At 44.5% G+C, this 71,617-nt stretch overlaps 1 protein-coding gene and 2 long non-coding RNA genes across 9 annotated transcripts; 1 reads left to right on the top strand and 2 right to left on the bottom strand.

Annotated features, from left to right (window-relative positions):
- The first annotated feature begins 2,607 nt into the window (after positions 1 to 2,607).
- Positions 2,608 to 21,833, top strand: LOC123361835. 2 transcript variants are annotated; one of them, XR_006576244.1, is made up of 3 exons: positions 2,608 to 2,785; positions 20,628 to 20,745; positions 21,654 to 21,790. It is a non-coding gene; the product is annotated as an uncharacterized LOC123361835 (long non-coding RNA). The 2 variants fall into 2 exon arrangements; XR_006576243.1 differs by lacking the exon at positions 2,608 to 2,785 and adding an exon at positions 18,074 to 18,520 and having other exon boundaries at positions 21,654 to 21,833.
- LOC123361832 (zinc finger protein 239-like) lies at positions 12,343 to 18,216 on the bottom strand. Of its 5 annotated transcripts, XM_045002006.1 has the most exons (4): positions 18,058 to 18,138; positions 15,184 to 15,306; positions 14,534 to 14,647; positions 12,343 to 14,127 (listed from the first exon to the last, which is right to left on the bottom strand). In XM_045002006.1, exons 3-4 carry the CDS (start codon positions 14,622 to 14,624, stop codon positions 13,196 to 13,198), a joined length of 1,023 nt encoding a protein of 340 aa, XP_044857941.1. In that variant the 5' UTR covers positions 14,625 to 14,647; positions 15,184 to 15,306; positions 18,058 to 18,138; the 3' UTR covers positions 12,343 to 13,195. The 5 variants fall into 5 exon arrangements, with proteins under 5 accessions (XP_044857941.1, XP_044857936.1, XP_044857938.1 ...); XM_045002001.1 differs by lacking the exon at positions 15,184 to 15,306 and having other exon boundaries at positions 12,358 to 14,127; positions 18,058 to 18,216; XM_045002005.1 differs by lacking the exon at positions 14,534 to 14,647 and having other exon boundaries at positions 12,361 to 14,127; positions 18,058 to 18,213.
- LOC123361836 lies at positions 21,818 to 37,510 on the bottom strand. Of its 2 annotated transcripts, none has more exons than XR_006576245.1 (4): positions 37,381 to 37,510; positions 32,225 to 32,314; positions 28,261 to 28,374; positions 21,818 to 24,064 (listed from the first exon to the last, which is right to left on the bottom strand). It is a non-coding gene; the product is annotated as an uncharacterized LOC123361836 (long non-coding RNA). The 2 variants fall into 2 exon arrangements; XR_006576246.1 differs by lacking the exon at positions 37,381 to 37,510 and adding an exon at positions 32,433 to 32,582.
- Positions 37,511 to 71,617: the final 34,107 nt, after the last annotated feature.

Here is a 71,617-nt window from a genome sequence, read left to right on the forward strand (position 1 = left end):
TAGATATGTGGGCAGAGTTGGCATCGAGGTTTGTTGCATGGATTGGTTCCTGAGCTAGAGTTACTATGGTGCGGTGTGCAGTTGCTGGTGAGAATATGCTTCAGGTTGGCAGGTTGTCTGTGGGCGAGGACTGGCCTGCCACCCAAGGCCTGTGAAAGTGTGGGATCATTGTCCAGGATGGGTTGTAGATCCTTGATGATGCGTTGGAGGGGTTTTAGCTGGGGACTGTATGTGATGGCCAGTGGAGTCCTGTTGGTTTCTTTCTTGGGTTTGTCTTGCAGTAGGAGGCTTCTGGGTACACGTCTGGCTCTGCTGATCTGTTTCCTTATTTCCTCGTGTGGGTACTGTAGTCTTGAGAATGCTTGGTGGAGATTTTCTAGGTGTTGGTCTCTGTCTGCGAGGTTAGAGCAGATACGGTTGTACCTCAGTGCTTGGCTGTAGACAGTGGATCTTGTGGTGTGTCCGGGATGGAAGCTGGAGGCATGAAGGTAGGCATAGCGGTTGGTAGGTTTTCGGTATAGGGTGGTCTTCAGAGTCCAGTTTTATAGGAATTTATTCCTATGTCAGTCCATGAGAGTTGCTTCATTCTGCTGTTGCTAAATCAATCAGCAGGTGGCTGGCTCCATGTTGTCAGATGTTTGTTTTTCCTTCCTTTGAGGTGGTGGGGTGGATTCCAGTTTGCCCTCCGGGGGTCATCTGGTTGATCCCACTTGACACCTTCTTTGGCCAACATTGAATTCTTCAGGCTGGTAACTCCCTAACCATTCATTCATTATTTAAACTAGGCATTCATTCACATACATTCTCTATCTTAATCACATCTATTTCACTGTCTCTTTACCTTTTGGGATGTTACCAATTTATGTGAGACTCCTTGTCTTTTAACAATCAAAAATAAAGTGAGATGAAAACTTACAGAGGGTGGGGGTCTCTATCTATATACTATAACAACTACTGTTTTGGCTTACTTAGAGTTAATTAATGTTTAACAAGTTTTATATAAAGTATTTCTTTGAGCAGGCTTCACACAGACACAGCTGGTGGCTTGCAGGTTAGAGGCTAAATCTTGGGATCACATTTACTTCTAATATAAACCTTCAGTTATAAAGTATCAATTAACAATAAATCATTTCTAACAATAAATTATTTTTCATATAAACCATGTCTAATATAGACCTTTAATATCCCTACACCCCAACTCATGCTAGGACAGGCCCTTAGTGGAGAGGCAGCGCAATGAGGAATGGGGGTTTTCTCTCTTCCGCGTGCTGCATCCCAACATAGCAGGAGCTGGGATACTTACAGCCTTGCAACGTACACCTGTCTCAGTCCCCTGACATCAGAGAGATTCTTTGGACCAGATCCTAGTCCCTGCTGTGGCAGTTTTGGATTAACTGGCTACATGAGTATTCTCCCAGAGGGAGGGAATCCCAAGGTGAGATAGGACCTGCATAGTGGCTTGTATGTCACTGCCTCCCAAGGCCCCACATTGGGAGTAGGGAGTGTAGCTATGTCCAGCTAGTGCAACTGAGGCTTGGTCTACACTAGAAACTTATGCTGGTATAACTATGTTGCTTAGGGGTGTCGAAAATCTGCACTCCTGAGCAGAGGCACTGACGTTCTGTGTTCCCGGGGGTTCTTGACACCCCCCCCCTTCCTGCCCTCGCTCCTCTTCCTGCATGCCGCTGAACAGCTGATGGTGGTGGGCAAGAGGCGCTGGGATAGAGAGGGAGAAGCTGATTGGCAGGGCCTTCGACGGGCGGGAGGGCTGGGGGGGAGGGGAAGACCTGATCTGTGGGGCTGCCAGTGGGTGCTGAGCACCCTTTTTTTTTTTTTTTTTTTTGAGCACGTAAGGAGTTGGCGCCTATGCTCCTGAGTGATGCAGTAATACTGACCTAACTGCTGGCAAAGACAATGCTGTGTTGACAAGAGGGTGTCCCCTATTGACATCGTGTCTCAGGGAAGCTCTCCCTGTGGCGTAGGCAGCATCTTCACTAAGTGCTGCAGCACCGGTGCAGCTGTGCCACTACAGCACTGTGAGTGTAGACAAGCCCTCGGAGTAACTTGGAGGATGCTATAAGCTACACTTCAGGACTAGAGCAGCACCCAACAGGCTGAGGCTCAAGGAGGTGTAAAGGCAGCTTACACTGCTGCTCCAGGGGCACTGGGCTTCAAAGAGCCAGTCCTGGGGATCTGGCCCCTTGTCTGCATTCAAGAAACAGCAGAGTCATCTACACCCGAGCTCACCAGGAAGGCAGGCGTAAGGAGCAAGGCCACCATCTGCTGCTCTATGCCACTCCCCGCCAGCCATCCTGGGTGCAGGCTGACCTCCGGGAGAGGCTGGCTTCACTGGAGGAGGAGAGGAGGGAAAAGGTGGCAGCACGGGGAGTCTAAAAGCTGGGCCAGGAGCGTGGCTCATGGTGTCAGGTAGGACAACAAACTGAGGAACAAGATGGGAGGTTAGTGAGGGGGCGGAGGTGAAAGAAGCAGTTATCTTGTTCAAGGAGTCAGAGCTGCGAGGAGAAGCCATGCAGCAGGGCCCAGGGCTATAGTTACTATGGCAACATAAGCAGAGATATTCAGCAGTTGTCAGTGAGTGGGCCTGAGCCTGCAGAAGCCCAGATGCTCCTGAACAGCCCTGATCCCCTCTGCTGGTGTCTGCCTGGGCAGGGAAGGTGGTGTAGGGCTGGCTGACTTCAGGGAGTCATGGTATAGGATAATCAGCGGGATCAATTGTCTCTTGAAGTGCCACTCCTTTAATCTAATCCAATGCTCTAACCCAGAGGTAGGCAACCTATGGCACATGTGCCAAAGGCGGCACACGAGCTGATTTTCAGTGGCACTCACACTGCCCGGGTTCTGGCTATCGGTCTGGGGGGCTCTGCATTTTAATTTAATTTTAAATGAAGCTTCTTAAACATTTTAAAAAACCTTATTTACTTTACATACAACAATAGTTTAGTTATATATTATAGACTTATAGAAAGAGACCTTCTAAAAACGTTAAAATGTATTACTGGCACGCGAAACCTTAAATTAGAGTGAATAAATGAAGACTCAGCACATCACTTCTGAAAGGTTGCTGACTCCTGCTCTAACCCTTAGGGTACATTCCCTTCTCCAGGATGACACAAATCTTGCTGTGGAAACTACACTCCGGTCTTGCAAGTGGGGAAAGGAGCATTTTCTGTATCCCCTTTTCACATCCCCATAACCACTCTCCAATCTGCTGTTCAGAGCATTCCTGTGCTCTGAATCCTGTGCAGCATGCCCTGCACTACTGTTTGCCAGCAGAGACCTCACTGCATGGTCAGCCCCCTACTCTGCATTCTGCTTGCTCCCAGATGTTAGTGGATCATTGAAGGTAGAGATGGAATGGAAGAGATTGATCAAGACTACAGCCAGCCCCTCTGCCAGAGCCGGGTGTAGTGTCTGATAGAGAACAGAGCCTATGCTGCACTGAGCCTTGCTAGACCCAGCGGCAGCTCCAGGCACCAGCGCTCCAAGCGCGTGCCTGGGTTGGCAAGCCACGGGGGGTGCCCTGCCAGTCCCTGTGAGGGCAGCAGTCAGGCAGCCTTTGGCAGCTTGCCTGCGGGAGGTCCGCCGATCCCATGGATTCGGCGGCAATTTGGCATTGGGTATGCTGAAGCTGCGGGACTGGGGACCTCCTGCAGGCAAGCCGCCGAAGGCTGCCTGACTGCCGTGCTTGGGGTGGCAAAAAAGCTAGAGCCGCCCCTGGCTAGACCCACTTTCATCTGTTGTAGCATTTTCTAAATCCCGCAAGAGCTGGCCTTAGATGTGTTCCCCGTTCACGTCAAATGCCCCATGGGGAGTGTTAGTAAAGTCCTTTTGTCTTACCTGCAGGGAAACATAGACTGGGATCATAGCCTGAACTAGGAGCTGCCTCCTTTCTCTCCTCCTTTATATTCCCACTTTACTAGAGCTCATGGGCTGCAGCTTCTGGCAAGAAAGAGCACAGCACACTTCCTGGAAGGAGCAGGGGACTGGCCCAGCTTACCTCAAAGTGCAGCTCCAGTGAAAACTTCCTGTCAGAGCAGTACTGCTCAGGTGCACTGAATCCAATGGGAACTTTCCCCAGCTTCTGGATTGGGGATTTTTGAGCTACACTTTGATCAGTGACAGCTTGAGGCATGCAGAAATCCTCCAAAAAGGGCCATATTTCTGTAGTTTAATGTACTCATCCTGCACACACCCACATTGCATATCATTTCAAAGCTTATTTTATGTATGTTTAGATGGAGTATGATGTGGAGCTGCCAAGTGGCTCTGTAAGCCTGCAGGCAAGGTGTAACAATGGCATCCAAAATGAGAAAGTGTCATGTTTTGACACTTCAGAAAAACTGCAACATGATAACACCTCACTGTGATGATTATTGGTCATAGCTACCAAATGACAATGTATTGAACTATTTTGATTGGTTTTGCATGAGCAAGTTTGTTTTTTTCCAGAAAAGTTTAACCTGTTTATCATATGGCAAAAATGGCAAATAGCAACATTTTGCAATGTACTAACATGAAATGTCCTCACATCGCATATGCTTAATTGTCAAAGTATCTCACAAGTGATTAGAATAGTTTTTTATATTTTCAGTTGAAATTTGCTGACCAGATCAGTCTCACCCTGAAGATTGTGCACCAGTAGCAGTAGTGAGCTCATAGTTTGTACCAGATAGTGGGTAGACAGAAATGTACATGAATTCCTACTGTTAATACTTACCCATTTTTAAGCTTTTGTTGTGCAGTGTACCACAGAGTCTGACCAGTGGAAGGTTTAAGTTTGTAATTGCTATGCATGCAGTAATAGCCATGGAAATATTCTAGAAAGTATCTTTTTAATTCAGTGACATTTATGCAGAGGTCAGTATTAGTGTTAGAGATGACAATACACAGCTTCATATTGGGCTTCAGTCAAAGTGCTCACTAAACAAAAATGGCAATTTTGATACTAACATACAGATTTCATTTATATCTAGTCTAGAACAAGTCTGTATATTTGTACAAAATGAAAAGTGGTAGTAGTGGTTGTGGTAAAGCTAACAATATGTGTTGGGAATTTTACTTCTAGAGGGGTATTACAGTATATGAAGACATGGAGGATACAAGCCCCTTATAGCTTACATCAAAGAGAAAAAGACTCTCCACAAACTTATTTGTCAAGAAAATCAAAAGAATGCAAAACTGTCCAAAGCCACCAGTGCTAGACAGAATTGGTCCTGTTGCATTGTTTGCTTGAGAAAAACACACAACAAGAAACTTCATAAAATAAAAATATTTGAGAGAGCAACCAATCTAAGGGAGGCATCACTTCAAAGAGGAGATGATGACATGTGGTGCAGAATATCTTTGGAAGACTAGCTTGCTAAGGATGCAGTTTATCACTCAGCACTGCCTTTCTTCCTACTTGAATACAACGTCTCTTTAAAGCAAAACCATCTAGTTACAGTGCAACAATACAGTCTCCTTGTGGCATTGCATTTATCAGATGAGAGCTAGACAGTGATCTTATGTACAAGAAAGTTCTTCTGTCCAACCTGCTACAAAGATGTAAAGCCCTACTTCTGTCAGATGTAGAAACTGCAACCTCTTCCAGTAGCAAATTACAGGCAAGATTAGAAAAACAGTGTGATTCTGCAATTTTATTCCATGCACAGCATGGACAGGGCAAGTCTACCATTGTCTATGCAGAGTAACATTAGCTAATGCTATCCAAGTTGATAATAATCTGTAGCAGGCACTTAAGTCATCCAAATATTTTATGGATATTCTTCTGGTGAGTGAGCCTGTTGAGCAGCTTTCAAATTAACAAGTGTTTTGTATAATACCCCTTCAATCCTTTGGTCTGAAATAGCCAAAATAAAAGCCTGAGAATATTATCTAAAGCCAGGTGATTGTAGTTTACAGAGGTCAGGTACTTCTGTGCCCCAACTGGTGCAGAAGTTTGTTCTTTGGTTGATAGATAAAGGGGCATATGATTCAGCCAGCAATGAGTATCATCCTTCAGAAGACATTCAAAGAAGATGCCTCTCAGCTGCGGAGTGCGTAGTATCTAACCATTCTGAAATTATCACACCACTGTATAGAAGCCTTACTGCACAGCTACACCATGAGTTTAGGTCTTGCAGTTTAATTGCCATACTACAACTTCATGGATTCTGCATTAATTATGATTAAGGATCCGTGTTTGTCACAGAGGTCGCAGAAATCACGGATTCTGTGACTTCCTGCGACCTCCGTGACTTCTGCAGCAGCTGGTGTGGCTGACCACAGGGCTGCTTGAGCAACTGGCTCTGGGGCCAGCTGCTCAGGTGGTCTTGGAGGCAGCCACACTGGCTGCTGTTGGAGTAGCTCTGCAGCCAGCTGGTGGGACAGCCCCGCAGCCAGCTGCACCAGCCGCTGCTCCGGTGGCCCCAGGCAGCGGCCGATGCGGCTGGCCCCAGGTACTGCCTGAGCAGCAGTCCCGGGGGCAGCAGAAGCAGCCACAGCTCAGGGGCTTCCGGCAACAATCCCGGGGTATCTGGAGCAGTGGCTGGTCCCGGGGCTTCCCTCGCCCCCTCCCGGGCAGCCAGAACAGCTGCTGGCCACCCGGGGCTTCCCTTCCCTCCCAGTGGTGGCTGGATCAGCAGCAGGGCCCCAGGGCTTCCCCTCTGCAGCGGCCGCAGAGGCAGGGGCCCCCTCAGCGGGAGCAGCAGCAGGCTCCCCAGGGCTTCCCCACCCACACATCTGGAGTGGCAGCAGGCCTCCCAGGGCTACCCCCCACAGCTGGTGCCACAGGCTTCCTCCCCCCCAGCCTCGCCCCTCACAGCACCCCACCTCCCCAAGATTCAGTCAGGGGTATTTATGGTATAAGTCATGGACAGGTCACAGGGCCATCATTTTTTGTTTTTTGCCCATGACTTTAACTAAAAATACCAGTGATTAAATCTTAGCCATAGTTATGATGAGCTGGGGTAGTTCATCACTAATGCTGCAAAAACTGAAGTAGAAAGACTCCAGGGAAATGTGTTCATTCCAAATGGTGCAGGAACAATTTGTATAGTGGGGGTGCTGAAAGCCATTGAACCAAACAAACCTTGTATATATGATGGAAACCACTTCAAGCCTGGGGTGGGGGGTGCAGCAACACCCTCAGCACTCTTGGTTCCAGCACCTATGCGCTGGAGGATATCTCATCCACGAAGGAGACGAAACTATAGACATGAACACAGAGACCGCTGATGGAAAGAATACCTTCCATTCAGTGGCTGAAGTGGTATTTCAAGAACAGTCTTCAGATAGTTCAGCATCACAAGAAATACCATTGAAACGTGGTACTCTCCCCAGTCAGAGTCTCTTATGCAGGGTGCAGCATCTGACAAACCTAGAATACATCCAGAATCAACTTGCAATGCACAATACTCAAGAGGAAGCAGACACAAGGATGCTTCTGCATGGTGTATGTGCCAGTTTTGAGTCTTTTTCTGTCAAGGAATCATAGTAATTAGGCCACCTGATACAGATGTTTTGGTCCTTGCTGCTCACTATTTACCGAAAACGGAACTGTGATGAGGAGGCGTGGCCTCCCTCAGAGATTGACAAGGAGGGACTACAACCTGTCCCTTGGGTTGCAGAGCCTGGAAGGCCATGCCCGCCTCACCAGAAGCTGAGGAGGAGGACAGGAAGTGGAAGTTTAAAAGGTGGGACCTGCAGCTCAGTTGGGCTGGAGCAGCTGAGGGAGACAGACACATCCCGGCTTGCTGCTGGAGCCCAAGGAGGACCCTGGCTGTACCGAGGACTTGCCAGAGCTGCTGATCAACTGAGATGCCGAGGAGCTGCTGGAGCTGTCTCTGGCCACCTACTGCGGGGCGATGGAGGACACTGGAGATATTCATCAAGGGGAAAGTAGGAAGTAGCCCAGGGGTACTAGACAACAGTCTGGTTGGGGGGTTGGCATGATACTAGGTCAGTGTATTGCAGGCGAATCCCCACTGACCCAGTGGTGGACCACTCTGCCACTGCTAGGGCCCTGAGCTGGGCACAATAGGGTAGGCCTGGCTCCCTCTACCCACTGCCATCCCAACCCTAGGGTGGCAGCCTCCCCAATCTAGGACATGATGCCTGTGTTTGTCAGCAGTCTGCCAAAGCCAGGATTGCCGACTGTTTGTTGTTGCTCTGTCCTGACTGCAGGCCAGAGCCTTCTGTTTGCCGCTTCGCCTTGCCTAAGGGCCTGGCCTTATAGACTTCGCTACTCTGCCTTGACTGCAGGCCAGAGCCCCTTAATGGGTGGTGCTCTGCCCTGCCTGAGGACCTGGGCACCTAGATTTGTTGCTGCTTGGCCCAGCTTAGGTGGCCCTTAGCTTTAAAGACAGCTAATTCCCCTCTGAGTGAGCTCCGCAACAAGGGCGTGACTACAAGAAGGCATGGTGTCCCTCAGAGATTGACAGAGAGGACGGCCATGCACACTTACAGGAACACACAGATAACACATGGATTGAAGCAGGCACCATTACCAGCACAGCTGACAAGCTTCATACCTGCGCATGCAATTTGTGAGACACTCACTCCTGACTTCTGCAAGATACTTCCTGCTGTACACGCATTAACAGAATGTGACACTGTGTCATCCTTATTTGGTATGGGAGGGGGGAGAGGAGGATGTGTTTAATGTTGTTAAAACAAAGGGAGCTTACTGCTTCAGAGATCTTGCCAAATTGGGAGAGAGTGATGGACAAGGCACAATTTCTGCAGCAAGGAAGTTGGTAGCAGTGCTTTATGACCAAAGCAAGAAAGAAAAGGAGACCCACAGAGGCTTGAATTTCTTGAGCTTCAATCTGTCTGTCAAAAAAGACAAGTCAGTGGCTAAACTCCTACCATGTGAGGACATTTTTGAAGTGCATGCCTAAAGAGCATCTTGGCAAACAAAGATTTGGATGTCTTTGGCACATAGGTAAACCAGATATTGGATCTCTATTGCAACATGGATGGAAAAATGTGGATGACAAACTACTTCCTGTATTTGTCAAGGGCCCAATGACATCTGAGCTTCTATAAGACCTTATTTGTGCCTGTACGTGTACCTATAGAGGTTACTGGACAATCAACTGTGTCTGTAGTCAGAACAATCTTTGCTGCACAGAATTGTGTACATGCCAAGGCAATGAAGACTGTGGTAACCCAGGCACTCTTGACAGAGATCATAATGAAGAACAAGATGATAATTATGTTGACTAGAAATGTCACAAGTGCTATTACATTTCAATGATACCTGTACACATTCATTAATTAGCTTTTGGGTTACCTTTAGATTGTTGTTGTGATGCTTTGAGTTCTCAAAGAAATCCAATTTTATGTCTTGAAGTAATACATAGTCATTAAACTAGCAGAATCGAATGCAAATATTTCAAAGTAATCATTTTATCGCATTGATGGTGTCATTGTTTATTCCTATTTCTATGGTAATGGCACAACTTGATAGCTCCACATCATACATCATATTAAAGTAGACATAATAAGCTTTCAAATGATGTATGATGTGTGTGTATAGAGAAGTTACGTTGAGTTGACCTAATCAGTGGTGTCCGCTGCTAATCTACTTCTGCTCACTGAACAACTAGTTGGTGGCTCATTAAGAGGGGGGACTTGATCTACGGGTTGTGGAGATTCTGCATTATGGCGTGTGTTAGACAGGAGGGTCAGACTAGAAGGTCTAACGAAGGCAGTGTTTCATAACCAGTGGTCATGAAAGGCAATCGGGGAAGGGTAGAGGCTGTTGCAAGGTGTTGAAAATTTTATTGCAGTCTAAAGGAAAGAATCTTGCTCTCCCACTTGCTGCAGACCCTTCCCCTTGAAGGTCCAGTATTCTCTGTCAACCTTCCAACACCCCTTTTTTTCTTTACTCTTAATCTAGAGAAAATGTAAGGGGATTGTGAAAATGTTTGACTTCAAATTTGCAAACTCTAATTTTTGAATTACGTAGCACTGATTTAGGGTATTTCCAGGGATTCTTGGAATTTTTAATATTTCTTCAGAACAGAAGCTTTTATTTAAAAAAAAAAAGTCAAGAAAAATGTAGCTTCTAGTCTTTCTGGTCTGGGAAGGAAAACCTTCCCCAAACTGTAGACAGACTGAAACTATCTCTGAGGGGCCTGATCCAGCAAGATTCAGTGAGTACCTTCAGTGACAGATCCTAGTAGAAGCGTAGCACAATACCAAAGATATCAATGGTATGTTCATACTGAAACACACCACCACCACTAGCTAATGTCACCACTAGCTGTTTCACTGTGGAACACTTAGTCGTAGCATTTGGCTAATATGCTTTATCCCGCTAATTGTTACATTCAGTTGGATCATTCCCTATACATAAATATAACAAATTCCTGTCCTCAGCCACATTCACTGCTTCTCCATTCATTTCAGGCTCCATTTCCACTCTCCTAAGCCATCCATCACACTTATTTTTAAGTTTTTCTTTCTGTGGAAAGGAAAAATCTGTCAAAACCACTTATTTTATATCAGGAACAAAAAGAATCCTAACAAGAGTATTGGTCCCTTACTATATGTAAATGGTAGAATTATCAGTAATAATAAAGAAAAGGCAGAAGTGTTCTGTATTTGGGAAAAAAGCACTGCAGTTATATGTAACACTCTTTCCATTCCACTAGTATCTCAGAGTATGTTAAACAGCAGCTACTAAAGTTAGACATTTTAAAATCAGCAGGTCTGGCTAACTTGCATCCAAGAGTTTTAAAAGAGCTGGCTGAGTAGCTCACTGGACCGCTAATGCAGATTTTCAGTAAGTCTTGAAACACTGAGGAAATCCTAGAAAACTGAAGGAAAGCTAATGTTGTGCCAATATAAAAAAAAAGGTAAATCGGAAAACGAGGAAATTATAGGTCTGTCAATCTTCAGCCACTTTCTTTTGCTGCTATTAGGGAACACTAAAAGACTTTTGGGATACAGTTTGTATGAAAGACAATGCTGACATTTTCAGAAGTGACTAGTGATTTTGGGTACCCAAGTCGACACCTTAATGGGACTACTTTCAGGGACAAGGCTGAATGCACCTATGGCAGACATTCAAATGGGAGAGGAGAGATTCTCATCCAGCTACCTGGTGGAAGCAAAGAATGACTGCAGTTTGGGATCAGTACATTTGTGACATTAGAATGAGAACACAGCATCAGTTCTGGAGAGGTACAGGATGCCACAATATCGTGGAGAATACTAACAATGGGTCCAAGACTGGTGTAAGTCTCACTAATGTAAGGATATAGGATAGTTGGTCAATGTTCACCAGTACAAATGACAAACTCAATTTTTTGTTACATTTCAAGGGAACTCATTCTTAAACAGGCAAAAGAATCCACAGAAACAAGAACAAATATTTTAAATGGATGCTCTCCTAGGCCTGGCAGCACTAGGGTGTTACTGCCTCTGGCTAAGCAGTCCACAGCTTCAGTAACATCGTGTGCATTTCATGGCTTGCACTTTTTCCTCAGGATCACCATTCTTATGGCACCTCTTGCTTTTTGCCCTTGCCAGCCTCCTATCATGGGGTGTTGGTTGCTGTCTTAAAAGCCCATCATTATCACTATCCCTACATTCCGATTTTGTTTGCATGTGTGTTTACAACACACCATATTTGATCACTTTCATTCTAGACTAAATCGTGGAATAATTTCTTCCCCATTTGGCTTTGAGGATGGAACAGGCATCTCAAAAGGTATTTTGTTTACCACAGAGTTTTTCTGAGCTAGAGGTATTAACACCTTCCATAGTATTGCCAATTTCACCCCTACTCAGTACCACCAAGCTTTCGTCTGAACCAGCATCCCTTTTAGAGGAGGATATATTCATTGTAGTTTTCCCTCTCGCAAAGAATTCTTTAGGAAAACATGCTCGGTCAGTTCTTTCCCCATTCTGACAATTCTGCCTCCCCGCATCTTCCTATGCAGAAAGGAACATGTACTTCCTTCATGTTGTGACTTTATAACTAAAAATCACAGCAAGTTACTACTCTTAGGCTATGTCTACACGACAGACCTTACAGCGGCACAGCTGTACTGCTGCACCTGCACAGCTGTAAGGTCTCCTGTGTAACTGCTCTATGCCAACAGGAGAGAGCGCTCCCCATCGGCATAATTAAACAACCCCCAACGAGCAGTGGTAGCTATGTTGGCAGGAGAGCATCTCCCACTGACATAGTACTGTCCACATAGCTTCTGTTGGTGTAACTTATGTTGCTCAGGAGTGTGTATTTTTTTTTTCACACCCATGACCGCAAAATTTTTATTGACAAAAGTGCTAGTGTAGACAGAGCCTTAGAAATATACATCACAATCTCCTCACCATAACAACTGACAATTCCAGATTCATGGGGGTTTAAGTTAAAAGAAGATTTATTCAAGGGGGAAAAAACAGAATTATGAAATTAAAATTCATATTCAAATTTAAGAACACATTTAGTTTAAAATTAAAGTTAGACAAACAACTTAATTTTTTTTCAATGCATGTCATCCTCCTCCAGTTCACCAATTGTCAATTAGCAGATCACAGTTAAAACAAATTCATCCTACATACTGATTACACCTTTATAATTTTCATAAAGTGCCACCCACAAGGGCACTTGAGCAAGCATCTTTCTGAGAGAAATGTCTATTAGGATGTTAATTGACTTGCTTTCATGGACTAAGTTGTCAAACAGCAGCATATTTGTCACAGACACATTAATTTCACTACCATTTATTCAGCAAATACAGTTCCAAGGATATGGTCCAAGTACTATCACAATGTGGGGTTGGGGGAGTGGGGTTAAATAAATATAATTGATGGGAACTAATATCTATAAAAAAGTACCAGAAAGTGGGAATCAGGAGCTTAGGTTCTGAAGGGAGCCACAAGGCCAGGGTGAAGTCTGCCAGGATGCCAAAGCCTGATCAATGTATTGAGAAAGTGTTATGATTTGATCCACGTTTTACCCTTATCACTACTAAAAATAAAAGGCCATGATTCCCCTGAATACTTAACTCTTCCCAGTTTCCTCCTATTGTGGTGCTTCATACCCATTCCCAAACAATGGCTCGAACCCATCATCACACTAAGGACGTGCTCCCTCCCCCACATCACACCGCAATGCTCAGCTAGCTTTCTCCCTACAGGAGGGCCGTATTCCCCCTCTTCCCAGGAATGGTGGTCCCTACTGCGCGTGGTGTTTCTGGTGCCGCACAAGCTGCGGCTGGAAGCGGAAGCACTTCCCACACTGAGCACAGTGGTAGGGATTCTCTCCCGTGTGGATCCTCTGGTGTTTGATCAGATTGGAGTTCCCACTGAAGCACTTCCCACACTCAGTGCATTTGTAGGGTTTCTCCCCGGTGTGGGTCCTGCTGTGGTTGATCAGATCAGAGCTCTGGCCAAAGCTCTTCCCACACTCCATGCATGTGTAGGGCTTGACGCCGTTGTGGATCCTCTGGTGCTGGATGAGGTGTGAGCGCTGGCTAAAATTTTTGCCACACTCGGGACATTTGTACGGCTTCTCTCCTGTGTGCATTCTCTGGTGTTTTATACATGTGGAGCTATCACTGAAGATCTTCCCACACTCAGTGCATACGTAGGGTTTGTGTCCTGTGTGGATCCTCTGGTGTTTAATAAGGTTGGAGCTCTGGCTGAAGCTCTTCCCACACTCATGACATGTGTAGGGCTTCTGGCCTGTGTGGATTCTCCGGTGCTGAATAAGGTGCGAGCTCTGGCTGAAGCCTTTCCCGCACTCTGTGCATTTGAAGGGTCTCTCCCCCGTGTGCATTCTCTGATGCTGGATCAGGTGTATGCTTCGACTGAAGCCCTTCCCGCATTCAGAACATATGGTTGGTCTCTCTGATCGGGGTGTTCGTCGGGGGATGATGTCCTCTCGTTGCTCCTGAAGGTCTTGTTCACCGTGAGTGGATTCAGTTGGTTTCCTCTCTGAAGGGTCCTCGCGTTGTGGCATTGCTGAGTTGTGCTGACTCACATGGGCTTTTCCCAGGTCAGGACCCTGGCATATGTCTCCTCCAGATCTCACTGAAAACACCCGCTGCAGTTCCATGCTTGCAGAATCTTCCTGCTGAGGCATCTCCTCCTCTCCACTGTGATCTCCTGGCAAAGATAAGATTATTCCAGACATGGTTATTCCCTGTGCTTGGGAGAAAGGAAGCCTTGGAAAGAGGACTTGCAAAGGACTCGTGACTACTGCTGAAGATCAGAAGTCAGGTCTTTCCCAAATAAGAGTGGAGGGGATGAGTTCAGCTTCCACAACTCTTCTTAACACTCAGAGTACAGGTGAGGGTAGACAATACTAGCAGTAGTGAGTCAGGAAGGGCAGAAAGCCATCCTTGATATTTGCCCTGGAGATAGTTTTCTTACACTGTAACCAGTTCTCCTAATTACAAAACGGAACAAGATGACATGAGGCAGAACCATGAGCTCACAGTAGCTATTGGAATTCCAACTTCTTTTACTTCACTCATTGAGTGTTTCCCAGTTGGTTCAGCTTATTCCTCACCTGTGTGGGTGTATTTCAAGAGCTCGGTTTCCTTGAAAGCCTGGTGACCTGGGTCAGATAGTTCTTTGCCCTTTTCCATTTGGGAGGCCATGTCATATTTAGGAATTGGAAAACCTGCTCATGAGAAAGAAAACATCATGGCTTGTTAAATATTCAACCAATGCTTGTCACAAAAGATGTTTTTAAGCCCAGCTGCTCTAATGGGGAGGGGAGGGAGCAGAGCAGTAGTCTGGAAGGGATGAGTCACCTGAATGGTTGGGAAAGTGTTCCAGGATACCCTTTGGGAAATAACAGTTCTGATGGTAGATATGTTTTATCCGTATAAGAGATTCAAGGATCCCTCTTAATGGGAGATTGATATTATATACAAAGCCAGCAAGAGACCCCTGATTCCCTTTTTAAGTTGGTGCCAGTCCCAGGTAGAGGAGTGTTGCAAACCCAGGAATTTCCAGCAACGTTTGTATGCTCAGGTGTTAGAGACAAGGACAGGAGTGGGCTGTCAATGGCACTTCTGAAAATCCTTCTAAATGGGAGGTGAGAGTCGCACCTAGGTTCTGAGGATTAAAGAGTTTGATCCCCCCAGGAAAGAACCTTGTGATGAAGCAAATGAAGTCACTTCAGAGATGCTCATAAAAAAGGTGACTCCTTACTAGTGAGATGAGATTCTGGTAGTTCTCCTGCATGACATCCCTGTTGAGTTCCATCAGCCCTTTGCCATAAAGCCCTGCTAGGTCTTTGGACAGCACAACCACACCATAAAATGCCAATGGTACCTAAAACAAGCATTCTCCATTCAGTATTTGCTGCTCCAAGGACAATCCCACTGCTAAGTAGCAAGGGGTAGTGAGAGGTGCAGGAGGGGCACAGGAACTGGGAGCTGCTGCAGAGAAGAACAGATGAGACACAATGACAAGAAAAAGGGAAGGGGGGAAACCTCAAAAGTCACAAAGAGAGAAAGGAGACTGGGGAAGGAAGAAAACCAAAGGGAGGAGTGGGCAGTCCTAGGGCTCACCACGACCATAATGTATTATAACTAAAACTTACTCTGTCTACAGCAGTATTTTTAAAAAAGCATTAGAGTATCTTCTAGGAGATACAGCTCCACTACTGGCTGGATCCAAAGGCTGTAACTGCTGGGACTGCTAAAAAAATTATTAGGGATGGGCAAACACCCCAACATTCAGGCAATACTTGTATTCAGAGGCCGTATTATTGGATATTAACAAGTATATAAGCTTACAATGGAAATACCATGAGTGAAAATATAAGCAGTCAGGCAGCAGCAGAGAGGAGGGGCTGCCCATCCTACTCAACCTTCAACTGTGCTACAGCAGCAGAGAGATCCACAGTAAGCTAACTGGCCAACCTGGAGCAGGCAAAGCGACTGAAGTGTCACTCTCTTCAGGAGAGGCAAAGATAGTGAATCCTATGGCTCCCCTGCTCCCCCATTTCTTTAGTACTCTTGTGTGCCACTGGCAAAGCCTATTCATGGGTGTTTTCGTTCTGTCCTGAGCCAGGAGACCAAGGAGAGAGTAAGAGTCTGTAAACTTTCCCCCACTCTCATAGCTGGAGTTTTAATAAATGTTTATCATTTTGCTTTTAATTCCACCCAGCTACATGTATTTTTTATGGCTGTCAAGATATTTTTGGTTTATACGGATTACTCTACTGCGGAGTTCCATGTTTTCAGCAAGCCATTTTTTATCCCTTAGGACCCTGGAATCTGCAGGAGAATGGACTGCGTAATACTTCCATTCTCCACACTGTGAACCCTGGGGACTACAGGGTAGAGCTTAGATTTTGAGGAAGCAATCCAATTATAGTGTGTATATTTTACCCAACACTGAATAATGCTCACTTTCTGCTCTGACTGGAAAGAGATTTTTGCCATAGGGAAAAGTATATCCTTCAATAGCACAAGTCTGCCTGGCAAGTATTACTCTTGTATTTGGGAGACAAGGTGAGCAAGGTAGTATCTTTTATTGAACCACCTTCTGTTGGTGAGTGAGACAAGCTTACTCAGAGCTGGCCTCAGGAGCAGCAGGTCTCTACTCTGCGCCATCCCTTTTCATTCTATCCTCCATTACTGGTTAGTAGGGAATTCAGTCTCATTTACACAGCAAGCTGATATCTCTAGATCCTCTAGTCCAGGGGTAGGCAACCTATGGCACACGTGCCAAAGGCGGCACATGAGCTGATTTTCAGTGGCACTCACACTGCCCGGGTCCTGGCCACCGGTCCGGGGAGCTCTGCATTTTAATTTAATATGAAACTTCTTAAACATTTTAAAAACCTTATTTACTTTACATACAACAATAGTTTAGTTATATATTATAGACTTATAGAAAGAGACCTTCTAAAAAGGTTAAAATGTATTACTGGCATGCGAAACCTTAAATTAGAGTGAATAAATGAAGACTCGACACACCACTTCTGAAAGGTTGCCGACCCCTGCTCTAGTCCCATGCTGCTTGCGGAACGAACTCCCACGGTTTTGTAAGGATGGGAGGCTATAATCCAGCAAGGGGGTGAAGCAGGGGGTATGAGGCATTCCAGAATTGCAATTCCCCCCCATCAGCTGAGTGGGGACAGTGGAACATACAAGCAGCAGCTTGCTATGTCAGGTGGAGTGCTAGAGGATGCTAGGGTGAGATGCTGAAGGAATGGGGTGGAAGTGGCCTGCTGGAAAATGCTAGGGGGGTAGGATGCAAGAATAAGAGAACTGTGAGGATGCTAGACCATGCTGCTCGACCAGAAAAGGGTTCAGTAATGGGGGGAGCAATCCTGCTGTATTGTGGCAGGAGGGTGGTGCCTGAATTAGGGAGCTGCTGGGGTGTGTATGGTGGTGGTGGGGGGGGGCAGAAAGGGGAGGGCTGCCTGCTGGAGTGCTAGTGAAATAAAAAACATGGAGCAGGGGTTCAAACGGAAATCTGCAAAGGGACAGGAGGACAGATGGTTCCTGGGGAAGGGGGCCAAGCCGTGTAAAGGTGGTGGCTGCAGGAGGGAGGGGGGACAGGAAAGGCTAATGGAAAACATCAAAAGGGGTGCAAGAATTGAGGGTCACACTTCTAGTCTGTGCCTCAGGAAAGGGGCACAGAAACAGAGTGGCATCCCTGGGAGCACCGTGGAGGAAGGGTAATAAACAGAAAGGCGCAGGGGTTGAAAGGGAAAAGGGAGTCTGCTCTCTAAGGAAAAAATTGTGCAGGGGGTGGGGGAAAGAGAGAAAGGTCCTTCGTTTTTTCAGCTGGGTGCTGGATGAATTCCCACTCTGGAATGGGCACAGGGGCCAGTTTGCAGCTGCCTGTGCCACTCTCACAAGTCCCATCCTGAAAACACAATGTGTTTGCTAGAAGTCACCTGGCTTCGAAGCTCAGCGTGATTTTTTCTGGGGCGGGTCTGCCCTGGTTTTTGAATGCTGGCCGTGCAGGCTGCCTCACTCTCATGAGAGCCAGCCTCGGGAGCAAATGCCCGCACGCCTCCCCCCTGCGCGCCTCCCGCTCCGCCCCGGGCGCGCTTCCACCTACCTGCGAGAAAGCGCCGCCAGGGATTGCAGCCGCCAGTCCCGGGCTCTCCTCTGGGGGAGAGGATGCGCTTCAGCCTCGCAGCTCTCCCTCACACCGCGGATCGCAGCTTCCTGCTCGGGGACCGGGAGGGCAAAGGACGCTTCCTGGGAGGAGCCAGGAGAAAGCCTGCGGGGTAGCATAATACCTCCGCGCCGCTAAGGGAGGGGATCTCGCCACGGATCCTGCCCCGCTAGGCAAGGAGCGGAGACGGCCAGGTGTCAGAGCTGCTGGAGACAGACGCATCACACCATGGCAGCCACTGCCCCATGCATGTTCCGGGAAGTAGTGGGAGCCAGCCACAGGAGCCATCTTAGCAAGGGGGTGGGCACCCCCAGGAGCATGACTGAATTTACAGCCTGTACCCAGCGTGGAAACATGATGTTGGTGGAAACCGTTCCTGGCAAGGTTGCCAGCTCTCTGTCTGGTATGCTACTTAAAGCCCCAGCTCCTGGAGTCAAATGATTGCAAATCTCAGTTTATTTGTATTTTAAGATTAAAACGTTTCTAGCCCTCACAATTGTGGAAGAGAGCTTGACTGTATAACCTGAATGCGTCATAAAGGCTCAAAAATCCCAAGGGAAACAACCCCCAAACTTGTATTTTTTTAAAACGGTGCTTTGTAAGGCAATTTTCTGATTTTTAAACATTTTGGGTCTAGACTAAGCTCTTTGGGACAGAGGCTTTTTGTTCTGTCTCACAAATACTGCAGCCAGTCAGCCACACCCATTTCTGCAATCAGCTCTTGATGTTTTACAGAATGGTAGTGGGAGGCTAGGTGTTGATAGTCACCTCACAGGATAGCAAGCAGCTGCATTGCCCTCCGTATGCAATAGGGCTTTGTATGTATGCAGTATCAGAGGGGTAGCCGTGTTAGTCTGTATCCACAAAAACAATGAGTCCGGTGGCACTGTAAAGACTAACAGATTTATTTGGGCATAAGCTTTTGTAGGTAAAAACACCCACTTCTTCAGATGCGTATGTATGCAGTGTTGTTGCTATGTCAGTCCCAGGGTATTACAGAGACAAGGTGGGTGAGGTAATATCTTTTATTGGACCAGCTTCTGCTGCTGACAGAGACAAGCTTTCAAGCTTACGCAGAGCTCTTCTTCAGCTCTGGGAAATGTATGTGTAAGCTCAAAAGCTTGTCCCAGTCCAATATGTTAGCTCACCCACCTGGTCTCCCCAGTACAACTTTGTCACAAAGTCCAGCAATCGGTCTCCCCCTCTTTCTCTCATTTAAGCCCCTTTCCTTTCTGTGCACTTCTCCCCGACACCCACCCCCCAGGGAGGTAGGATGGGACTTTGATCACTTTTGGGCCTAGGCATTTTTAGTATTTAAGGAATAGGTTGTGTGAAAGGCATATTTGAGAGAAAGCAGCATGTCTAGAAGATTGGAACAGGGGATTGGGAATCTGGAGATAAACAGCCTTATGCTCATTTACACTTGCTTTACGGTCCCTTTAAATTGTCCAAAATTATTATTTGAAGGAAAAACATCGCAGAAGATAATATGCCTGTAGTGCCTTTAGCTGAGCTCCCCTAGAGCTTTAAAAACTTTAATCCTCACAACATCCCTCTGAGGTAGAGGTGTTATCCCCATTTTACAGATGGGGAAACAGAGGTACAAAGAGGTTACATGATGACTAGTCAGAGATTACACAAAACAAGTTAATAGGAGAGCCCAGAATAGAATTTAGTACTCTTGACTTCCAGTCCAGTAATATAGGTTGCTCAGATGCTTTGCAGCAATAGAAGTGACACTCATGCAGTCAAATGATAAATTTGGTACAAAATTTGAGACTGAAATCAGTGTATAAGGGCTGGTCTACAGTGGGAAATTGACTGGAATAGTTATTGCAGTCGCCTGTGAATACTCTTCTGGAATAAAAATCACTTTGTTCCAGAATAATTACTCTGCTGTGGAAATGCACTAGTTATTGTACAATAAAATTGACTTTTATTCTGGAATATAGCACGGTGGATTGATTTAAAACAAGGCAATTTAAATCACCAATTTTACTCATTATTTAAATCAGCAAGCAGGAAACCTTGATTTAAATGATCAATTTTAATCTTGGTTTGCATTTGTACCTTAGTTATTTTCCTAAATAAAAGCTGATTCTCATTGGTTGTTAACCATTAAAACATGTTGATTTGCAACTCTATATAGTCTTTACATTAAATTTGGAGGTATGTTTTGCTAGCCAGGAGGATACACTATATATAGGTCCATACACATTTATTAAGCAATTATAGAGCTTAATATGGGTATTCACATTCTTCATTTTCTAACATAAATGTAAAAATTGTGAATGATGGATTTTGTATTTACTGGATATTACTAATTTTTACTTGTGAATTCTGTCAAGCTGTGTTTGGATGGAAATAGGAATTCAATTAAAATGTGCAGAAAAAATTAAATGAAGTATATCTACAGTTAATGAATTGAAGTGATTGTATCTGGTCACCTTATCTTTCAAGATTTTAGAACTAGTAGATCTCACCTTCTCACACCTCATTTTTATTCACAGACTGAAAGGGGAAAACAAGCTTTCCAGTTTTTTCAACTCCTAAGAAACCAACTGAACCAGTTGAATAAACTGAAATAAAGAAACTATTCTCTGCAGAAGAGACTACTGCTGTCAAAAGGTAGTGTAGCACTTCAATAAATTCTGGTTCCAGATGCTTAGCCAGTTTGATTGTCTTTAAAACTTCGGTAGCAAACATGTAGTGCTTAATTTTTTCATTTAAGTGATATTAATAATTACAGTAAAACTCAGCCTTAACATAGGTTGTCAATGTCAAATTTAATTTTAAATAGGTTCATTTTTTAAATAAAATCTTTGATTGTTTTTTAAAATCCATTTTTATACACCTTGTAATAGAATGTCCATAGGGAGAACTATTCTGGAATGTCTATTCCAGTCAATTTCCACATGTAGACAAGCTCTAAGTGAGAAAAAGTTGCTGGGCATGGTACATGATAATTGTATGACATATGAGGGAAAACACCTGTTGTGAAGGTGACTACCTGAATTTTCTTTGTTTTGTATAAAAGTACATAAAGGGAAGATGCTTTCTGTAGATTGAATGTGGAATGGCTAATTTAATTTCCTGGGCTTGGGATGCTGCTAGAACAGGGAGGAGAGTGGGTTTGACTTTTGGCGGGTGGAGGTTGAGTGAAAGCTACTGGGAGGAGAAAGTCTGGAGCCATACTACTTCTTTCCCGTTAGCAGAGCAGGGGTGGGGTCGTGGGGGAAGGCGTTGAGTGGGAGCAGGGCCTGGGTGGGAAGCACCCCCAGCAGATTAGAAATTTGGCGCCTATGCTAGGATTTAGCTGATAGAGGGGAAAAAAAACTTCAGATGAAGTAACTTTTCTAGGAGGTGGGTTAAAGAGATTGAATCGCATAAAATGTATGTGTTATGTTCATGAATTAAATCTAGGTTCTACTGCCTCTGTTTCCTTCAATAAATACTCCCTTTACCTCCATCAGTTCTTAGAGGGATGGCCTTTCTGGACTGCTACTAGCAGAATTAATCTCTATTTCTCTTCACAGATGTCTCAATAGCATATCCTTTCCTGTTGCTCCCAGATGTCATACACTGAGCTCTGGTGAGTACTGATGCTATTTATAATGTTTAAAGGCAAACCACATAGGAAACATGGAAAACCATGTTATTGTAAACTAAGAAGATACTAATCACAACAAGTAGTTACACAGAAAGAAAAATGTTTAATAAACATCCATTGCTTGAGATTATGGTCTTTCTTCCTTACTATCTGAGCAGCTTGTTCAGCTTGTGAAAAAGGAACCACAGGTGCCGGCTATCTTTACTCAGGTTTTAGCTCTTCCGACCCTCTCCCTTTCCTTGCTCTGAGAAAATGAATAAAAGGTTGGCTACAACCATTTTAGCAATCCTGATATTATTAATTTAAAATACCTCAGCCTTTCAGCACACACAGCTTTACCTCAAAGTCACTTGGTTGCAGCATGTGCTTGGGAATTTGTAGCCTAAACCTTTGCTGCCCTCCTGCCAGGAAATTTGTTTTTATTTTCACATTTTCCCACGCATAGGTTATGATCTGTCCCAAGGTTTGAGACCAGTCTCCGTTATTTTGGATTTGGAGGAAGCCTATCTGCAAGCCAGATGCCAACACATCTTTCCTCATGGACCACACACCCTCCCCCAGACAAAAAATGTATTTAAGAAAAAAGTCGGAATATGTTCAATATTCTGAGACCTGTGCCTTACCCCTTAGAGTATGTTTGGATGGTTTACTCCAAATTAAAATTGCCTGACCTGAAACCAAAGTAGTTTCATTGTTAGTACAGGATCACTACAAAGAACTCCAAAAAAAATGTCTAGGCACTGTAAGGTTTCATAACCCCAGAGGTTCTCACCATTGGTCTTCCTACTGAATGAAGCAGAACTGGGTGGGGAGGGGAGTGTTCATTGTTTAAGGATAAAATTTGTCCCACTCACAGTGTGTTTGTACGTCCTGTCCCTTATGTGGGTTCTCAGGTGTTTGGTGAGTGCTGAGCTGAACCTGAAGCTTTCCCCACACGCTTCACAGCTGTAGGGCCTCTCTCCGCTATGGATTCTCTGGTGCTGCATGAACATTGATCTGCTGATGAACCTCTTCCCACAATCAGCACGCGTGAAGAGCAACTCCCTGGTATGGGTTCTGTGGTGGTTAGTGAGGTATGAGCTTGCTGCAAACCCTTTCCCACTCTCTTCATGTTTATAGGGACTACCTCCCATGTGGATTCTCTGATGTTTAGTGATGTCCGAACTCCACTGGCAGTGTTTCCCACACCCATAGGGCCACTCCCTGCTGTGGATTCTCTGGTGCTCCATGGGGAAGGAGGCATTTCTCAAGCTTCTCCCACCCTGGGTGCGTTTGCACAGCCTGTCCCCTGTGTGAGTTCTCTGGTGTTTGGTGAGTGTGAAACTGAACCTGAATCTCTTCCCACACTCTTTGCAGCTATAGAGCCACTCCCCAGTGTGAGTTCTCCGGTGCTACATGAACGTGGAACTCTCTACAAACCTTTTCCCACGCTCAGTGCATGGGAAGGGTCTCTCCCCCGTGTGGATCCTCTGATGTACAACAATATGTGACCTCTGACTGAAGCTCTTCTTGCAAAGCCTGCAGGTGTAGGGTCTCTCTCCCGTGTGCATTCTCAGATGCCAAGTAAGGGCTGAGCTCCCACGGAAGCCCTTCCTACACTCAGCACATAGGAAGGGTCTTTCCCCCGTGTGGGTCCTCTGATGTTTGAAGAGAGTGGAGCTGTGATTGAAGCTCTTCTCGCATACCCTGCATGTGAAGGGTCTCTCCCCAGTGTGGATTCTCTGATGGTTAGTAAGGTACGAACTCTCCGTGAACCCTTTCCCGCACTCTTCACATGTATAGGGTTTTTCTCCTGTGTGGATTCTCTGGTGTTTAGTGACATGCGAGTTCCGCTGGAAGCGTTTCCCGCACTCTCCGCACTTTTAGGGCCACTCCCCACTGTGCGTACTCTGGTGCTCGACGAGGGCGGAGCTCTTCCCACACTCAATGCATTTGCATGGCCTGTCCCCTGTATGGGTTCTCAAGTGTTTGCTGAGCGCTGATCTGAAGCTGAAGCTTTCCCCGCACACTTTGCAGCTGTAGGGCTGCTCCCTGGTGTGGGTTCTCTGGTGCCGGCTGCAAGTTGATCTGTCGGTGAACCCTTTTCCACATTCAGCGCATTGGAAGGGTCTCTCCCCGTGTGGATGCTCTTATGTGCAGCAAGGTATGAGCTCCGACTGAAGCTCTTCCCATACTCAGTGCAGGTGGTCAGCCTGTCTTCTCCACAGATGTGCTTACCATCAGAGGTGTCTCTCTCCTCAGGGCTATGGGAAATATTCCCTTTGGATCTGCTGCCTGATAATGTTCTAGGCTGCTCCATTTCTTCATCAGGATCTTCCTGCAGAATCTCATAGTTTCCTGCAATAAAAGGAGAATCCAGAGATGATAAAATCCCCATGTTTGAGAGAAAGGGAACATTGGAAAGGGGGAACTGCAAACTGATTTCTTCACAAATCCAGAGAACTGTGAATACATTAAAGATATCCAGAGATGAATACCCTGGCCCTCAGAAGGGACCAGATAAGCTTCCATATCCCTGTGACAAAATATATGTCCCTGTCCCTGAGGGAATCAGGAAGAGAGATTAAGCCCCTTTACTGGGCAGAAAGGAGGTTACCTGATGAATTGGAATTCATTTAGCTGCTGAGAGGAGGAACCGACAGCTGTGTCTGAGTGAGGAAAGCCAGTGAGACAGAAGCAGAGCCTTCTGGGGGGAGAAGGGGTCCTAAGAAGGAAGACGAGCAGATTTGTAGTTTTCCCCCATACCCCAAGCTAGTCTGGAGAAGAATAGTGACTGATGAATAAATCACATGCCCTGAACTGAGGTCTAGGCCACTGACAGAGACTGCAATCCCAGTGAGACTGTTCCTGGTTTTGATTGTTTCCGGACATCTGGACTACACAAAAGAAGTTGCCTTGCATTATTTTTGTGTCATTTGAGCTCCCCAGCACTATCATCCCAAGGCTGAGACCAGAATATTTTTCTCCCTTTTTGGGGAAAGACTTGGAATGGCAGTTATTCCCATTAACCACCCCCCCCCATCTGAATAAACACACAAGTAAAAGATTTTTTGCTAAAAATCATTTAGAATCAGAGGAAAGCCATGACTGATAACTCCTGAGTACCATGCAGTATTGAATGGCAGCTGGACAGGAGATATGTGCTCCCTTTCATATGCACTCCCATATACAGTCCCTGCACTGTATATTATTAGCAGGGGTGGCAGGGCTCTCTCCTCTTGACTCACCTTAGTAGTAGTTATTAGAACTCTTCACACAACTGCTGAAATTCTACTGAATCACTGTAGCAGGTAAACTCATTGACTCTGCCTAGGTTATCACTGTGTACGGTAGATTGGAATAGTTCTGTAGAGAAAGGGAACTAGAAAAGACATGGTCCTGGATGGAAACCCTAATGACCGTGGAGCTCAGCAATGAAGTTTAGGCTGAGACTTGTCATAGATTTGAGTTAGGTGACAAAGCCCAGTCCCAGGTTGGGAGCGGAATCTGGAAATTGTTGTAAGTACGGCCATACTGGGTCAGACAAATGGTCCATCTAGCCCAGTATCCTGTCTTCTGACAGTGGCCAATGCCAGGTGCTTCAGAAGGAATGAAGAACAGGGTAATTATCACAGGATCCATCCCCTGTCATCCAGTCCTAGCATCTGTCAGTCAGAGGCTTAGGGACACTCAGAGCATGGAGTTGCATCACTGACCATCTTGGCTAGTAGCCATTGGTGAACTTATCCTCCATGCCAGGGGCAGCATGCTGTGTTAAGGATAGCGTATGATGCCTGCTTATTGACAGATACATTCTATGCATGATACTGCTATGGGAGCCTGTTTGTAAATTAGTTTCTCTCAAAATGGGCAATTCATAATCCATCCATCCTTCAGTGACATGACGTCCCTTTTCTAATACAGCGAATGTCTAAGAAAACCATCACCTTGTTTTCTGGATCCAAGGTACCACTCCTTATCCCCTTCCTTCCCCGAGTGCAAAAAATCCCCCCAAAATTCCACGGACAGGTGACTACACGTGCACCACACTGCAGCAACGTGGGACAGGTCTGAATGTTAAGTGCTCTCTGTCTTCATCTGCTTAAAAAAAAAAAAATCAGCACCTTTCTTCCATTCCATTCCTGCCACACACAAATGAGTGGTGTCCTGTTACTGCCTGATTCCCCACTACTTGTTCTCTGTGCCTATGTGAATCCACAATTCACAGTCTGCAAAGCATGAATTTGGGAGTGGTGACTGCCAGAAGCAATTTGTAATGGAATCAGTTTTCAGTGCTATTAGGGAGTGATGGTAATCTCTACAGAGAAAGCAGAAACTGGGTTTCCGTCATTAGCTCGATTTTGGCATGCAGGCCAAGAATTCACAAAAAAGTCAAATTGGCCTCAAAATTAGGAGGTTTGATCAGCGATTGAGGTAGAAGTTTTCTACCAAGTTTGAAGCAAACTGGACAAGTGGCTCCTGAACTTTGGATCCAGTCATTGGGGCTGGAGAGAGTGAAATGGGCACCCACCAGTAGGTGGGAGACACTGGGTCCAGGCCCCCTGCTCCAGTCACTTTAATTATTTATCCACAGTGGAACAGCTTCCACAGGAGAGACAGAGAGAGCAGAATATCCCATAGCCAAGTGGTTAGAGCACTCTCCTGAGGTAGGAGACTCCTGTTCAAATTTTCTCCCCCCAGCCTGCCTGAAGGGGGAGAACTAAACCTAGGTCTCCCACATCCCCGGTGAGTGCTCTAATCACTGACCTAAAAGTTGTAAGGTGGGCACCACCAATGCCTCCTCCTCTGGCCATTTTGTGTAGAGCAAGGCAGGAGCCTAATGCATTCCCTCAAGAAGTAGCTTAGGCGCCTAAGTGACGTGATTCTAGGTGCTGGTTCCTGTTCGTGGATCACTAAGTACATATAGGTGCCTCCCTGCTCCCTGGACTTAGGTGTCTCAGAGAAGGGTGCTGCTTAGTACACACCCTTCTGGTCAGCATTTCTCTTTGGCTAGATTAGGTGAGTCCACACCTAGCTTGCTAGATTTTGTGAATCACATTCTTAGGTGCCTAGCTCTCCTCATTCATTGTACAGGGAACCAAGGTGCCTAATTCAGGCTCTGTATTTTTTTTCTAGGCACTTAAAAATTAGGTGCTGTGACACTCAGCATTACAACACCTAAGTCCATTAGTGGATCCCACCCTGAGTCTCCTATGCTGTTTCCTTAAAGAAAATCTTCAAAGTTCAACCCAGTCATTAGCGTGGTTTGCAAATAGAAGAAGAATCTCTCTCCAAAGGCTTGCAGGGTGGACAGATGAAACTTTTGAGACCTGTGGATGGGTGGGACAGGGAATGGATTAGGTTTGTGGTGAAGGAGGCCTAGCTATTAGGCCTTCCTGTGAGAAGGTTGTAGGGCATCTGGCAAGGTTTAAGGTTCTGGGTGCAGGATGGGGGACAGTGGATTAAGAAGCCTGGCCAATAAAGGGATTTTTGGGGTTCTGGAAATGGGTAGGAGAGGGATCGGAATGGATCAGGGTTGTAGTGGAGGAGGTCTACATATCACTCAGGCCTTTTCAAGAGAGGGTTGTAGGAGCTAGAATTAGGTTCTAGGGCTGAAGGGGATAAATAGGATAAATCAGATTGTGCCAGAGTGCAATGGAGATCAGGAGACAAGGGAAAGCAGAGGAAACAAGAAAGAGGAAGAATGATGGAGACAGCCAAACAAAGCATGACTCCTAAGGTGCACTGCAGGAAGGGGCAAGAATGCTCCCTCGTTCACCTCCAAACCCAGTTTACACCTATCTGTGGTTCGTGTTTGAGAAATGTAACTTAAGTCTGTGGTTCTTTGGGAGGAGAGAAGAGGAGTGAGGGGGAAGAGACAAGAGACAGAGGGACCCTGAGAAGGAGTAAGCAGCCAAGGGGGAAGAGATAATGGGATATGGAGAGAGCATAAAGAGAATCTGAAATGGATTGTTCTGTCAACAATGTTTATTTTTGCAGGCTAATCAACTCTGTGATTAGTAGTTAAAATATTGGATAAATATTCAGGGACTCAGCACAAAGATATAACAAATAAGATTCTGCTATAGATCACGGGATGTGGTAGCAGGGCAGCAGCTTTTTTCCTCAGAAGACCAAAATTAGCTAACTCTGCACCCACCCCCTTTATTTTTTCTTTCTTTCTTTCTTTATTTGCTTTACCACTTTGAGACACCTATCCTACTGCCATCCATGACCACCATGGGAGAATCAGACAGCTAACTTATTTTTAATCTTTGGTGAATCAAATCATTCTCTTTTCTAATAGAGAAGTTTAGCTGTTTTTTCTTTATTAGAAATGCTATAAGCATAGAACCTGATATTGTGCCTATATAATGAAACTGATTATCAGGTTTGTTTCCATGATTCAGGGTAAGAATCATGACATTTTCTTTTTGCTATTGCACATGGACAACAGGATGCAGACTCGGCCATTGCACATCCGCTAACAAGATGAAAGAGAGCAGAGACATTATTATTAGAATCCCAGCTTTTTACTTCACTCATTGCCTCACCTGTGCAGTTGACCATCAGGATCTCTGTTTCCTCAGAGTGCTGGAGATCTGGGACAAATGGCTCTTCCCCTCTTTCCACCTGGGCTATCATCTCAGACTTGGGAATCGGAAATCCTGGTCATTGGAAAAGATGTGTTAACAGCTGGCTAATGTTTGAGTGCTTGTCACAAAGAATGATCATGACTTTTATAAGCCCACATTGTTTTACTAGAGGCAAGGGTGTAATCCAAATAGAGAGAGGATTGTCACGAGTCCTGCTGGAAGAGTAAATAGCTGTTAGGAGATGTGTTGTAATCTCTGAAGGAGAATGAGGGATCTCTTCACACAGGAAAATAAGACAATTGACACAGTGTAAAAAATTAAATCACTTGCCCATTTCTAAGCCTGCAGAGAGACTGATGCAGAGAGACTCTGGTTTTGTATTCAAGAATGAGCCCTATGGCTCTTCTCACAGGAATTTTCCCTCTTGCAAAGACAAAGCCAATCTTAGTAGGTAATACAATGGTGAGAAGTATCAGAGGGGTAGCCGTGTTAGTCTGGTTCTGTAGAAGCAGCAAAGAATCCTGTGGCACCTTATAGACTAACAGACATTTTGCAGCATGAGCTTTCGTGGGTGAAGCATCCGAAGAAGTGGGTATTCACCCACGAAAGCTCATGGTGCAAAACGTCTGTTAGTCTATAAGGTGCCACAGGATTCTTTGCTGCTTCTACAATGGTGAGAGTAAGTGAAACAGATCTGTTATGTCATGTCTAGTCTATCCCTCTATTCTGTCTCAATAGAAAGCTCTGGGAATTAGGTCCACTGCTGTATTTCAGAATCCTCCTTTGAAAGGGAATTGGTATGGAGAGGATGGTCTGTTCTTGCAGTGATTCTGGGTACCATAGGGACTGATTTTCTAATTCTAAGGGGGCAGGTAAGGACACTGAGCAGAAGCTGACCATAGACACTTCAGAGACTGCACAGCTTCTTACATATGAGAGTCGTACCCAGGGAGATCAGAGTCTCATAATTTTCCTGTATGACATCCTTGTAGATTTCCCTCTGCTCTTCATCCAAGAGCCCCACTCTGCCTCGCAGAAATACAAAGCCACCTCATCAAACGTCATCTGAAACAAGAATTCCTACTCAGTGCCTGTTGGCCTGCAACAATCCAACCGCTCAGTCACAGGACAAGGAGCAGAGGCAGAGTAAAAAGTCCTTCCAACACTGTGGGTAGGATCCTTGCACTGTGCCTGCACAAGACACCACTAGCATGGTGTGTCTGATGCAGGAGACAAGCAAGAAAATAAGTGGAAGAGGACTAGAATGAGTTTTTATTTTGCATGAACAATTTCCTCTCTTTCAGTCTTAGAGTTATTAACCACTCCCTACTTCCAACTGGGTTTTGGTTTCCAAGAAACCTAAATTCTCAACATGAAGTTAGTGGAAACCATTGAATTTCACCTAGTCTTGTATCGAACCCTGTGACAAGTGTGAATGGTGGAATCATAAGTAGGCTCAAGTACCTTTGAAAGGTTCATGAACCTGTCATAGAATTATTGAAGCTGGAAGTGAAACAGATTTGTTATGTCGTGTTTAGTTTATCTAGGGTGACCAGATGTCTGGATTTTATAGGGACAGTCCTGATTTTGTTTGTTTTTTTCTTATATAGGCTCCTATTACCCCACACCCCTCGTCCCAATTTTTTACATTTGCTGTCTGGTCACCCTAAGTCCATTGCCAGAGCAAGATTGCTCCCTACAGAACAATAGTGCACCATTCAGTGTAGTTTTAAGTGTTCCAAGCGACGGCACCCCTACTTTTCCCTTGGGACATTATTCCACATGCTAGTAGGTCTCTCAGAATGTCTTTTCTGATATTCATACTAAATTTCTCCCTTTTTTCATCTCATCACTCCTAGAAATACTCCCCTGTGCCAACCTAAATAATTCCTCTGCCTCCTCCGTGTTTGAACCCTTCAAATAGTCTCTAAGGTGCCACAAGTACTCCTGTTCTTTTTTTGGTAGAAAATTGTCTCCCCTCCAAAGTGACACTTTTTATCTTCCCTTGGTCAAGCCCCGCCCCAGACCCATGAACATTTTTGTTGCTTCTTTCTGAACTCTAATTTCTTGATACCTTTCTGGTAATCAGGGACCTGATTCAGCTCTGTCGCACAAGCTGAGCCAATGCAAGTGGGCTGTGTAGCTCCCTCCCCCAGGAGTATCCCTTGCACGGGAAACCGTGTGTGGAAGCCTCAACAGTACCCCTCTGTGCAAGGAACATTTTGGGGCAGGCTGTGTGAAGGCAGAATAGGTGGAGTACCCTAGTTATTTTGCATACTGGCAGCCACCCGGGCAATTGCAGCCAGGTGACAAGTTAGGGAAGACCTCAGGGTGCTGAACTGGCCCCAGTCAGATTGAGTGTGGCCTATGGTAACCAGAACTGACTGCAGTTGCATCAGAGACAGAGGGATTATTGCCTTCCTGATCTGTGCCACTTTTGTGTGTGTGAGAGTCATTTATAATTGCACTGGCCTATTCTGCTACCATATGATATTCCAGATTTATGTCTTCTTTGCTTCTTCTCACTTTATGGCTTTTTAGGCCTCTGTGTTTTCCAGGTTTCTCCCTCCCATTGAATACTGCAGTTTTGCTTATTCTCCCCTCCCAAGATCTATTTAACTTTTGTTTTTCTCTTTGAGTACTTCTATTTTCTCTAGTATTTGCAACACAGCTCAGACAGAAAAAAAAGATTGTTTCCAACTCCTTCCTGGAGCTCACCCCCCTCCACCCCTTTGAGGAGAGTGGCTGGAGAGGACAGACAGTCTTGTCCCAAGATGAGTTTGGAACCTCCCCATCAACCCTCTCCACAGGGAATGAAGGGGTGAGGATAGATTTCACTTTGGGTTTATTTTATGCTAATAACCCAGTCACCAAGAAGAGGTGTGGACATATGCCTCTAGGGATTACTCCTGGGAACCTGTGAAGGGGAAACTGAGGCAGGGTGCTGCACAGTCATCCCTGGCCAGCAGAGGATGCTACAGAGGAGGTGTGCTCTTTGACATCATGTTTCATGAACATGCTGTTTACTCCTTCAATGTCTTTAATAGAGATGATAGGTAAAACCAATTACCCATTTCCCACTAGACACCATTTCTCCCTTACAGGGCCTGGCCCAAATTTCACATTTGTAACAAAATCCAGAGTCAGGTGAGTCTCTAAAAACTACAGCCATATGAAATATCTAGAGTGACAGGAAAGAGGAACATTAAAAAATGAAAGTGACAGCAAAAGGAGGATGAGTGTTAGATCTAATAATCACAAGCACCCACAAGAAGGGAAAGGAATGATCTAATCTGAACCTCAGGGTATGAATGAGAGTAAAATGATAAAAGGGATAAAAGGCAAATTTAGGCTATCAGTAATTGTTTATTAGAATGCAAATTAGCTTGCTGAAGGAAGAGGCATAACCCCATCATTTGAAACTAGAGAGGGCAAACCTCTAGAAAATACAGCCAAGTTTTTTTTTTAAAAAGGTGCCCAAATTAGACTATTTAAATCCATATTTAGGCAACTAAGTGGCCTGACGTAAAATGCATCATGTAAAAGCTCACTATGTCACCCAGACCACAGGACAGATGTATACGAATTACATGAGTTCATGCACAATCATCATTTTAGAACTGAACAGCTCAACAACACTTTGCTTGTATAAAGTACTTTAAAACTCAAGAACTTCAGACATTAAATTAAGCCTCAAATCCTCTGTGAGTCTGGCAAGTATCCTCCCCAATGTACAGATGAGAAACAGAGGCACAGGGAGATTAAGTGAATTGCCTAATATCACAGAATCTGTGGTAGAGCTGGAAATGGAATCCAGATGCCCTTTCTTCCAGTCCCAGGTATTAACCACAAGACAACATTACTCTTCTACCTTTTGTTCCTCATGTGTAGGTCTACCAGACTGAGTAGGCCTTTTGCTCACCATATTTCCTCCCTCTGTGATCTTCATCTTCTCCAAATCAAACCGACAATTCTCTTCCTGCTCCTCTGCTTCCATCTCTTCTTCTTGCTCCTGAGGAAGCAAGTGAGGAAAAATGAGAGATTTAGAAGGGAACAGAAATGTGGCTGAAACACAGATGGAATTATTCCTACTTCAATTACTCAACCAAAGGAACTAGACACAGTTTTACCCCAGCTGACGCATTTCATAATACAGCATCTCAGAGGCTGTTAAAATGGTCATTCCTCATTTCAGAGCACTTCTGTGAAAGGACCGAGGGAAGCTGTGCGAATCAGACTTGTCAGATTGCAGCATTTCCTATGTATACAGTCTGCACAGACAGAGCCTGGAGGGGGGAACATCAGTTTTGGGAGGAACTATTTTAGAGAAACACCAGGAAGCGAACACGAGCCAGGAGGCAGGCTATGCAGAGGAGTTGATTTAGAGCTACTGAGCATCAGTATCACTCTGAGGTGAAGTGCAGAGATTAAGTCATCTATGGAGCACTCAGCTGCATTGCAGCACAAGGTGCATGAAGGACAAAAGCACTGCAGCTTCCAACAAAATAAGCACAGCAGAGGAACTGCTGAAGAGAACAGAAGAAAGAGACAAAGACCTGCAATCCCCCCTTGTTTAAAATATTCCAAGTATATTCATTTTAGCAGCAGAAACAGGCTAAAGAACTGCAAACATGTACTCAGCAAGAGAAGAACAAGGTAAAAATAAACGGTGAGGTCATCTTGTCTGTTTCTCATTTCATCTTCCCCCACATCCCAGCCCAATCCCAGTCTGCTTTCATAAATCACCTAAAAGACTACAATTATCTTACCCATGATGCTTAGTAAGTTTTGAAATCACAGTGAAGAGAGCTGCTTCCCCTACCCAAATCAAGAGTTTGAGAGAGTCCTAAGCTATTGCTGAGAATCAGGCTCCCCTGTTCTTCTTGTAAGGAACACTCAATCAGAAAAACCAAGCTACCCTAGGGGCGGGGACCAGAGAAGTCCCCAAATGATTGAGGTTTTCTTTTCACCTTTGGAGTGCTCAGAGAAAGCTGATTATCCCAGAGCTATAGCCGTAGGAGGCCCATATCATAGGCGGGGGAAGGCTATGCCTCCCCAAAGAGCCCTGTGTGGCCATGCCTACAGTCCATCCCGAGGCCCCCTCCTGCTTGTTGCTTCCCCTTGGCCCCAGCCCAAGCAGGCTGCTCCTCTTCTGGAAAGTGTGCTGGGGCTGGGGCGGCTGGCCTGTTGCTGGAACTTGGGGTAGCTGAGGTCGCCCAGTGCTGGGATGCCCCCGGGCACTGGGGCTGCGCCACCCGGGGCTCCAGGGAGGAGGGTGCTGGCACCTGGCACTCTAGGGCTGGAGGCACTGGGGCTTCCCGCCCTGTGCTTGGGGGCGGGCGGGACAGCTGAGGGCACTGGAGCTGGGGCCGCGGCACCGGGTGCTCTGGGCTGGGGGAAGGGAGCTAGGGGGACGGGCGGGGGCTCGGGCAGAAGGGGAAGGCCAAGCTGGGGGCTAGCCTCCCTGAGCCTGTGGTTCACCCATCACTAAGGCTATGATTTACTCTCTGGTATTTTTAGTAAAAGTCATGGACAGGTCATGGGCAGTAAACAAAAAAGTCACAGTCCCTGACGTGTCCATGACTTTTACTAAAAATAACCCTAACTAAATTTAGGTGCTGGGGGGGCACTTCCATGGACACTACTGCTCTGGGGCTGATGCTCTGGAGGACACTGCTGCGCCTTTGGGGGGATGCTCTGGGGACCTGCCGCTGCTGGGGAGGTGGTCTGGGGCCCCACTGCTGCTGGAGGGTGGCCCAGTGCACCCTCCCGCCCACCCCCGCTGCTGCTGCTCTGGGTGGAGGGCGGTGCCCTAGAGCCCTGCCACTGGTGCAGCGGCTGGGGCAGCAGCGTCCTGGGGTCCTGTTGCTGCTGCTGGGCGGGGGAGGGGGCAGCCCAGGGCACCACTGCTGCTTCCGGATTGCTGCTCTGGGTGAGCACCTGGGATCAACTGCCTGGGGCCACCCAAGCAGTGGCCAGTGTGGCTGGCCCCAGGGCTGCCCCAGCTGCTCAGGTGGCCCCGGGGTCAGCTGCACCAACTGCTGCAGAAGTCCCGGAAAGTCATGGAATCCATGACTTCTGTGACCTGGGTGACAGACTCGCAGCCTTACCCATCACCCATGTCTGTAGCTAACATTGCAGCGTGGCATACACCTACCTGCTTCTTTGTTACACACGCCCTAAAGGGAGTCTCTATTTTTGCTGAAATCTCAGTGTATCATGCTCTGTAGTGCCTCCCTCACTCTGCCCTCCACTCCACCCCCAATATCAACAGGTACTCCATCTCTGCTTCCAAGGATGGTTCTCCTGCTCCAGACTTTGCTGCATGCAGGTCCTTTAGCTTGCGAGTCGCTTGGGACAGGCACAATTCTGAACCTGATTGTTTAGAAGCAGCTAAGGAGGCATACCAATAGTGATGTCATGATTTAGGATACACATTTCCATCCCTATTGGTTGGGAGAAGCTCCTGTCTCTCTCCTGGCAGATCATCCAGACAGAGAATTTGAATTGGCAGTTTCTCTGAATTGTGTATGAGCTATAAACTCTGTCTGCTCCTGTCATGCTTCCAGCCTCATTTTAAATCCATAGCACATTTTTAGAACCCTCTCCCCAGCCCAAAGAGGTATTTAAATGCTTCAACTAAAAGATTAAGAGTCCAAATGAATGATCAAGTAAGGGTTGCTGGAACCTTGAGAAAGGTCTCATACCTGTGAACATTATCCTCTCTCAGTTGCTACAAGAGGGTTCAACTGATTGGCACCCACACTGCCCCCAGACTTGCTCATTTTCAAACCTTTGGCCTCAAGGCAAGGATTGGCTCACCTTGTTGCACGAACACACGTTTTTTATGTCCTAACCACACAATGCTGGATTAAAGCGGGGCTGAGGGAACTGCACCCCTCAAGCCTCTGCTTTTCTGGGAGGCCTCCAATCCATCACATATAGACTCTATACAAGGGAGATTTCATTATATGTATGCTAACTCTAAAAAGAAAAGAAAAACAACTTAAAACATAGATGCCCATTGCTGACACTGATTTTGTTCTTAAGCTTTCAGTTAGAGTTTAATTTTTTTCAGACTTTCAGGTGCTGGTGATGGGTGTGTGAATTGGAAGCGCTAATCGCTGTCTGCTAATGGCAGCACTGCCCAGTACTTCTTTAGTATTGTTTTAATTCCCAAGTGGAGCAGCGAAAAGGAAAACTAAGTTAGAAAGAGAGAAAACTGTAAGCAAATTACAAAACTTACTCTTTCTTTGCTAGTACTACTTCAGAATCATCTTCCAAAGAAGCTGGACAGTCTCTCTCAGAAATGATCATCAAAGGGAAGATATATACCAGTGGTTCCCAAACTTGTTCCGCCGCTTGTGCAGGGAAAGCCCCTGGCAGGCCGGGCCGGTTTGTGTACCTCCCGCGTCCACAGGTTGGCTGATCGCGGCTCCAGGCCAATGGGAGCTGCTGGAAGCGGTGCGGGCTGAGGAACATACTGGCCGCTGCTTCCTGGAGCCCCCATTGGCCTGGAGCAGCGAACCGCGGCCACTGGGAGCCGCGATCGGCCGAACCTGCGGACGCGGCAGGTACACAAACCGGCCCGGCCCGCCAGGGGCTTTCCCTGCACAAGCGGCGGAACGAGTTTGGGAACCACTGGTATATACATATGAACTTGTTCCCTCAGGAGAGGGCAGAAGAAAAGCAAACGTTCTTGAAATCCAGGACAAAAGTGATACTGAAAATGACCCATTTTTCCTCCCACTGTACTGAAGGCAAAGAGAATAGTAGTGATAAAGAGAATAACATTGCCATTAGTGTTGAACAATATCCAGTTCAATGGCCTGCTTTGATAGCAGAGGAGTTTCATGCCCAATGTATTGAGAAAGGTCTGCTCCATCTTCAGAATCACAATGACAAATTTATAGCTTCTGAGCAGCAGTATAAATGTCAGAAAAGATCTCTCTTGTCTCTCTTTGAATAAAAATTACCAAATGGAGCACATTATCAGAGGCACGGCTTGATGTATTCTAAATCCACAGGAACAGTATTATGTTCTTATGTTTCATGTGCAAACTCATTTCCTCACCTAACAATCTTAGCCCCGTTGTAGCGCCTGTCTTTTCCAACTGGAAAAAAGGAGAGAAGACTTGTTCTTATGAAAGCAGTGTAGAACTTCATAATGCCATGATTATTTGACTAGTCAGGTTGCATAGCTAACCCATTTGCAAGGGAAGAATCACATTCACAGGGAGATGGTATGGCTGCGCCCTGCTTCTAACACAAACTGCCTACTTGAAGGAAGTTTTAAAGTGTATTGTCATAGTTGGTAAGTTCCTCGCTGAACATGGTTTAGTGTTTAGAGCAGGGGTCTCAAACTTGTGGCCCACAAACCTCCCCAATGTGGCCCACGGGGCTCCAGCAGTTTTGGGGCCAGGTCTCTCCTTTGGTCCCTCCTGCTGCCCCTGGGCACTTCCCCCCCAGGCAATTTACAATGGCCCGGGATCCAGGCAGTGCAGCGGAGCTGAGCGGCATCTGCCTGCTTGCTCCAGGGGCTGCTGGCTCCTCTCTGTGGCCTCAGGGTGGGTCTGTGCTTCTGCACGCTGCCCCCACCCCGAGTGCCCCTGCGGCCAATGGGAAGCTGTGGGGGCAGTGCCTGGGGGCAGCAGCATGTGGAGGCCTCCTAGCCCATCCCACCTTGGAGCCCCAGGTAAGTGCTGCACCTCCTGACCCCCTCCCAGAGCCTGCACCCCCTCCCCACACACCCCTCCCACCCCCAAACTCCCTCCCAGAGCCTGCACCCCCTCCCCCTTGCCACACACCCCTCCCACCCCCAAACTCCCTCCCAGAGCCTGCAAACCCACTCCCTGCCCCAGCACCCAAACTCCATCTCAGAGCCTGCATCCAGCACCCCAACTCCACCCCCAGATCTCCTCCCTCACTCAAACTCCCTCCCAGAGCCTTAGGCAAGTGGGGGGTGGGTTCTGGGTGGCATGAGTAACATTGGCCCACTGGGAGGATTTCAGGGCTGGCACTGGCCCTAAGATAAATTGAGTTTGAGATCCCCTGGTTTAGAGGAAGGGAGGAACTTACTGTCTCTCCTCAGAATGGAAATTATCTAGGTATTCCTGAAGCCATCTTCAAGGATGGGAGGGAGAGCACAGGGAAAGCACAGGGGTGTGTTGCAGTTAGATAAGGGGGGAGGTGTGTGACAGAGTGCTAGGTATGAACCCCTGAGTCAGCACTCTGTTCACAGCAGCTCCAGTCAGGCATAGCAGATTGGAGCTGACGAGGCAGACCTGTGCCTAGTTTGTGGGGCAGGGCAGAAAGGCTAATTAAGCCACTAGCCAGAGCTCACAAATAGGCACAGGAAGGAAGTGAAAAGGGGTAAAGCGAGCAATGAGTGGGAGAGAGAGATTGCTCTCTTCCTGCTTGTAAAGGTGCTTGGTATGCTGTGAAGGTGGTGGGACTCAATTATGAATAAACTGTACAGAGTGTTGAACCAGAACAAGGGTCTCTGCATGGTTTGTAGATGGAGACAGAAACAGGACCAGGGAGGCTCTGTTACAGGACCATAGACACAACCCCAAGAGTGACAGCAAGTAGGAAGAACCAGGGACTGGTCAATTGCATTAGGTCCCATAAGGACTCAAGAGTGGTTGTAACCGGACAGAAACCATGGGTTGTCATGGTTGTAATTCCCCAGGAGTGGTTCCAGTGATTGCAAGTGATCCCCCAAGGACTCATCTCATAAGGAGCACAACCACAATCCTGCAAGTGAGGAGAGTGTAGGAACTAGGGTCGCAACCTATGTTTCTGCCATAGTCAGTGAACTATGGATTCAGGTCTAAGTGTATATAATAACATCAAAATGCCAGGAAAGAAAGGAGAGTCAAGTGGTAACAGTAATTTGGAATTAATGTTAGGAAAAACAGAATTAGAAGATTGTTTTAAAATACTTGGAAGCCTGGTGCTTTTACTGGGCCTGGTTCATAGCACAAGCTATGTGAGCAATGGAATCAATGGGTTAAGCCAGAGAAAGATTCCCTTTTTCTCGGAACCTTTTCAGGGACTCCAAACAAAAAGGCAAAGAAAAAAGCCTGCTTTACAAGAATTACAAATGGTAGCGGTGGCTTTAGATGCAGAAGTACAGGTGTTTAAGAGGAAAAAGAAAAAAAAGGATAAAAAGTTAGAAGAATTAGCTAATCTAAAAGTAGAAGTTGACACTCTGAGAGCTACTGTGCTGGCACAGGCTATCCAGATTGTTACCTCACAAAAGGAGGTATTGGAAGGAAAAGAATTAGTAAATAATCTCATGGTAAGAATACAATAATTAGAGAAAACAAATTAGTAAAGGAAGATTGTGACTGGGGTCCTAGTTGGGAGCCAGCTGTGGTCACTCAATTAGGGTGAACTGAAAAGAACGGGGCAGACAATCCCCATAAAGCTGGTGGATATTCCAATACCTAGATTTACCAAGCCAGCATAGACAGCTTCTTTATTACCTCACAGGTTACTCGGAAGTCCAAACAACACAGTTCCCTTAAAGTGATCTGGCCTCCATCCAGGGTACCCCGTCAAATGATGAAAATTTCTGTGAATTTTATTTCATCATATAAAAGAAAAGGTTCTACAAATCCCAAAGGATCGGACATGTTACCTCCCAGGTTAATGAATGTTTCAGATCTTACCCAAATACATGCTACAGCCAATTCTTACTAACTAAACTAAAATTTATTAAAAAACAAAAGAGAGCCAGAGAGTATTAAGTGGTTAAAAGATCTATATGCATACGGATATGAGTTCAGTTCATTTAGGTGCAGATTCATAGCACAAATGGTGAGCTTTGTGGTTGCAAAGAGTTCTTTCAGAAATAGCATATAGTTTATAGTCCAAAGTCCAAATATCATGTTCAGCGTGTACCAGCATAACTGGGACCTCAGTCTTGTGACTCAAACTTCCCCTGAAGAAGCTTTAGCAGATCTGAGATGACAGAATCAGGACCCAAGGATCTTTTATACAGTTTCATGTCTTTTGACAAGTTGGGATTTCTTCAGGGAACAAAAGGTAATTAGAATGACTTTGAAGGAGGTCCATCATCCCGGTACTTAGCTATATGAATTAACATAAGGACATTTGCTTTTTCCTTCACCATTCACAGTACATTTCAAAGAGTGCTGAATAACAAGATATGTTTACAATTCATTTAAATGATATCAGAATACAGCATAGACAGGAACTGTTGATTACATTGTCTACCGTACTCATACATATGTAAATACACAAAAACACAAACATTATCTCCCTACATGTCTTTTGAGGGTTATTTATTTTGCAGGATGTTTAATCCTTTCTAGCCATGTGTCACAATGAATTAGCTAATTCAAAGGCAGAAGCAGCTAACTTAAAAGCAGAAGCTGACATTCAAAGAGCAGGTTTCAGAGGGGTAGCCATGTTAGTCTGTATCAGTTTGTTGTGCCCAAATAAATTTGTTAGTCTCTAAGGGTACGTCTACACTACGGGACTATTCCGAATTTGCATAAACCGGTTTTGTAAAACAGATTTTATAAAATCGAGTGCGCGCGGCCACACTAAACACATTAAATCGGTGGTGTGCGTCCATGGTCCGAGGCTAGCGTCGATTTCTGGAGCGTTGCACTGTGGGTAGCTATCCCGTAGCTATCCCATAGTTCCCGCAGCCTCCCCCGCCCCTTGGCATTTCCGGGTTGAGATCCCAGTGCCTGATGGGGCAAAAATCATTGTCGCGGGTGGTTCTGGGTAAATGTCGTCAGTCACTCCTTCCTCTGGGAAAGCAACGGCAGACAAGCATTTCGCGCCTTTTTTCCCTGGATTGCCCTGGCAGATGCCATAGCATGGCAATCATGGAGCCTGTTTTGCCTTTTGTGCCTGTCACCGTATGTGTACTAGATGCCGCTGACAGAGGCGATTCAGCAGCGCTACACAGCAGCATGCTTTTGCTTTTGCATGACAGCAGAGATGGTTATCAGCCATACTGCACCATCTACCAATCCATAAATTGGTAATAAGATGATCATGGCTACCAGTCCTTTTGCACTGTTCCATTTGCTGCTGTCATAAGTGCCCCTGGCTGCTCTTAGCCAGGGGCGCAAAAGCCAAAATTGGGAATGACTCCCTGAGTCAATCCCTCCTTTTTGGTATCTAAAAATAGAATCAGTCCTGCCTAGAATATGGGCAAGTGTACTAGAGAACCACTGAATCAGAGAACCAGAGAGCACAGCTGCTCTGTGTCAGATCCTGCAGAAATTATGAGCTGTATGCTATTCACAGGGGGTGCTCCTGCAACAACCCCACCTGTTCATTTCATTCTTCCCCCAGCCTTCATGGGCTACCGTAGCATTGTCCCCCCACTTGTGTGATGAAGTAATAAAGAATGCAGGAATAAGACACAGTGACTTGTTAGTGAAGGCAGCCTCCAGCTGCTATGATAGTCCAGACAGGACAGTAAGGAGTGCATCCCTCTGCTAGTTCAGGGGCACTTGAATCTTTTCTTTACACATGAAGGGTGGGGGCTGATGGAGCTCAGCCCCCTGTTGCTATGACGATGATGGATATCAGCCATACTGCACCATCTACCAGGAAAAATTAGGACCAGGCACCCTTGATCGACCTGACAGATGCTAGTACGCATGGTTACCAGTCCTTTTGCACTGCCCCATGTGCCAATAGGCTGATGATGACGATGGGTATCAATCTTATTGTACCATCAGCCACCCATGGCGGGGGGAGCAAGGATGTTGGTGTTGAGTGCTGCACCATCGCGTCTATCTGCAGCATTCAGTAAAGATAGGGTGACATGTAAGAGTCAAGACAGGATTGTTTTCCCTTTCACTTCTGGGGGTGGGTGGGGGGGTGCGTAAATTGCCTAGCTATGCCCTGACCCACCGCGGACACTGTTTTTGACCCTAGAAGCATTTGGCGCTCAGCCAAGAATGCAAATGCTTTTCAGAGACTGCAGGAACTGTGGGATAGCTTGAGTCCTCCAGTCCATGAGCGTCCATTTGATTCTTTGGCTTTCCGTTACGCTTGCCACGCAGCAGTGCGCTGAGTCCCTGCTATGGCGTCTGTCTGGAGATATTTAAAAAATGATTTTGAATTTCGTCTTCTGTAACGGAGCGCTGATAGAACAGATTTGCCTGCCCTTACAGCGATCACGTCCGCATCGTCCATGCTGGAGCTCTTTCTTTATTTTGATTTTTAACTGCATCACCACCCGTGCTGATCGGAGCTCCACGCTGGGCAAACAGGAAATATTCAAAAGTTCGCGGGGCTTTTCCTGTCTACCTGGCCACTGCATCCGAGTTCAGATTGCTGTCCAGAGCGGTCAGTGGTGCACTGTGGGATACCGCCCGGAGGCCAATACCGTCGATCAGCGGCCACACTAACCCTAATCCGATATGGTAATACCGATACTAGCGCTACTCCTCTCGTTAGGGAGGAGTACAGAAACCGGTTTAAAGAGCCATTAAAATCGATATAAGGTGCCTCCTAGTGTGGACGGTTGTGGCGTTAAATCGGTTTTACACTCCTAAAACCGGTTTAAACACGTAGTGTAGACCAGGCTCCAGGTGCCACAAGGAGTCCTTGTTGTTTTTATTCTAAGAACAGAGGCTGACAATTTGAGAACCACTACTTCAACACAGGCAGCTCAAACTGCAGCCACACAGAAGGAATTACCCAAAAATTACTTTTCAAAAATAAAGATTAAATTACTGCTTTCATAAGCATTAGAAGCCACTCAAAAGGCAAATCTTCAAAATCATTTAAACACAGCCCAGAATGTGCGACAAGATAAGTAACCGGAGTTAAATCAGGCAAATACTCAGTTAAATCAAGCTACAGGCTAAGCTGGAAGACAAGCAAACATACTGTACACATTTGGACGCCAGCCTCAAAAAGTATAATGAAAAACACCTTTGTTCAGAACAGAAATCGGAAATGGTAGAGGAGCAGTTTAAGAAATTTAAAGCTGATATTGAGGTTAAAGCAAGCAAAGAACAAGCTCTTCAGGAGCAACCACAGCGGTGCTGTATGCAGCCAGGTCTCAAAATGATAGAATTAACAGCTTAAAATAGAAAAAAAAAACTAGCAGAGATACAGAAAATGGCAGTTCATAATGCACCACAACCTGAGGGGACACTGGTTTTGGAATTAGGCTTGGCAGTAGAAACAGCGGTGGTAATTCAGACGCTGCAGTGGATAATGTAGAAAAGGCTGTATATAAAATACAAAAGGAAGCATTTCCACCCCCAAAGAAAAAGCCTGAAAAGGTATCAGCAGTAACTTTCACTAATAATGATCCTCAGCAAAAAGGGAGCCAGCAAGGTAGACAGAATGGGGAAAATAAAAGTAGAAATTTTAGTAGGGAACAGCAGAAACCCTCTAATTCACTGAGGAATTTCATTTGGAAGTGGCTGTTACAATATGAGAGTAGGATCAAATTGATGAATCATCCACTGTAGAGCTCCGGAGGTTAGCAGACCATGAGGGAGCATGAACCAACAGCTCCCCAACCCTTCGAGGAGATAGCATAGGGAAGCTGGGTGCTCCTGATCTTTCCAGTGTCAGCATAAGATCATGCTTGTTTGGTGACACATTTAGATCAGGATACCTGGGGAGACCCATAATCTAAGTGACTTTTTAGGAAGTGGCGCAGTCAAAATATGTTGATAAATCATTAATCAGTATTAGTCTTAAAATTTGTAAAAATATGAAAAGCATTAAGTAACCCTAATTATATTTGTTTGAATAATATGGAGGGGAAAAGAGCAATCATGGAATCTTTTCACCAAGAAAGAAGGTTAAGGAGATGCTGGAGCTAACCACCTGGAACAAGGACCTCCAAGAAGGGAAAACACAAGAATAGGGACTAGCATGTTGTAAAGGACTGTGCCCATAGACTCTTTATATTTTGAAAAATCCCCTGTTCCAGTACAGCATCCTGGGGCAGTAGTGTGCCTAACACCGGATGAAAGGGGAAGACCTATGGTAAATGTGGTCACTGAAGGAGAGGTAGTCAGCCAAATAGTGTATTTAGATACAGGGGCCACCTGCTCCTCCCTAAGTACCACCATCAGTCAGCAAACAAGGAAAGTAATTAGCCACTTAACAGCATTCATCACAATATAATTTTGAAGGTTTCCCTGCCCCGCTTATGATTTATGTCCTGCCCTCTGTCTCATATCTGGACCTTACGTTTTTGGTGCGATTGGCCATTTGGAAACTTTTTTCATTTTTTAAATGGGGAATGTTAGGGGTGGTTTGTGTGTGTGTGCTTTTGCATTTGAAGGTTAGAAAAAAATAGGTTTATAGGTGTTTTTAGATAAATTAGAAAATAAGGCAGGTTATGAGAGTTTTAAAAGTGCTTTAGAGAAAAATAAAGCTTTTTTTAAGAAAAAAATAAGGACTCTGCATTTAGGTTATTAAAGAAAGAGGGTTATGAGTGTAGAGATATGTTTGTAGAAGATTATAATTTAGAGATGCTTCCTCATAAGGGACAGTATTATGAACATAGACATTTGGAGATGTGCCCAGGAGGTAGGGGTTGTGAACACTGCATGGCTGTGTGCAGCAGCTCACTACAGAAGCTCTCTAGTTTGTTTAAAGTTTTATTCCTTTCTCATTCACTAGTTTGTTATTTAGTGACTCCCAAGATGGTGTCAGAAGTGCTGAATAAGAAGGAATCTGCATTTTTTTTGAAGTTAACTCCTGTGTTTGCAACTGAAAGCAGAGACAAAGGGAGGCACAAGAGAAGCACGTTGAGTACCAGACACAGAGGCTTTTGCATGTATTTGGTGAGCACAATAGTAGCTTGACTAGCTTAAGAATGGGAAAAAGCCAAAAATGGATGTGTTGCAACCTCCGTCCAGTCTGCAATTGTCAGGCAATGTTGCAGAGAACTTGAAAAAATTCAGACAAAGAGTTGAATTGTATTTAGCAGCCAGAGAGGCAGAGGAGAAAAAACGATAAAGTGAAATCATCAATATTTTAGCATGTTGTTGGAGACGAATCACTGGATATTTATAACAACTTTAAGTTTGAAGAAGGGGAAAGCATGAAGTTAAGTAAAATACTAACTAAATTTGAGGAACATTGCATGCCAAAAGGAATGAAATATTTAAGACACACACATTTTTTTTAGCTGCATGCATGACACCAGAATGTCACAGAATTAATGAAACTCAATAAAACATGTGACTTTGGTGAGCTGACAGAGTCTCTAGTCAGAGATAGAATCATTTGTGGCATTAAAGACAATGTGTTAAGAGAGAGATTGCTCTGTGAAGGAGACTTAACGTTAGAAAAAGCTCTCCCAATACGCAGGGTAGCAGAAATTGTGAAAGCACAAGCCAAAGAGCTGAATTCACCAAAGGGGGTTATCCATGTATTAAGTACTGAAGAATATAGCTAGAATAGATCAAATCAGAAAGTGGAACCACTTGCTATGAAAACCACTGTTAGGGGGAAGACTGGGTACAGATGGCTATGTGGAAGATGTGGCTCACAGCCTGGCTCCAAACAATGTGTTGCCGTTGGGAAACTCTCTCATAAATGTGGGGAAAAAACGCTGCAGTTCCCAAATGCAGAAAAGTCAACTGTATTCAGTTAAAGACAATTTGGTTGAGGAGTTTTTCATAGATGTACTGGGATCTACTAAGGGTATGGCTACACTGGCGATTTGCAGCGCTGGAAAGCCTCTACCAGCGCTGCAATTAGTAAGTGGCCACACCTGCAGGGCACTTCCAGCGCTGCAACTCCCTGGCTGCAGCGCTGGCCGTATACCTCACTCGGCATGGGGAATAAGGATTCCAGCGCTGGTGCTGCAGCGCTGGTCATCAAGTGTGGCCACACACCAGCGCTGTGATTGGCCTCCAGGGTATAAGGTGTATCCCAGAATGCTTTTATAAATTACTCTCTTTGTTTTGTTATGCAGCCTCTCTTTGTTTTGTTGTGAACGAGCTCCTGTTTGCTGTGATCATCTGTACCTGGCTGTAAACAATCAAATGAGAGGCAGGGAGAGTGAATGAAACAGAACCGATCGGAGCTCCGTTGAACTGCTAATCTAAAACAAACACTGATCACAGCAAACACCACAGGGAGTGAGTGAAACAGCCGGGGGGGGGGGGGGGAGTCCGTGTTGGAGGCAGGCTGTATGCAATTAAGAGTTAAGACTAAGGGCTCATGAACATTTTGTGATTTTTCCAATCCAGGAAGCTAACACACAACAGTGTTGGCTCCAAAAATCCACTCTATCTTCCCCGCTCCCTGTCACAGTACACCACCCTCCACCCCCCTCTTTTGAAAAGCACGTTGTTGCACTTGAATGCTGGGATAGCTGCCCATAATGCAGCACTCCCAACAGCGCTGCTAATACTGCAAATGTGGCCACACACCAGCGCTGGTAGCTGTGAGTGTGGCCACACACCAGCGCTGCTCCTACACAGCTGGATGACCAGCGCTGCAAACTACCAGCGCTGCAAACCGTAAGTGTAGCCATACCCTGAGCCTCATGAGAGGGATTGGGTACTGCCTACGACAATGAATGGAACACTTATTCCACTGAAACTGGACACAGGAGCTCAAATTAATACTCTGTCTGAACAAGATCATGGGAGATTGAAAATAAGACCAAAACTGTAACCAACAAAAATAAAAGTAACTGGTTATTCTGGAACAAATATACCAGTGAAGGGGAGGTGCATTGCTGGCATCAACCATAAAAACACCTCATATGGCCTCCCATTCATTCTAGTGCCAATTTTAGGTCTAGTTGCATGTGAGAAACTCAGTCTAGTAAAATGAGTGCTCTCCCTACAAGATCATACTGACCCTGGCTATGAGGCACTCTTTTGGGAACATCATGACCTGTTTCAAGGGCTAGGTTGCTTGCAGGGTGATAAACAAGCAGGTACCCCCAGATATTCATCCATGTAGAAAGGTGCTATGTGCACTCCGTGAGAAACTCAAGGCTGAGCTTGCAAAGATGAAAGCAATGCAAGTAATACAAAAAATTGGGAAGCCAACAGAATGGGTGAGCTCCTCCCATCATGGAAAAAAATAGTGGTCAGCTATGCATATGCTTAGATCCCAGAGACCTCCACAAGGCTGTAAAAAAAGAACATTTCAATCTACCAACCAGAGAAGAGATTATGGCTCAATTTGCAAATGCTCAATATTTCAGTAAATTGGATGCATCCTCAAGGTTTTGGCAGCTAAAATTAACTGAAGAAAGCTCAGAGCTATGCACATTTAAAACCCCATTTGGAAGATACAGTTTTTACGCTTACTCTTCGGCATAGCTTCAGCACCAGAAGTGTACCGCAAAACCATACATGTGATCTATGAACATATTAATGATGTTGACACCTCAATGGATGACATCATCTGGGGCTCAATGAAAGAGGAGCATGTTTGTAGACTTCAGGAAGTTCTGGATGTAACTAGAGCTGCAAACCTCAAACTAAATAGGGAGAAACATATTTTAGGAGTGGCAGAACTGACTTTTGTTGGGGACATTATTTCCAATGAAGGTGTAAAACCTGATAAGAGGAAGATTTCAGCCACTGAAACAGTGTCACATCCTTAGTCAAAGAAAGATGTCCAACAGTTCCTGGGAATGGTTAGCTATCTTGGAAAAGTCATACCTAATCTAGCTACCAAAGTAGCAGCTTTGAGAAAACTCCTAGAGAATAAAAATGAAAGGTATTGGGGTGCAGAGCAGCAGGAATCGTGGGAAGGTTTAAAACAACGACTGATACAAGAACCAGTGTTGAAGTTTTATGCATCAGAAAGGCCTATTAAAATTTCAGCAGATGCTTCACAGTCTGGGTTAGGTGCAGTGATTTTACAGAAGCATGAGGACTGTTGGCAACCAGTGGCATATGCATCCAAATCACTGACTGAGGAAGAAACCAGATATACACAGATTGAAAAGGAACTTTTAGGTATATTATTTGCCTGTGAGAGATTCACTATTATTTGCCTGTGAGAGATTTGACAGACAGTGGAAGTTGAAATGGACCATAGGCCCCTGATTGCGTTTTTTAGCAAACCACTAAATGACTGTACCTTAAAGCAGTGGTTCTCAACCAGGGGTACGTGTACTCCTAGGGGTACGCAGAGGTCTTCCACAGAGCATGTCAAGTCATCTAGATATTTGCCTAGTTTTAGCATAGGCTACATAAAAAGCAGTAGCAAAGTCAGTACAAACTAAAATTTCATATGGACAATGATTTATTTATACTGCTCTATATACTACATTATATAGTAATATAATGGGCATATATGCACTGTATTAGATATGTGTTTTATGTTATTTACTGATGCATGAAAGCACGTATATGAGGTTGAAATTGTCATGGTTTGCATGCAGTTGTGATGTAAAACTGAATAGATTTTTAAAACGAGAAGTGGTAGTGGTGACAGTGAAAATTGGAAGAAATTGAAAATGACTGAAAAAAACCCCCATAGTCAGTTCTTCAAGGAATATATTGCTTTTGGATTCACATCTACAAATAGTGATCCATCTCAAGCTTTGTTTCCTTTGCAGAGAAACTCTGTTCAATAACAGTATGAAGCTGCCACATTTGCAACAACATTTGAAGACAAAACTCCCTGTTCATGCAAGTAAGCCAGTAGAATGTTTTCAAAGAAAGCTTTCTGAAAGACTTGCCAGTTTAAAATGAAAAAAGCTTTTGTAAGCACTATACCATCTGCAAGTAAGTGCAAGAAGTTTTTAAGTAAGATGAAATTTGGGGTAGGCAAGACAAATCAGACTCCTGAAAGGGGTATAGTAGTCTGGAAAGGTCGAGAGCCATTGCTATAAGGATTCAAAGAATGAGGATAAAGCTGCAAAAGTATGATTTGGTTGTGTAAATTCATGTTCACTACCTGAAGCACTTTCCAGAGCAGTGTGGCAAGGAGGCGTGGCCTCCCTCGGAGACTGATGGTGAGGGAGGGCTGCCGCCCACTCCCTAGTGGGCAGAGCCACGTAAGCCCAGCCTGCCCCACTAGAAGCAGAAGGGTGGGACTGGAAAAGGAAGTATAAAAAACAGGGCTTGCAGTTCAGTTGAGCTAGAGCTGCCAAGGGAGACAGACAATCCCGCCTGCTGCTGGCGCCCACAGAGGACCCCCGCTGTATTGGGGGCTGGCCAGAGCTCCCAGGGCCACTGGCTGACCCAGACGCTGAGGAGCTGCTGTCTGAGGACTGGCCAGAGCTCCCAGGGCCGCCAAGCACTGAGACACCAAGGAGCTGGAGGCTGCTGTTGGCCACCAACCGTGGGGAGACAGAGGACGCCCCACAACATGGAGGTATCAAATCCTGGGGACATAGGAAGTAGCCCGGGGCAGCTGACTACAGGCTGGCTGTGTTGCTTTATGAGTACAGGTCAGCGTGTTGCTGGATTGGATTCCCCGCTGACTCAGGGACAGAAAACTCTGCCACTGCTGGGGCTCTGGGCTGGCACCCAGTGTAGTCGAGTGGGCCCAGGGTCCCCTACCCCCTGCCACCCCCCCCCCAGGGTGGCAGCCTCCCTGTATTTGGCCAGGAGGCCTGTGGTTGGTGCTCACCCCTTCCAGAGCCCCTAAACTGTTTGCTGCCCTGCCCTGACTGAGGGCCTGGGCTCACAGACCCTTTGCTGCTCTGCCCTGACCACAGGCCAGAGCTCCTGATTGTTTGGTGTCCCCAACCCTTCCTGAGGGCCTGGGCTCCTGGACTTTTTACTGCTCTGTCTGGCCTAAGAGCCTGAACACTAGAAGCAGCTAATTTCCCCCAGTTGAGATCACCTTTACAGGTGCCTGACAGTGAGGAAGTGTGGCCTCCCTCAGAGATTGACGGCGAGGGATGGCTACGTACTCCTGCAAGCAATGGCTCCCACAAGACCAGAGAAGACTTTAGAGATAGAATCATAGAATATCAGGGTTAGAAGGGACCTCAGGAGGTCATCTAGTCCAATCCCCTGCTCAGAGCAGGACCAACCCCAACTAAATCATCCCAGCCAGGGCTTTGTCAAGCCTGACCTTAAAAACCTCTAAGGAAGGAGATTCCACTACCTCCCGAGGTAACCCATTCCAGTGCTTCACCACCCTCCCAGTGAAAAAACTTTTCCTAATATCCAACCTAAACCTCCCCCACTGCAACTTGAGACCATTGCTCCTTGTTCTGTCATCTGCCACCACTGAGAACAGTCTAGATCCATCCTCTTTGGAACCCCCTTTCAGGTAGTTGAAAGCAGCTATCAAATCCACCCTCACTCTTCTGCAGACTAAACAATCCCAGTTCCCTCAGCCTCTCCTCATAAGTCATGTGCTCCAGCCCCCTAATCATTTTTGTTGCCTGTGCTGGACTCTTTCCAATTTTTCCACATCCTTCTTGTAGTGTGGGGCCCAAAACTGGACACAGTACTCCAGATGAGGCCTCACCAATGCTAAATAGAGGGGAATGATCACGTCCCTCGATCTGCTGGCAATGCCCCTACTTATACAGCCCAAAATGCCGTTAGCCTTCTTGGCAACAAGGGCACACTGTTAACTCATATCCAGCTTCTCGTCCACTGTAACCCCTAGGTCTTTTTCTGCAGAACTGCTGCCTAGCCACTTGGTCCTTAGTCTGTAGCAGTGCATGGGATTCTTCCATCCTAAGTGCAGGACTCTGCACTTGTCTTTGTTGAACCTCATCAGATTTCTTTTGGCCCAATCCTCTAGTTTGTCTAGGTCCCTCTGTATCCTATCCCTACCCTCCAGCGTATCTACCACTCCTCCAAGTTTAGTGTCATCTGCAAACACTGAGGATGCAATCCATGCCATCCTCCAGATCATTAATGAAAATATTGAACAAAACCAGCCCCAGGACTGACCCTTGGGGCACTCTGCTTGATACTGGCTGCCAAGTAGACATGGAGCCATTGATCACTACCTGTTGAACCCGACGATCTAGCCAGTTTTTTATCCACTTTATAGTCCATTCATCCAGCCCTTACTTCTTTAACTTGCTGGCAAGAATACTGTGGGAGACCGTATCAAAAGCTTTGCTGAAGTCAAGGAATAACACGTCCACTGCTTTCCCCTCATCCACAGAGTCAGTTATCTCGTCATAGAAGGCAATTAGGTTAGTCAGGCATGACTTGCCCTTGGTGAATCCATGCTAACTGTTCCTGATCACTTTCCTCTCCTCGAAGTGCTTCAAAATTGATTCCTTGATGACCTGTTCTATGATTTTTTCAGGGACTGAGATGAGGCTGACTGGCCTGTAGTTCCCCGGATCTTCCCTCTTCCCTTTTTTAAAGATGGGAACTACATTAGCCTTTTTCCAGTCATCCGGGACCTCCCCTGATCGCCATGAGTTTTCAAAGATAATGGCCAATGGCTCTGCAATCACATCAGCCAACTCCTTTAGCACCCTCGGATGCAGTGCATCCGGCCCCATGGACTTGTGCTTGTCCAGCTTTTCTAAATAGTCCTGAACCTCATTTCTTTCTCCACAGAGGGCTGGTCAGTGCCTCCCCAAACTGTGCTGCCCAGTGCAAGAGTCTGGGTCCGGGAGCTGACCTTGTTTGTGAAGACAGAGACAAAAAAAATAATTGAGTACATTAGCTTTTTCCACATCCTCTGTCACTAGGTTGCCTCCCCCATTCAGTAAGGGGCTCACACTTGCCCTGATCTTCTTCTTGTTGCTAACATACCTGTAAAAACCCTTCTTGTTATTCTTAACATCCCTAGTTAGCTGTAACTCCAGTTGTGATTTGGCCTTACTGATTTCACTCCTGCATGCCTGAGCAATATCTTTATACTCCTCCCTGGTCATAGAGATACAAGCCCATGTAAATCTGATTGTAAAATAAGTTCCCATAGCTAACAGGATGAAACAAATAAGAGAGGAAACAGAGAATCATTGGGAATCCTTAAAGAGGTGATAATTAATGGATGTCGTGAAGAAATAAGCAGTTGCTGTCCAAGTATAAGAGACTATTGAATGGGGTGATTTTCAAGGGCAGTACAGATGTAATTCCAATGAATCTCTGAAAAGAAATGCTACAGAATATCCACGAGGGTCATTTAGGAATTGAGAAGTGCAAACAATGAGCACAAGAGGAACTGTATTGGCCATGGGTCAATCATTACATTACTAATATGGTAGGAAACTGATTTTCGTGCTTGAAATGCAAGCCATGCCAACTGGCAGAGCCACTGAGACCTCATCCACAAAGGCCTTATGAGAAGGTAGGCACTGATTTATTTAATAGTCACAGACTATTATTCTCTGTATCCAGAAATTTGTACACTGCACAGTACTAATAGTAAGTTAGTGATAGCCAGCATGAAGGGAATATTTTCCAGACATGGAATTCCAGATGAAGTCTTTAGTGGTAGTAGGCCACAATTTTCCAGTGCAGATTTAAGGCAATTGTCACAGATTGGGGGTTTCTGATGAAAACATCAAGTCCAAATTATCCCCAATCAAATGGATTTGTGGAAAGCTCTATATGGACAATAAAGAACCTTATTAAAAAGACTTTTGACAGTGGGGGTGATTAGTATAAAGTGTTAATGGTTTACTAAAGTACACCCGTGGAGAATGGCTTTTCTCCAGTTCAGCTGTTAATAGGAAGGATCAGATGTAATTTACCAATTTACTGATAACCTGCTGAAATCTCATAACAATGCAACCATACAGAAGATGAAAGAAAATCAGAAATGGAAGCAGAAATACCATTTTGACAAAAGGACCCTTGATCTCCCATCTCTTAAACCAGGTGATAGAATGTGCCTGAGGAATCAAACCTCTAATACTTGGGGCCAAAGAGGCATAGTTAAAGAACAGCTGCATCCACTTTATGTAATCCAGACAAACCAGGGGGATACATTTGGATGTAATCGAAGGGATCTACGAGTAATCCCAGAAAGTTTCAACACGTGGACAGTAGATGTGGACTTTGGCATTTCCCATCTGATTGATCCTTTATCATCAACGCACAAAGGAGAAACTGTCAAGGAACAAGAGAACAGCTCAGACTCAAATGAAAAGCCGATACTGAGATCAGAGCGGGAGATTAAATGTCCTGAAAGACTTGTAGAGATTTGCTAACCTGCCTGGAGAAGGGGTATTTGAGGAAAGTGAGTGGTAAAAATTCACTTGAGAATGATGTATTGGTAACCTCTCCTCTCTAGGTAGTTGATACATTGGGTTTATGGAAATGTACTACATGGGTTGAGAATTTAAAGCATGTGTTATTACGTAGATGTTAGTGTTTATATATGTATACAAGATTTACTTTTTTTCTTTGAGGGAAGGTGTAGATATAAAAAAGCATCTTTTAAAAAGTGGAAGTCAAATCCTATTGAGGTAAATAGAAAGGAGCATAAACACTGCCAAATTAAGTGTAAAAATGTAATAAGAAAAGCCAAAGAGGAGTTTGAAGAACGGCTAGCCAAAAACTCAAAAGGTAATAACAAAATGTTTTTTAAGTATATCAGAAGCAGGAAGCCTGCTAAACAACCAGTGGGGCCCCTGGATGATTGAGATACAAAAGGAGCACTTAAAGACGATAAAGTCATTGCGGAGAAACTAAATGGATTCTTTGCTTCAGTCTTCATGGCTGAGGATGTTCGGGAGATTCCCAAACCTGAGCCAGCTTTTGTAGTTGACAAATCTGAGGAACTGTCATAAATTGAAGTGTCACTAGAGGAGGTTTTGGAATTAATTGATAAACTTAACATTAACAAGTCACCGGGACCAGATGGCATTCACCCAAGAGTTCTAAAAGAACTCAAATGTGAAGTTGCGGAACTATTAACTATGGTTTGTAACCTGTCCTTTAAATCAGCTTCTGTACCCAAAACACTAGTTTATGTAAAAGAATTAACACTTTTTACCAGAGATAAGGAGGCTATTTCCCCCCAACACACAACCTTTTTTCTTTGTTAATGTTTTTTAAATCTAAATGTTGTTAAAACATACAATTTTAACAGACAAACTTAACACATTAATCAAAGGGAACATGCATGTAGATTATTTTTTTTACATTTATGTAAACATCATTTGTTTCTAGTCTTTATATCAATCTCCCTTATTCCACCTACTTAAAGTTTTATTGGAAATTAGCACCTATTGACTTTAGTTGTAAGGAGATCTTTTAATTTAAGTTTTGTATCACTGGTTTTTGCAGGATATCCTTTGTCAAGTGTGAAGATTTTTGGGGTGAATGTAATGTTCCCATCACTTACAAAAAAAAAGTTTAAAAAGGCAAAAGCCATGTGGATTGAATAACTGCATTAAGTAGTAAGATAAAGACTACATCCCCGTCACCCTTGTTATCTGTAGCTGTTAACTTCTGCCGCAAATTTTTTATTAGGAATAAAGCTATATTAGCATGATTTTACACTGAATCTAAACATGACACTAAAAAAGCAGCAGTTTGCAACAAAAAGGCACCTGTTCTAACTGTATGAAGATGTAAGATAAAGACTGACCCAACTGACCACTGTTATCTGAAGAAACAGCCCCCAGATTTTTTTTCTTAATTTAAAAAGATTATGCTCTTCTGCTAACACAGTTTAAGCCTGTCAAAGTTTAACATGAAAAAAAACCAGCACTGATCATTTTTGATTGAGATGTAAAGACCTGTTTTGTAGTAAAATAAAAATGTTTAAGATGCATTACCCTATCTGTTTAAAAATTATAACAAAAGTGGTTTTATTGGGTATACTATAAAATCCTTAACTGAGGGGAATTTACAATAAAATAGTACTTAAAATGCAGGGGAAATGTTCACATATGTGTTTCAATAAAAAAATTAGCATGAAGGAATGATTAACTGCAGTAACAAGAGGGATGAGCATGAGGCCTATTTGAAACAGCATGTTTTCACACAGCCTCTCCTGCTTTTTAAAAAACTGTTAACTTTTGCAGTAAAAGAATTTTTAATCACAGGATTAAAATTAGTATGCTTTTACAGCCTAAAGAAATGCCAAGTTTACTTATCCATAATCAAACATCTCTGATACATCTTAAAGATTTTAGTCTAAAGGACTTGCTTAGAAAGATCAACCCCTGTAAGAGTAGTTTACAGGAATGTAAATTGTGAAGAAACAGGTATTTGGGAAGTAGCAATATTACCATTTATAACATTTACAATAAAAATAAAATGTATTTAACATGTTTTTTATCTCTTTAAATGGATTTAATATATAAAATAATCATTTAAAGAATGGGGCTAATGGGGGTGGCGGGAAGCAGTGGCCAGCACATCCCTCACCCTGTGCTGCTTCCCACTGCCCCCTTTGGCCTGGAGCAGCGAACTGCAGCCAGTGGGAGCTGCGATCGGCCGAACCTGCGGACGCGGCAGGTAAACAAACCGGCCTGGACCACCAGGGTACTTACCGTGGTGGGCCGCGTGCCAAACGTTGCCAATCCCTCATATAGGGGTTAAAAACAGTTGCCATTACTAATAGCAGCTAGTTTGGTTTGCTATAAAGGCTGTGAATTTAGTGTGCTGCTTTCTGTAGTGATAAGATAAAGTCCCCCCACCACCACTCCCAACCCCTTTTTTTCCTTTTTTTTACACTTTGGTTTTCCCTTACTTAAAATAATAGGGAGAAAAAAGAACGTGGGTTATTCCATGCAGGAATTTACATTTTTCTTTGAGTGCCTGCTCATGTTGATTCCATTCTAGGTGTGTGCACACCCACGTGCATGGCTGTAGGATATTTCTGCCTCAGTGGTATCCGTAGCGTCAGCTGCAGTGCCCCCTTGAGTGCCGTGCTCATGCGTCGGTATATTAGGCACCACTGACCCTACGCCCTCCCAGTTCTTCCCTACCGCCCATGATGGTTGGTTGGAGTGCCTTGTCTTGCAATTTGCAAGTCCATAAATTTCATAAAGTCAAACATTATTGTCATGATTTGTATTATACACTGGGCATGATCTGTGCGCTCAGCACTGTTCAGAATATGCTAGAAAATGTAGTCCCTGAGCCAATGCATATAAAATGTGTAACTCTGAATGAGATGGGTCAGATATTTAAGTATGAAGTGTATAGTTATTGACCACACATGTTATCACATGTTCACTGTGATGTTTATATCTGTGAGTGTAGGCGCTGATGCCAATAGAACTGTTACTTGATTAAGGACCAGAAGATTTGACCCTCCAACTTTCTTTCAAGAGGAAGATTTGACCTTTCAACTTTCTTTCAGAGCTCCTGTGCCTGTTCATTTTCCTTTCCTGCCTGAAGTGACCCTGATATACCTCAGAAGTCTCAATTTTTTCCCCAACTTTAAAACGTGGAATTTTCTTGGTGGTTGATTTAATATAGTCTCCTGTGGAAACTGCAACTGAGTCACTGTAGTGTTGTGTTTAAGAGCCTTCCGGAAAGTAACTAGCCTTTAAACAGAAGTGAAAGCAGTATTGCCAACTCGCATGATTTTGTCATGAGTCTCATGATAATTATTGTTTTCCTTAAAGCCCCAGCTCCTGGAGTCAAGTGGTATGTAATGATTTTAGCCTTCATTCTTTCAGAAAAATGAAGTTTCTAGCCATTGTGGCTGTGGAGAAAGCTTAAAAATGTGACCCTGGTGCACCTTAAAAGCTCAAAAAGCAGAATGTAAATAAAAAAACCCACCAAATATATTATTTTAAAATAATTATTAGCCAATCTTGTGGTTTTTGGTGAGCCTGATTCTTGATTTTTGAACGTTTGGGGTTGGCAATATTATGGAAGTGACTTGAAAGCATCGGTTTCACTCCTGTTTAAAATCATTTTCTAGTCTATTATTTGTAGTGGGGTAACAGCCCTAGAGCCCTAGGCAGGTGCAGTCTAAACTCACAGCGCCTTGCCCTAATAGGATGTTTCCAAAAGTTAAATGGTTAATTCCAAGCTTGATGAACTGCAAAAAAGTGATAGAAAGTAATCTAGGTTTTTCTACAATGGTTTCAATTGTTGTATTCAAGAGTTAGTAACAAAGTAAGATTATACATTAATTTTTTAAACCTAACTAGGCTTGTTCTCAAGGGAACCAAGCAAAAAAGGAGAAGAAATGAGTTGCCTTGCAAGGACTCCTGCTTGCAGCCACAACTCTAGATACAGAAATGAATAAAGCATTCAAGGAACTAAGAGAACTAAGATAAGAAAAAGTTAATCTAACAGCAGAAGCTGATACACTGAGCGCCACTATTCTGACTCAAACACTCCAGATTGTTGAGTCACAGGAGGAACTAAATTAAATGGATCTAGGGGTTATAGTGGACCACAAGCTAAATATGAGTCAACAGTGTGATGCTGTTGCAAAAAAAGCAAACGTGATTCTGGGATGCATTAACAGGCGTGTTGTGAGCAAGACACGAGAAGTCATTCTTCCGCTCTACTCTGTGCTGGTTAGGCCTCAACTGGAGTATTGTGTCCAGTTCTGGGCACCACATTTCAAGAAAGATGTGGAGAAATTGGAGAGGGTCCAGAGAAGAGCAACAAGAATGATTAAAGGTCTTGAGAACATGACCTATGAAGGAAGGCTGAATGAATTGGGTTTGTTTAGTTTGGAAAAGAGAAGACTGAGAGGGGACATGATAGCAGTTTTCAGGTATCTAAAAGGGTGCCATAAGGAGGAGGGAGAAAACTTGTTCACCTTCCCCTCTAAGGATAGAACAAGAAGCAATGGGCTTAAACTGCAGCAAGGGAGGATTAGGTTGGACATTAGGAAAAACTTCCTAACTGTCAGGGTGGTTAAACACTGGAATAAATTGCTTAGGGAGGTTGTGGAATCTCCATCTCTGGAGATATTTAAGAGTAGGCTAGATAAATGTCTATCAGGGATGGTCTAGACAGTATTTGGTCCTGTCATGAGGGCAGGGGACTGGACTCGATGACCTCTCGAGGTCCCTTCCAGTCCTAGAATCTATGAATCTATGAAATAAAAGAAGAGCAAAAGAAGCTAACAGTAGAATTTGAAGAATAGAAACAAAAAGAAGCTGCAATGAAATTAATCATCTCAGACACAAAAAAGGAGAAAATTAAATCATGAAGCATGCAGAAGGAAGATTCATGCACCAAAGGAAGAATTGAAAGCCATTACAAGATTATAGCGGCAATAAAACCCCTAAGTGGTGAAGGGGTGGGATCTGATGAAGATATAGGTCCTCCTCAGGCCTGCCAACGGGGGGGAGGCCCAGGCCCCTGAGCAGTTGCCCCCTTTGTGATGTAAAAGGGCCCGGGGCCCCCCGGCCGCCACTACCATGGTGGTGGCCCTGGGCCCTTTAAAATCATCCAGGCAGGCCACAGGGCTCCTAGGCATGTGTGGGGTGGTACCAGCAGTGGCTAAGGCAGCCATGTGGGCATGTGGAAGCCCTGGCCATGCCAGATGAGCACACCCAGCAGCTCACTGGGCACCAGCCAGCACAGCACCACCCAAATGTCAGGCGGGCCTTTCTGGGGGGCCCATTGACTGTTCTGACATGGGAAGAGCTGTCCCTAGGGTACGGCAAATTGGGGCAACCATTCTGGGCTGCATGCTTTGGGGGGACCCACAGGCTGGTGCAATTGGCTAGCGCGGTCGGTCCTGGAGGTGATAGGTCGGTCCCAGAAGTGACAGATTCATCACTTCCACCCCGGGCCCTGCACCACCCTAGAGACAGCCCTGGCCCTGGGGCCCGGAATTGCTGTCAGCGGGCCTGGTCCTCCTTGTTATGAGGATCCCAAGGAGTCCATTCTGGAATTTTATAACTAGCCGTGGGAAGAGCTGGAAGAATAGCAAAGACCACCTTCCGTAGCTCCAATTATTACCTCCACAGTAACCAAAACTACTGCACAAGGAAACAGGAGTTCAGGAGAGAGGCTAGAGAAAAGACCCAACACCACTGAGCAAATTAAAGCTCTAGGAAAATCCATAAGTCCTTTGAACAGGAACACAGTGATTGGATGGCTAGTGAAGATAATGGGGATACCTGGATTAACAGGAGGTGATCTCTCTGCAGTAATAAAAGAATGCATAAATTCAGATGAATTTGCTGGACTTCCTTACAACATCTGGGGGATAGCTCAGTGGTTTGAGTATTGGCCTGCTAAACCCAGCGTTGTGAGTTCAATCCTTAAGGGGGCCACTGAGGGATCTGGGGCAAAAATCAGTATTTGGTCCTACTAGTGAAGGCAGGGGTCTGGACTCAATGACCTTTCAAGGTCCCTTCCAGTTCTAGGAAATAGGTATACCTCCAATTATTAAAAGGTCATTTTTGGGTCTGACAAATTTCTCAAGAGAATGTATAGAGAATTATACAGAGAAAGCCAGCCCACTCTATACATGATTAAAAAAGGGTAATAACTGGGAATGGGGATTAGAACAGCAGGTAGCTTTTGCACAGTTTAAAAAAGCATTAGCACAAGCCCCAGCTTTAGCATACCCAAAGTAGGACAACCTTTTGTGCCCCAATTGGCTACTACCAGCACAGTTCCCTGTAAGGTGCGCCCCTGCGCATGAAGCAATGAAGGGCTGCACACCTAATTACTGGAGCCGCGCAGTGTGGCTCCAATTATCAGGTGCCTGCTCCTGAGTCGTGACCCTGCAGACAGAGAATGTGGAGAAGGTGAGCTGGTGGGCGAAATAGGGGGTGGGTGCGGGTGAGTGGAGGGACTAGGGAATGGGTGGGGATCAGGGGGGTGAGGTGGAGTGGCGGGAAGGGGGGAGAGGTGAATCAGAGACTGACTCTCTCCCAGGCAGCCCCAGCTTGGCTGTGGACTGTGGGCGGCAGCAGGGAGAGATGGGACGGAGTCCCTCTCCAAGGCAGCCCCAAGCTGGGCTGCAGTGTGCAAGCGGCAGCCGGGAAAGGCGGGACAAGAGAGTCCCAGACAGCCCCAGCTGAGCTGCAAACTTTGCAGCGGGCAGGCAGTGGCTGGGAGAGACTGGATAAGGGAGTCCCAGCTGAGCTGTGGGCAGCCGCTGGGAGAGACAGACAAGCCCCACAATACCAGTAAGAAAGATTTAACTTAGGGTATGTCTACACTGCCCACATTACAGCGCGGCCCCGGCAGTGCTGTGACCCGGGCAGTGTAGCCACGCTTTGTTGCCGGGTGAGAGCTCTCCCAATAACCACCCTGAACGAGCGGTGGGAGCTTTATTGCCGGGAGCATGGCTCCCGGTGATAAAGCACTGTCCATACTGGCACTTTTCAGCACTAAAACTTTTGTCACTCAGGGGGGTGTTTTTTCACACCTCTGAACGACTAACGTTTTAGCGCTGAAAGTGGCAGCGTAGACACAGCCTAAATGTTACTTTTTAAATGTCATATTTGTTTGTCACTATGTTGAAGATTACCCCATGTGTGCCATTTACATATATATGCATTTTGTAGGATTTTACCTCTTTCTGCCAATCATCAAGTGTATTTAGCTTCATTTTCATTATTCTACCACTGATTGTACCTGAATTTTGTACAGAAGTCAAGTCAAGCCAACTGAATAGAAAAAGTAGAAACAGGATTTGAGATGTGCTTTATATATAACTGCTATTATTTTTCCAAAAATGAGATCCCCTTAGATAAGTAGTGCTGGCTGGAGAATAAGTAATTGTTTTTTTTAAAAAGAATCCAAATAAATCATCTCTCCAAGCTGTAATTAAAAAATCACATTTAGTAACTATTTCTATAATCACAAAAGTGACAAAGTATTATTTATGCCTAGCTTTTGCATTGGATGGCATTTCAGAATTGCTTAACTGGTACATAGGTTAATTAATCTAGTTCAGAGGTTCTCAAACTGTAGTCCGTGAGCTCCATTCAGGTGGCCCGCGGATAGATCCTTCTAAGGTGAGTGCCTGGGTGGCCGTTCACGAGAGAATGAAGGGCCACCCACCTAATTAGTGGAGCTGTGCAGGTGTGGCTGCGGTGGTGGGGCAGATAACCCCCTCTTTCCCAGCCCCAGCTCAGGGGCTGCCACAGCAGGGAAGAGAGGGAGAGACCCCCCTCCTTCCCAGCCCAGCTTGGTAGTTGCTGTGGCGGGGGAGACTCTCCTCCTTCCCAGCCCCACCTTGGGGGCTGCCACGGGCGGGGGGAGAGGACACATCCATTGCATTAGAAAGGTAAGACTACTGATATTAAAAAAGCACTTTACAAAAGCTAGCTAATGGTTCAAACAACATTTGGAAAGATCATTAAGTGGTCTGCCGAGACCCTCAGCAATTTTCAGGTGGTCTGCAAAAAAAAAGTTTTGAGAACCACTGATCTAGCTCCTAAAACTAATGCTGCTTAAAATGTTTGGATTTAGTTTTGTCTGGGAACATCTATTTATACCTTTAAAGTTTGATTTGCAGTATCATTCTTGTATTTTGTAACCTGTCACGTCCCAGCCCAGCTCAGGCTGGGGTTGCCAGGAGAGATGCCTCCAGATGAATGATTTCCATTAAGTTTCAGAATTTGTTTGGGGAGAGGTACTGAAAACTATTAAGGCCAGATGTTTGCTATGTTTGGTATTCTGGCTCTTCAGAGTACTCCCATTGACTCATAAATAGAAGCTAGGAAGCACTTGGTGTTAGGTGTTCTGTAGAATGAAGACTTTATTTGCAAGTTTTTTGAAGCAGGGGTCTGTCTGCAAACTCCAAAGCCATGTGTTAATGTGCTCCATTTTCTTAAGGCCTGCACTTGTAAAAACTTAATGAGTCTACTCCCTCTGAGTTTCTGAGTTGGTGAAACACACAAATTACAATGTGAAACCGGAAGAACTTTGCCTTGTTCTACAGGGCTGAAAGGGCTTTGTTGCACTTTCAAGAAACACTCATTTAAAATACACATAACAACCACCAACCACTTGATGTTTTACTTCCCTTTGTATTTTCAGTGTTGTCAGTTTTGTTTGCTGTCTGTGTCACTTTATTACTTATTTTTACTGTTCTATGTGTGTGAAGTATTAATCAAATTAAGTGTTGACATCCCATAGAAACTGTGTAAGCCTGAGTGAATGCCTTTTACTCTCTTTTCCAGTATCAGAAAATATTGTATTAATATTTGCAAGGAGAGCATGACTATTTCTAGTTGACTCAGATTTGTTTAGCATCTTAAAGCTGAGCTATGTGTGCAGATAATATGCATGCAAGGGGTAAAGTTTTGTGGACTGCAAAAGTCTGTAGCATGCTAGTGTTTTGGCAGATGTTTTAATTTTTGAGAGCAGCTTTCCCTAAAGATTTAGTGGTCTATGGGAATAGGTTATTAAATTGGGCCTCTGGTGCATATTTTTTATGCTTTCACTTAATGGCCATATCTTTGTTTTATTTATGTAGCTGTTTTCAGTATGTCACATTTTGGTGTGTTTACTAGTTTGAGTTGTTAGAATGGATGATAAAATGCATGTACTCCACTCCAAGGGATACTGAGGGTATGTCTATGCTACAGGATTATTCCGATTTTACAGAAACTGGTATTTGGAAACAGATTGTATAAAGTCGAGTGCACGCGGCCACACAAAGCACATTAATTCGGCGGTGTGTGTCCATGTACCGAGGCTAGTGTCGATTTCCGGAGCATTGCACTGTGGGTAGCTATCCCATAGCTATCCCATAGTTCCCGCAGTCTCCCCCGCCCACTGGAATTCTGGGTTGAGATCACAATGCATGATGGGGAAAAACAGTGTCGCGGGTGATTCTGGGTAAATGTCGTCAGTCAATCCTCCCTCCTTGAAAACAACGGCAGACAATAATTTCGCGCCCTTTTCCCTGGATTGCCCTGGCAGACGCCATAGCACGGTAACCATGGAGCCCGTTCAGCCTTTTTTCACTGTCACCATATGTCTACTGGATGCTGCTGACAGACGCTGTACTGCAGTCCTACACAGCAGCATCCCCTTGCCTTTTCAAGTTAGCAGAGACAGTTACCAGTCCTATTGTACCGTCTGCTGTTGTCATGGGTGCTCCTGGCTGGCCTCGCTGAGGTCGGCCGGGGCGCATGGACAAAAATGGGAATGACTCCCCAGGTCATTCCCTTCTTTACATTTTGTCTAAATGTAGAGTCAGTCCTGCCTAGAATATCAGGCAAGCCTACTAAAGAACCAGAGAGGCAAACGGCTGCTCTGGGTCAGAGCCCCAGACATCCCACAGAAATGATGAGCTGCATGCCATTCTAGGGGGTGCCCCTTCAACAACCTCACCTGTTGCTTCCCTCCTCCCCCAACCCTCCTGGGCTACCGTGGCAGTGTCCCCCCATTTGTGTGATGAAGTAATAAAGAATGCATGAATAAGACACAACACTGACTTTATTGAAATAAAATGGTGGGGAGGCAGCCTCCAGCTGCTATGATATTCAAGGCAGGACTGACTCTCCATTAGACATTAAGGGAGGGGAGAGCGCAGCCTCCAGCTGCTATGATATTCCAGGCAGGACTGACTCTCCATTAGACATTAAGGGAGGGGAGAGCGCAGCCTCCAGCTGCTATGATATTCCAGGCAGGACTGAATCTCCAGGAGACAAAGCTTAAAGAAGGGAATGACCAGGAGTCATTCCCATTTTTGCCCAGATGCCCCCGGCCGACCTCACCGAGGCCAGCCAGGAGCACTCATGGGATGACGATGATGGATACCAGTCCTATTGCACCGTCTGCCATCGGGGAGGGGAGGGGAAGGGAGGGGATGCTGCTGTTTAGCTCTGCAGCACTGCGTCTGCCAGCAGCATCCAGTAGACATACGGTGACATTGAAAAAAGGCGAGAAGTGATTTTTTTCCCTTTTCTTTCACGCGGGGTGTGTGTGTGTGTGATGACATATACCCTGAACCGCCCGCGACAATGTTTTTGACCCTTCAGGCATTGGGAGCTGTCAAAGTTAGACTCGGGACTCACAGTTTGTCAGACCACTCTGTTTTATTAGCACAGCGCTCTGCTAATAACACCCAGATAATGTGAGCCCCATGCAAGACACAAACTATCTTATTTATACAGATAAAAGGGTGAGAACTTAACAAGGTAACAAAGGAAGCAGAATCAGATAAGTTTACCTGGGCTAGGCATGCATATCTTATTTCCTTACTAACTATTACCCATCTTCTGTTAATGTTTCACCATTAGCACCATTGTTTATGCCTAATGTTTCTTTTCCTGGCACCTGTATTTCAACATTTCTTATTTCTGCTTAAAGGTACGTACAACATTTCTTTAATCCATTCTTATTTTTACAATATAATTCATTCTACTTTCACAGAGCTCAGCCAAGAATGCAAATGGTTTTCGGAGACTGCGGGAACTGTGGGATAGCTAGAGTCCTCAGTCCTCCCTCCCTCCCTCCCTCCCTCCCTTCCTCCGTGAGCGTCCATTTGAGTCTTTGGCTTTCCATTACGCTTGTCACGCAGCAGTGTGTTGAGTCCCTGCTGTGGCCTCTGTCTATCTTGGAGATTTTTTCAAATGCTTTGGCATTTCGTCTTTTGGAATGGAGTTCTGATAGAACAGATTCATCTCCCCATACAGAGATCAGATTCAGTATCTCCCGTATGGTCCATGCTGAAGCTCTTTTTTGATTCTGGGACTTCATGGTCACCTGTGCTCCACGCTGGGCAAACAGGAAATGAAATTCAAAAGTTTGCGGGGCTTTTCCTGTCTACCTGGCCAGTGCATCCGAGTTCAGATTGCTGTCCAGAGCGGTCACAATGGTGCACTGTGGGATAGCGCCCGGAGGCCAATACCATCGAATTGTGGCCACACTAACCCTAATCCGACATGGCAATACTGATTTCAGCGCTACTCCCCTTGTCGGGGAGGATTACAGATACCGGTATTAAGAGCCCTTTATATCGATATAAAGGGCTTCATTGTGTGGACGCGTGCAGGGTTAATTCGGCTTAACGCTACTAAATTCAGTATAAACTTGTAGTGTAGACCAGGCCTTAGTCAGCGCCTCTCCTAAAATAGCATGGGCTATAACTGAGGCTGGATGGCACCATAGCAGTGGTGCCCCACATTGTGAGAAGACAATCAATCACATACAGAGAGTCTACTGTCTTGTCTCTGTTCTATTTCAGTGTAATACAGCCATCAGCCCAAGCCCAGCTGCTGTTGCCCTGGCTCTTATTCATTATGTGACGTTTAGGATTGAAAAATTCTGGCTCTACCATGGGTTTGAGTGGCTTAAAATCTCTCCAGGCTTCCCCCTCTGAGTGAACACCAACAAAACAGAGGCGAGCAATCCAGATCTGAGAATGAGACTGCTAACTTGGTACTAAACTACTGAAGCTGTCCGTCTATTGCTTAGGAGCAGAAATAAAAATAAATGAATAAAATATTCAGAAGGATTTCATTCCTCAATCTTTCCCCAGAGCTGAATCACACCCACTTTGATGAATGGCTCTGGAGCAATTTTAAGCGAGATCATTGATAAAGTAGATGTAATTTGGTTTGTTCAAGCTTTTACGAGGAAGGCAAGGCACATACACAGTATGCAGCAGTAAGAATATCTGATGAAAAGGTTTTTAGGGAACAGTGCTTACCTCATTCAGCACAAGCTGCTGAAATTGTAGTGGTAGCATTGGAAAATATGCCAGCGGATGAAACTGTGGCTATTTTCACAGATTCTGAATGGGTTTTGAGAGCTATAGTGAATTGGATGCCTCAGTGGCAAAAGAGGGGCATGAAATCAGCAGATGGTAAATACATTGCTCATGCTGAGAAGTTGATATACTTGTGAGATTTAGCACAACAAAGGACGCAGCCACTATTAGTGGGAAAAGTAAAAACCCGTAAGAAAAATGTTGAAGGAGCTCAGTGGAATAAGAAGGCAGATGAACAAGCTAAAGAAGGAGCCAAGCAGGGATAGTATGGCAGCCACAATCCCAATCAATCCCAGTAGCTAGAAAAGAAGGAGAAAGAATAGAACAGAGAAAAGATCCTGAAATAAAAAAATTGGCATCAAAAGAAAAACACCAAGGATGGAAAATTTGGCAACATGAAACAGGACTGATGTTGGCTACCAAAACGGATGATGATATGTCTGTCTGGGTAGTTCCAAAAGAAATCAAAACTGAAATTATCTCACTGGTACATGATAATGGTTATATGGGAATATATAAGACCCTTGACAGACTACAAATGGCAGGTTGGTGGCCAAATATGAGGGCAGATGTTGAACAGTATGTACACAATTGCTTATCCTGTGCAGCAAATAATGCAGATACAAAAATAATGAAAGGACCATTGAGACATCAAAGAACAGAGAGTCCCTGGGTTAGGTTACAAATCAATTTTATTGGTCCATTGACAAAAACTGCAAAGGGAAACCAATATTGTTTGTTGATAGTGGACCCTTTTACTAAGTGGGTAGAGGCAATCCCTACAAGAAATAATACTGCCTTAACCACAGTAAGGGGTTTGGAGGATCAGGTTATTACAAAGTGGGGTATCTCCAAAGAAATAAATTCAGATCAGGGCCCTCACTTTATAGGGGAAATTACAAAGGGATTGTGTCAAGCTTTTGGCATTAAGCAAAGACTGTATGTAGCTGGACATCCTCAAAGTTCAGGGCAAGTAGATTTGAGCTCAACCTTATCAATTTTAAACATCAATACAGAAGTTGATCTAATGCCATTTGCCTCACAAGAGTTTTGTGGGACAAATGTGGTAGGAGGACAATTTTTTATTCCATTAAGTGTGCCAATATCAATTAAAATAGACCAAAAATAAGTAAACGCTAGATTAGGTCTTATGCATAGAGGAGCGGCGGAATATGGAATGATAGGGATTGACATAATAGAAGTACTGAGTTGTTTTATTGATGTCAACAACCGGGTGTTATGGAGCACAATTTATTTTTCTCTATTCGTTTAATGTTATTATTATTATAGGAATGTTTAAGAAGAATTTTTTATCATATATGATAATTGTTAATGATAGGGAAATATTAAAGTAAGCTTAAGTAAGGAAACAGACATATATATGTAAAGGAAAAAATAATAAATAAATATTGTTAATATAGTTAAGATAAATAATAAAAGAAAGATATTGTTAGTATTGAGAAGAATGTAGCTATCATTTGATGCAAAGGAATTTTGTTTTACTGTTACATTTGTATATTGCTAAAATAAAAGATAAATGTATTTGAAAAAGAATAGGGTCTCTCATTCTTTGTATCTTTCAGAAGGGGAAGCCAAATGGTAGAAGATGTGTCTACGGGATTCTGCTATGGTGATGCGAATTCAGACAAAACATCGATGACCCGGTGGGCCAAGTTCCATCCCAATGATAAGGTTTTGGCTAATAGCATTGAGGAATGTGTTTTCATAATCTGTAAACTAAAGAATACAGCAATAAAAGTAGTAATGGGATCTGTTTGGTTTATAGAGTTTATGGCACAAAATCATGTGGGTAGCGTACTCATCACCGATGCTGCCCCCAAATATAATATTTTATTCAGAGATCAAGGAAAGGGAGTATTGATGTGGCAGAGGTCTGATGAGAAATCACCACAACCTTCAAATTGTACATGGAAATCTGAAGAAGGAATGGGAACCATACTTGATAGAATAATAGGGTCGGACCATGGCACTGTACACTCTTAGAAGGATTAAAGATAATTGCACGCTAGACGAATCTGTTAGTAAGTGCAGAAGAGAGGGTAGATTCAGATATAGGGACCACAATCAAACCACAGACAATGGTTATGAAAAGAACAATGAAGGCAAACACAGACACAACAGTACAATGGATCAAACCCAATACCACAACCATTGTCAACAGTATTCAAGTGTGAGTTCACAATTCAAAGGAATGATAGAGCTAAAGCAATAACCATGATCTTGGGTCCTATAAAAGCTATCGAACAAAGTTTGGAAAACAGGAAGTTTATTACAACCTATTACAATGCTCATAAGTGCTCCATTACTTATGCCTCCCAAGGGCGAGGACACTTAATGACCCATCCAGATTATCATACCGCCCCAAAACCATCAAACTGTGATTGGGATGCTGCAGATAAAAGGGGTGAAATATACAGGAAAGTGATGAGAGCATGGCAATGTGCAATAATAGAGGGACCTAATCTAAGGACCTAATGACATGATCAGATAATTTGACCATATATCCAAATAAGAATTCTTCATGTGCTGTCATAGCATGGTATGTCCCTGAGTGAAGTAAGGAGAGTTCAAGAACAATACTCGTACAATGCTATCATAATTTTGTTAATTTGATAGAAACCAATTTCAAATTATGGACCCGCAAGGAGGGGTCAGTAGAATATATATTCGGTGTGAATTATGTGTTGAAATTGTATATAAAAGTCATATTAAATTACAGATACCATGGTATGTACATATGATAGAAAGTTACACATGAAGAAGGAAATTTGGGTCAAATTTTATTTCCAGTATTGGTGTGAAGGTAAATAAAAGGCAAGGAAGTGGAACTTGGAGAATTAACGGTCCTCATTTTAGTTATCCTTCTCTTTTTACATGAATATTTAAACCTGGGTCAACGGCTTTGTTGTATGCTGTTTTATGGATATGCATTGGGTACTTGCATGTTACATTGTAATAAGTCCAATGTTATTATATTAGAGGCCTTATGCATATGTATGAAAAGTTCAATGTGTACTAACTTGCAACATTGTATTTGTCTCATAGTCTGTTTAATCTTCTGAGTCAATTGAATGTGTGATCTTTAAAAATAATCCAGTTGTGCCTTGTTACCTATGATACATTGTAATTATTTTCCTTTCCTTTCTTACTTTACTGAATAATATACATTGTAACCTTTTCTTTTTCTTTCTTGCTTTACTGAATATACTGTAATCACCTAATTTTCTCTCAATAAATAAGACTTTGTTTTCAAAGTATTACTTGTGCGCCTATTGTTGATCAGAAGGCTGTATCCGTGTCCTTTCAAGGGTTAGCAGGATTAACCTCCTCTGGGGCCTTTTTAACCACAGAAAGATTTTTTGGGTTAAAGGACTTAAACAGTCCTCATATTTTTATGTCAAGTATCAGAGGGGTAGCCGTGTTAGTCTGGATCTGTAAAAGCAACAAAGACTCCTGTGGCACCTTATAGACTAACAGACATTTTGGAGCATGAGCTTTCGTGGGTGAATACCCACTTTGTCGGATGCATGTAGTGGAAATTTCCAGGAGCAGGTATATATATGCAAGCAAGAAGCAGGCTAGAGATAACAAGGTTAGTTCAATCAGGGAGGATGAGGCCCTCTTCTAGCAGTTGAGGTGTGAAAACCAAGGGAGGAGAAACTGGTTTTGTAGTTGGCAAGCCATTTACAGTCTTTGTTTAATCCTGAGCTGATGGTGTCAAATTTGCAGATTAACTGAAACTCAGCAGTTTCTCTCTGAAGTCTGGTCCTGAAGTTTTTTTGCTGCAGGATGGCCACCTTAAGATCTGCTATTGTGTGGCCAGGGAGGTTGAAGTGTTCTTACAGGTTTTTGTATATTGCCATTCCTAATATCTGATTTGTGTCCATTTATCCTTTTCCTTAGAGACTGTCCAGTTTGGCCAATGTACATAGCAGAGGGGCATTGCTGGCACAGGATGGCATATATTACATTGGTGGACATGCAGGTGAATGATCTGGTTAGGAATTTTAATATTTTTGTGGTGATAATAGTGTGTTAAGGCATCACCCTGAAACATTTCAGGGATACTCCACTTTGGGGATACTCATTTGAATTTATTTTTATAAGAGATATTTAAACAGTAGTAAGTGGTGCAAGGAAATGTTCATTTGACTAAGTTATATAGGAAAATAGCTTTACCAAAACTATATTGACCATATCTGATTCAAAGAAAAAATATAATAGGAAAACCTAAGTTTATATAGTTTCATCTGAAAGAAATGCACTTGTTAGCAAATGAGTTTTCAGATGTCTTGCAGTATTACTATGCCTGATGTGACCCATTTAAAAAAACCTTGAGAAAAGACCGCTTCGCTTCAAAGGTTAAAACACAATGCCAAGTTCAAACTTTATTCTCCTGGAATTGTGAAATTTGACAATAAGCAGATCTTTAGGATCCTGACCAGGTCGCTATTTTATTTTAACAATGTGAAAACACTTAGATTCTTTGTACAGATCTAAAAGTTTTGGAATTAAAGAAAGGCTATGTGCAATCTTAGGATTTAATTGGAAAATGGTCTTGGATTTTTTTTGAAGTGCTATTGCTAAATGTTCTTGTGCCACTTAGAGGACATTTTAAAAACACAGTTATGACCATATGTGAAGCTATGATTTTTTTGTAGACTTCCAGGTGTTCTGTATCACAGATGGAATAACCCTAAGAGAAGTGTTTTCAGACTTCTTTTAAATTGAGCCTTTTATTTGTATAACTTCCTGCAGTTACCACATCTACAGTGTTATTTCTGTTTTAGGCACACAAGTTGCCCACTTCTACATATACCTGTTATAGCACCAACAGACTAGCTATGTTCCATTTGCAACTGCTGTTATGAGTTCTGATTAGCCATGCATCCAGTGTTGCACTACACAGCCATTTCCCCAATGCAATTACTTTCTTCAGTAGGATTTTAAAATGTAGGTTTATTTGTTGGAATAGTTTACACATTTCTAGAATGCCTCATCTCAAGAGATCCCAGTGTTTAACAAGTGATAATTTGTTTAACTTGTTTATGATAAACAAGTTAGTCACTTCAGCCACCTCTAAAACATAGGTGAAAGTCCATATATATTTTGAGGCAAAATGACAATTATCAGGAACAACTGTATATTATTGCCCCAAAACTTCATTAACATTAATGTCATTAAGGTTGCCTAGCACTGGCTCATTCCCTTACAGGAGAGTTGCAGCTATTTTTAGAAAAACAAAACATTGTTTCATTGTTCAGGAAACCGGGGAGGTGCCCACGTCATGATTATATTACCCTAATGCAGCTGCTTAGAGTCTATCAACCTCGCCTCTATTTTCCTTGACAATTTTTCAAACATAAAATCAGTGTGTTGATTCTTGAGCACTTTGAAATTGTGGCCGTTAAACTAAAAGCTTTGATCTCAGGGTAAAGCTTCCAGAAGAAGCACCTCACCTGAAGAACGCAGGCCCCCTGTGAGGAATGCACACACAACGTTCTCACAGAGCTACCAAGATGCCACTCAGATTCACAGTACATGGGCAGTGCTCAGTGTATCACACCTTGAGCCACCCACTTACTCTGATCTGATATCAGGCTGCTTGCAAACATTGGTGCTTGCAATACAGCCCCAGTCCTGCCACGCATACTCAAGTGTCTTTGGATCATCATGTTGACTCAAGCCACATTGTAGTTGCAAATTACACCTGAAATGGATTTTAAAATATTGCTTCCTCAAAGGGCCAGATTGTGCCACAGACACCAGCAGAGAGCAATTCTGAGCAGGGAACATCATTTTGGGCAGGATTACAGCCGCAGTTTAAGCCTCAAGTGTATGGGCTGGTCTACACTGGGGGATGGGGGGGTATCGATCTAAGATACGCAACTTCAGCTATGTGAATAGCGTAGCTGAAGTAGAAGTATCTTAGATCGATTTACCTCAGGTCCTCCTGGCGTGGGATCAACCTCCACAGCTCCCCCTGTCGACTCCGCTACAGCCATTCACTCCGGTGCAGTTCCGGAGTCGATGGGAGGGTGTTCGGGAATCGATATATTGCGTCTAGATGAGATGCGATATATCGATCCCCGAAAAATCGATTGCTACCCGCCGTCTGGACGTACTCTAAGTATCACAGACACAAAAAAAAATTTGATATTGCGTTTTTGGGGAGACTATCTCAGGAACACCTTGCTCCCACAGCTGCAGATTTTGATCTCTAATCCTACTTCAGACCCTGACGATGCACAGTAATTTTCAGGACAGTCCAATCAAGCATGCGGACTTCACAGCCAATTTTTGTAAGTGCTCTAAAAAGTAAGCTCATCTAAACTTTAGCATAGCTACCACTCTGGCATAACGGTGACTAAATTACTACAAGTGGCTGAGAACTGACTGAAGCTTCAGGGGAATTTAAAGAAGCAAGATCATAATCCAAGTCTTTTAAAAGTCATTTCAAGTGCCTCAAGAGCATACTGCATCTTTGGTATGTCACATTTTTTAAGTATCAACACAAGCCTGCTTAGCCTGCGAAATTTCAGATGGCACAGAGGAAATTGCGGCAACAGGGCTTTGATCTTTTCTTTTAAACATGAAAGTGATTGTTGCTAATATGACAAGATGCATGATTTTTGTTTTGGAGAAGATCACTATGTCACATACGTGGTACTGCATATGTTACTACCAGCAGGCTCACAGATAGACTAGACTAGAGTGTATTACAGCCAACTATTACATATGGATAGTATTAAAGATATATTAATTGCTGTAT

The sequence above is a fragment of the Mauremys mutica genome, chromosome 1 (assembly GCF_020497125.1).
Source record: "Mauremys mutica isolate MM-2020 ecotype Southern chromosome 1, ASM2049712v1, whole genome shotgun sequence".
Taxonomy (NCBI): Eukaryota; Metazoa; Chordata; order Testudines; family Geoemydidae; genus Mauremys; species Mauremys mutica.

Excerpts from the sequence above, each read along its gene's own strand:
- LOC123361832 (XM_045002006.1), bottom strand. The coding sequence starts at position 14,624 with ATGGCCTCCCAAATGGAAAAGGGCAAAGAACTATCTGACCCAGGTCAC. Across the intron at positions 14,128-14,533 it reads CTTGAAATACACCCACACAG|GAGATCACAGTGGAGAGGAG; the intron begins GTGAGGAATAAG and ends TATCTTTGCCAG.